Consider the following 72,089-nt stretch of genomic DNA (forward strand, 5'->3'; position numbering starts at 1 on the left):
GTCTTATAGAGCTGATCTGAGTCTCTCATCACTGATCTACACCTGTGCTGTGTGTCTTATAGAGCTGATCTGAGTCTCTCATCACTGATCTACACCTGTGCTGTGTGTCTTATAGAGCTGATCTGAGTCTCTCATCACTGATCTACACCTGTGCTGTGTGTCTTATAGAGCTGATCTGAGTCTCTCATCACTGATCTACACCTGTGCTGTGTGTCTTATAGAGCTGATCTGAGTCTCTCATCACTGATCTACACCTGTGCTGTGTGTCTTATAGAGCTGATCTGAGTCTCTCATCACTGATCTACACCTGTGCTGTGTGTCTTATAGAGCTGATCTGAGTCTCTCATCACTGATCTACACCTGTGCTGTGTGTCTTATAGAGCTGATCTGAGTCTCTCATCACTGATCTACACCTGTGCTGTGTGTCTTATAGAGCTGATCTGAGTCTCTCATCACTGATCTACACCTGTGCTGTGTGTCTTATAGAGCTGATCTGAGTCTCTCATCACTGATCTACACCTGTGCTGTGTGTCTTATAGAGCTGATCTGAGTCTCTCATCACTGATCTACACCTGTGCTGTGTGTCTTATAGAGCTGATCTGAGTCTCTCATCACTGATCTACACCTGTGCTGTGTGTCTTATAGAGCTGATCTGAGTCTCTCATCACTGATCTACACCTGTGCTGTGTGTCTTATAGAGCTGATCTGAGTCTCTCATCACTGATCTACACCTGTGCTGTGTGTCTTATAGAGCTGATCTGAGTCTCTCATCACTGATCTACACCTGTGCTGTGTGTCTTATAGAGCTGATCTGAGTCTCTCATCACTGATCTACACCTGTGCTGTGTGTCTTATAGAGCTGATCTGAGTCTCTCATCACTGATCTACACCTGTGCTGTGTGTCTTATAGAGCTGATCTGAGTCTCTCATCACTGATCTACACCTGTGCTGTGTGTCTTATAGAGCTGATCTGAGTCTCTCATCACTGATCTACACCTGTGCTGTGTGTCTTATAGAGCTGATCTGAGTCTCTCATCACTGATCTACACCTGTGCTGTGTGTCTTATAGAGCTGATCTGAGTCTCATCACTGATCTACACCTGTGCTGTGTGTCTTATAGAGCTGATCTGAGTCTCTCATCACTGATCTACACCTGTGCTGTGTGTCTTATAGAGCTGATCTGAGTCTCTCATCACTGATCTACACCTGTGCTGTGTGTCTTATAGAGCTGATCTGAGTCTCTCATCACTGATCTACACCTGTGCTGTGTGTCTTATAGAGCTGATGAGCTGATCTGAGTCTCTCATCACTGATCTACACCTGTGCTGTGTGTCTTATAGAGCTGATCTGAGTCTCTCATCACTGATCTACACCTGTGCTGTGTGTCTTATAGAGCTGATCTGAGTCTCTCATCACTGATCTACACCTGTGCTGTGTGTCTTATAGAGCTGATCTGAGTCTCTCATCACTGATCTACACCTGTGCTGTGTGTCTTATAGAGCTGATCTGAGTCTCTCATCACTGATCTACACCTGTGCTGTGTGTCTTATAGAGCTGATCTGAGTCTCTCATCACTGATCTACACCTGTGCTGTGTGTCTTATAGAGCTGATCTGAGTCTCTCATCACTGATCTACACCTGTGCTGTGTGTCTTATAGAGCTGATCTGAGTCTCTCATCACTGATCTACACCTGTGCTGTGTGTCTTATAGAGCTGATCTGAGTCTCTCATCACTGATCTACACCTGTGCTGTGTGTCTTATAGAGCTGATCTGAGTCTCTCATCACTGATCTACACCTGTGCTGTGTGTCTTATAGAGCTGATCTGAGTCTCTCATCACTGATCTACACCTGTGCTGTGTGTCTTATAGAGCTGATCTGAGTCTCTCATCACTGATCTACACCTGTGCTGTGTGTCTTATAGAGCTGATCTGAGTCTCTCATCACTGATCTACACCTGTGCTGTGTGTCTTATAGAGCTGATCTGAGTCTCTCATCACTGATCTACACCTGTGCTGTGTGTCTTATAGAGCTGATCTGAGTCTCTCATCACTGATCTACACCTGTGCTGTGTGTCTTATAGAGCTGATCTGAGTCTCTCATCACTGATCTACACCTGTGCTGTGTGTCTTATAGAGCTGATCTGAGTCTCTCATCACTGATCTACACCTGTGCTGTGTGTCTTATAGAGCTGATCTGAGTCTCTCATCACTGATCTACACCTGTGCTGTGTGTCTTATAGAGCTGATCTGAGTCTCTCATCACTGATCTACACCTGTGCTGTGTGTCTTATAGAGCTGATCTGAGTCTCTCATCACTGATCTACACCTGTGCTGTGTGTCTTATAGGCTGATCTGAGTCTCTCATCACTGATCTACACCTGTGCTGTGTGTCTTATAGAGCTGATCTGAGTCTCTCATCACTGATCTACACCTGTGCTGTGTGTCTTATAGAGCTGATCTGAGTCTCTCATCACTGATCTACACCTGTGCTGTGTGTCTTATAGAGCTGATCTGAGTCTCTCATCACTGATCTACACCTGTGCTGTGTGTCTTATAGAGCTGATCTGAGTCTCTCATCACTGATCTACACCTGTGCTGTGTGTCTTATAGAGCTGATCTGAGTCTCTCATCACTGATCTACACCTGTGCTGTGTGTCTTATAGAGCTGATCTGAGTCTCTCATCACTGATCTACACCTGTGCTGTGTGTCTTATAGAGCTGATCTGAGTCTCTCATCACTGATCTACACCTGTGCTGTGTGTCTTATAGAGCTGATCTGAGTCTCTCATCACTGATCTACACCTGTGCTGTGTGTCTTATAGAGCTGATCTGAGTCTCTCATCACTGATCTACACCTGTGCTGTGTGTCTTATAGAGCTGATCTGAGTCTCTCATCACTGATCTACACCTGTGCTGTGTGTCTTATAGAGCTGATCTGAGTCTCTCATCACTGATCTACACCTGTGCTGTGTGTCTTATAGAGCTGATCTGAGTCTCTCATCACTGATCTACACCTGTGCTGTGTGTCTTATAGAGCTGATCTGAGTCTCTCATCACTGATCTACACCTGTGCTGTGTGTCTTATAGAGCTGATCTGAGTCTCTCATCACTGATCTACACCTGTGCTGTGTGTCTTATAGAGCTGATCTGAGTCTCTCATCACTGATCTACACCTGTGCTGTGTGTCTTATAGAGCTGATCTGAGTCTCTCATCACTGATCTACACCTGTGCTGTGTGTCTTATAGAGCTGATCTGAGTCTCTCATCACTGATCTACACCTGTGCTGTGTGTCTTATAGAGCTGATCTGAGTCTCTCATCACTGATCTACACCTGTGCTGTGTGTCTTATAGAGCTGATCTGAGTCTCTCATCACTGATCTACACCTGTGCTGTGTGTCTTATAGAGCTGATCTGAGTCTCTCATCACTGATCTACACCTGTGCTGTGTGTCTTATAGAGCTGATCTGAGTCTCTCATCACTGATCTACACCTGTGCTGTGTGTCTTATAGAGCTGATCTGAGTCTCTCATCACTGATCTACACCTGTGCTGTGTGTCTTATAGAGCTGATCTGAGTCTCTCATCACTGATCTACACCTGTGCTGTGTGTCTTATAGAGCTGATCTGAGTCTCTCATCACTGATCTACACCTGTGCTGTGTGTCTTATAGAGCTGATCTGAGTCTCTCATCACTGATCTACACCTGTGCTGTGTGTCTTATAGAGCTGATCTGAGTCTCTCATCACTGATCTACACCTGTGCTGTGTGTCTTATAGAGCTGATCTGAGTCTCTCATCACTGATCTACACCTGTGCTGTGTGTCTTATAGAGCTGATCTGAGTCTCTCATCACTGATCTACACCTGTGCTGTGTGTCTTATAGAGCTGATCTGAGTCTCTCATCACTGATCTACACCTGTGCTGTGTGTCTTATAGAGCTGATCTGAGTCTCTCATCACTGATCTACACCTGTGCTGTGTGTCTTATAGAGCTGATCTGAGTCTCTCATCACTGATCTACACCTGTGCTGTGTGTCTTATAGAGCTGATCTGAGTCTCTCATCACTGATCTACACCTGTGCTGTGTGTCTTATAGAGCTGATCTGAGTCTCTCATCACTGATCTACACCTGTGCTGTGTGTCTTATAGAGCTGATCTGAGTCTCTCATCACTGATCTACACCTGTGCTGTGTGTCTTATAGAGCTGATCTGAGTCTCTCATCACTGATCTACACCTGTGCTGTGTGTCTTATAGAGCTGATCTGAGTCTCTCATCACTGATCTACACCTGTGCTGTGTGTCTTATAGAGCTGATCTGAGTCTCTCATCACTGATCTACACCTGTGCTGTGTGTCTTATAGAGCTGATCTGAGTCTCTCATCACTGATCTACACCTGTGCTGTGTGTCTTATAGAGCTGATCTGAGTCTCTCATCACTGATCTACACCTGTGCTGTGTGTCTTATAGAGCTGATCTGAGTCTCTCATCACTGATCTACACCTGTGCTGTGTGTCTTATAGAGCTGATCTGAGTCTCTCATCACTGATCTACACCTGTGCTGTGTGTCTTATAGAGCTGATCTGAGTCTCTCATCACTGATCTACACCTGTGCTGTGTGTCTTATAGAGCTGATCTGAGTCTCTCATCACTGATCTACACCTGTGCTGTGTGTCTTATAGAGCTGATCTGAGTCTCTCATCACTGATCTACACCTGTGCTGTGTGTCTTATAGAGCTGATCTGAGTCTCTCATCACTGATCTACACCTGTGCTGTGTGTCTTATAGAGCTGATCTGAGTCTCTCATCACTGATCTACACCTGTGCTGTGTGTCTTATAGAGCTGATCTGAGTCTCTCATCACTGATCTACACCTGTGCTGTGTGTCTTATAGAGCTGATCTGAGTCTCTCATCACTGATCTACACCTGTGCTGTGTGTCTTATAGAGCTGATCTGAGTCTCTCATCACTGATCTACACCTGTGCTGTGTGTCTTATAGAGCTGATCTGAGTCTCTCATCACTGATCTACACCTGTGCTGTGTGTCTTATAGAGCTGATCTGAGTCTCTCATCACTGATCTACACCTGTGCTGTGTGTCTTATAGAGCTGATCTGAGTCTCTCATCACTGATCTACACCTGTGCTGTGTGTCTTATAGAGCTGATCTGAGTCTCTCATCACTGATCTACACCTGTGCTGTGTGTCTTATAGAGCTGATCTGAGTCTCTCATCACTGATCTACACCTGTGCTGTGTGTCTTATAGAGCTGATCTGAGTCTCTCATCACTGATCTACACCTGTGCTGTGTGTCTTATAGAGCTGATCTGAGTCTCTCATCACTGATCTACACCTGTGCTGTGTGTCTTATAGAGCTGATCTGAGTCTCTCATCACTGATCTACACCTGTGCTGTGTGTCTTATAGAGCTGATCTGAGTCTCTCATCACTGATCTACACCTGTGCTGTGTGTCTTATAGAGCTGATCTGAGTCTCTCATCACTGATCTACACCTGTGCTGTGTGTCTTATAGAGCTGATCTGAGTCTCTCATCACTGATCTACACCTGTGCTGTGTGTCTTATAGAGCTGATCTGAGTCTCTCATCACTGATCTACACCTGTGCTGTGTGTCTTATAGAGCTGATCTGAGTCTCTCATCACTGATCTACACCTGTGCTGTGTGTCTTATAGAGCTGATCTGAGTCTCTCATCACTGATCTACACCTGTGCTGTGTGTCTTATAGAGCTGATCTGAGTCTCTCATCACTGATCTACACCTGTGCTGTGTGTCTTATAGAGCTGATCTGAGTCTCTCATCACTGATCTACACCTGTGCTGTGTGTCTTATAGAGCTGATCTGAGTCTCTCATCACTGATCTACACCTGTGCTGTGTGTCTTATAGAGCTGATCTGAGTCTCTCATCACTGATCTACACCTGTGCTGTGTGTCTTATAGAGCTGATCTGAGTCTCTCATCACTGATCTACACCTGTGCTGTGTGTCTTATAGAGCTGATCTGAGTCTCTCATCACTGATCTACACCTGTGCTGTGTGTCTTATAGAGCTGATCTGAGTCTCTCATCACTGATCTACACCTGTGCTGTGTGTCTTATAGAGCTGATCTGAGTCTCTCATCACTGATCTACACCTGTGCTGTGTGTCTTATAGAGCTGATCTGAGTCTCTCATCACTGATCTACACCTGTGCTGTGTGTCTTATAGAGCTGATCTGAGTCTCTCATCACTGATCTACACCTGTGCTGTGTGTCTTATAGAGCTGATCTGAGTCTCTCATCACTGATCTACACCTGTGCTGTGTGTCTTATAGAGCTGATCTGAGTCTCTCATCACTGATCTACACCTGTGCTGTGTGTCTTATAGAGCTGATCTGAGTCTCTCATCACTGATCTACACCTGTGCTGTGTGTCTTATAGAGCTGATCTGAGTCTCTCATCACTGATCTACACCTGTGCTGTGTGTCTTATAGAGCTGATCTGAGTCTCTCATCACTGATCTACACCTGTGCTGTGTGTCTTATAGAGCTGATCTGAGTCTCTCATCACTGATCTACACCTGTGCTGTGTGTCTTATAGAGCTGATCTGAGTCTCTCATCACTGATCTACACCTGTGCTGTGTGTCTTATAGAGCTGATCTGAGTCTCTCATCACTGATCTACACCTGTGCTGTGTGTCTTATAGAGCTGATCTGAGTCTCTCATCACTGATCTACACCTGTGCTGTGTGTCTTATAGAGCTGATCTGAGTCTCTCATCACTGATCTACACCTGTGCTGTGTGTCTTATAGAGCTGATCTGAGTCTCTCATCACTGATCTACACCTGTGCTGTGTGTCTTATAGAGCTGATCTGAGTCTCTCATCACTGATCTACACCTGTGCTGTGTGTCTTATAGAGCTGATCTGAGTCTCTCATCACTGATCTACACCTGTGCTGTGTGTCTTATAGAGCTGATCTGAGTCTCTCATCACTGATCTACACCTGTGCTGTGTGTCTTATAGAGCTGATCTGAGTCTCTCATCACTGATCTACACCTGTGCTGTGTGTCTTATAGAGCTGATCTGAGTCTCTCATCACTGATCTACACCTGTGCTGTGTGTCTTATAGAGCTGATCTGAGTCTCTCATCACTGATCTACACCTGTGCTGTGTGTCTTATAGAGCTGATCTGAGTCTCTCATCACTGATCTACACCTGTGCTGTGTGTCTTATAGAGCTGATCTGAGTCTCTCATCACTGATCTACACCTGTGCTGTGTGTCTTATAGAGCTGATCTGAGTCTCTCATCACTGATCTACACCTGTGCTGTGTGTCTTATAGAGCTGATCTGAGTCTCTCATCACTGATCTACACCTGTGCTGTGTGTCTTATAGAGCTGATCTGAGTCTCTCATCACTGATCTACACCTGTGCTGTGTGTCTTATAGAGCTGATCTGAGTCTCTCATCACTGATCTACACCTGTGCTGTGTGTCTTATAGAGCTGATCTGAGTCTCTCATCACTGATCTACACCTGTGCTGTGTGTCTTATAGAGCTGATCTGAGTCTCTCATCACTGATCTACACCTGTGCTGTGTGTCTTATAGAGCTGATCTGAGTCTCTCATCACTGATCTACACCTGTGCTGTGTGTCTTATAGAGCTGATCTGAGTCTCTCATCACTGATCTACACCTGTGCTGTGTGTCTTATAGAGCTGATCTGAGTCTCTCATCACTGATCTACACCTGTGCTGTGTGTCTTATAGAGCTGATCTGAGTCTCTCATCACTGATCTACACCTGTGCTGTGTGTCTTATAGAGCTGATCTGAGTCTCTCATCACTGATCTACACCTGTGCTGTGTGTCTTATAGAGCTGATCTGAGTCTCTCATCACTGATCTACACCTGTGCTGTGTGTCTTATAGAGCTGATCTGAGTCTCTCATCACTGATCTACACCTGTGCTGTGTGTCTTATAGAGCTGATCTGAGTCTCTCATCACTGATCTACACCTGTGCTGTGTGTCTTATAGAGCTGATCTGAGTCTCTCATCACTGATCTACACCTGTGCTGTGTGTCTTATAGAGCTGATCTGAGTCTCTCATCACTGATCTACACCTGTGCTGTGTGTCTTATAGAGCTGATCTGAGTCTCTCATCACTGATCTACACCTGTGCTGTGTGTCTTATAGAGCTGATCTGAGTCTCTCATCACTGATCTACACCTGTGCTGTGTGTCTTATAGAGCTGATCTGAGTCTCTCATCACTGATCTACACCTGTGCTGTGTGTCTTATAGAGCTGATCTGAGTCTCTCATCACTGATCTACACCTGTGCTGTGTGTCTTATAGAGCTGATCTGAGTCTCTCATCACTGATCTACACCTGTGCTGTGTGTCTTATAGAGCTGATCTGAGTCTCTCATCACTGATCTACACCTGTGCTGTGTGTCTTATAGAGCTGATCTGAGTCTCTCATCACTGATCTACACCTGTGCTGTGTGTCTTATAGAGCTGATCTGAGCTCTCATCACTGATCTACACCTGTGCTGTGTGTCTTATAGAGCTGATCTGAGTCTCTCATCACTGATCTACACCTGTGCTGTGTGTCTTATAGAGCTGATCTGAGTCTCTCATCACTGATCTACACCTGTGCTGTGTGTCTTATAGAGCTGATCTGAGTCTCTCATCACTGATCTACACCTGTGCTGTGTGTCTTATAGAGCTGATCTGAGTCTCTCATCACTGATCTACACCTGTGCTGTGTGTCTTATAGAGCTGATCTGAGTCTCTCATCACTGATCTACACCTGTGCTGTGTGTCTTATAGAGCTGATCTGAGTCTCTCATCACTGATCTACACCTGTGCTGTGTGTCTTATAGAGCTGATCTGAGTCTCTCATCACTGATCTACACCTGTGCTGTGTGTCTTATAGAGCTGATCTGAGTCTCTCATCACTGATCTACACCTGTGCTGTGTGTCTTATAGAGCTGATCTGAGTCTCTCATCACTGATCTACACCTGTGCTGTGTGTCTTATAGAGCTGATCTGAGTCTCTCATCACTGATCTACACCTGTGCTGTGTGTCTTATAGAGCTGATCTGAGTCTCTCATCACTGATCTACACCTGTGCTGTGTGTCTTATAGAGCTGATCTGAGTCTCTCATCACTGATCTACACCTGTGCTGTGTGTCTTATAGAGCTGATCTGAGTCTCTCATCACTGATCTACACCTGTGCTGTGTGTCTTATAGAGCTGATCTGAGTCTCTCATCACTGATCTACACCTGTGCTGTGTGTCTTATAGAGCTGATCTGAGTCTCTCATCACTGATCTACACCTGTGCTGTGTGTCTTATAGAGCTGATCTGAGTCTCTCATCACTGATCTACACCTGTGCTGTGTGTCTTATAGAGCTGATCTGAGTCTCTCATCACTGATCTACACCTGTGCTGTGTGTCTTATAGAGCTGATCTGAGTCTCTCATCACTGATCTACACCTGTGCTGTGTGTCTTATAGAGCTGATCTGAGTCTCTCATCACTGATCTACACCTGTGCTGTGTGTCTTATAGAGCTGATCTGAGTCTCTCATCACTGATCTACACCTGTGCTGTGTGTCTTATAGAGCTGATCTGAGTCTCTCATCACTGATCTACACCTGTGCTGTGTGTCTTATAGAGCTGATCTGAGTCTCTCATCACTGATCTACACCTGTGCTGTGTGTCTTATAGAGCTGATCTGAGTCTCTCATCACTGATCTACACCTGTGCTGTGTGTCTTATAGAGCTGATCTGAGTCTCTCATCACTGATCTACACCTGTGCTGTGTGTCTTATAGAGCTGATCTGAGTCTCTCATCACTGATCTACACCTGTGCTGTGTGTCTTATAGAGCTGATCTGAGTCTCTCATCACTGATCTACACCTGTGCTGTGTGTCTTATAGAGCTGATCTGAGTCTCTCATCACTGATCTACACCTGTGCTGTGTGTCTTATAGAGCTGATCTGAGTCTCTCATCACTGATCTACACCTGTGCTGTGTGTCTTATAGAGCTGATCTGAGTCTCTCATCACTGATCTACACCTGTGCTGTGTGTCTTATAGAGCTGATCTGAGTCTCTCATCACTGATCTACACCTGTGCTGTGTGTCTTATAGAGCTGATCTGAGTCTCTCATCACTGATCTACACCTGTGCTGTGTGTCTTATAGAGCTGATCTGAGTCTCTCATCACTGATCTACACCTGTGCTGTGTGTCTTATAGAGCTGATCTGAGTCTCTCATCACTGATCTACACCTGTGCTGTGTGTCTTATAGAGCTGATCTGAGTCTCTCATCACTGATCTACACCTGTGCTGTGTGTCTTATAGAGCTGATCTGAGTCTCTCATCACTGATCTACACCTGTGCTGTGTGTCTTATAGAGCTGATCTGAGTCTCTCATCACTGATCTACACCTGTGCTGTGTGTCTTATAGAGCTGATCTGAGTCTCTCATCACTGATCTACACCTGTGCTGTGTGTCTTATAGAGCTGATCTGAGTCTCTCATCACTGATCTACACCTGTGCTGTGTGTCTTATAGAGCTGATCTGAGTCTCTCATCACTGATCTACACCTGTGCTGTGTGTCTTATAGAGCTGATCTGAGTCTCTCATCACTGATCTACACCTGTGCTGTGTGTCTTATAGAGCTGATCTGAGTCTCTCATCACTGATCTACACCTGTGCTGTGTGTCTTATAGAGCTGATCTGAGTCTCTCATCACTGATCTACACCTGTGCTGTGTGTCTTATAGAGCTGATCTGAGTCTCTCATCACTGATCTACACCTGTGCTGTGTGTCTTATAGAGCTGATCTGAGTCTCTCATCACTGATCTACACCTGTGCTGTGTGTCTTATAGAGCTGATCTGAGTCTCTCATCACTGATCTACACCTGTGCTGTGTGTCTTATAGAGCTGATCTGAGTCTCTATCACTGATCTACACCTGTGCTGTGTGTCTTATAGAGCTGATCTGAGTCTCTCATCACTGATCTACACCTGTGCTGTGTGTCTTATAGAGCTGATCTGAGTCTCTCATCACTGATCTACACCTGTGCTGTGTGTCTTATAGAGCTGATCTGAGTCTCTCATCACTGATCTACACCTGTGCTGTGTGTCTTATAGAGCTGATCTGAGTCTCTCATCACTGATCTACACCTGTGCTGTGTGTCTTATAGAGCTGATCTGAGTCTCTCATCACTGATCTACACCTGTGCTGTGTGTCTTATAGAGCTGATCTGAGTCTCTCATCACTGATCTACACCTGTGCTGTGTGTCTTATAGAGCTGATCTGAGTCTCTCATCACTGATCTACACCTGTGCTGTGTGTCTTATAGAGCTGATCTGAGTCTCTCATCACTGATCTACACCTGTGCTGTGTGTCTTATAGAGCTGATCTGAGTCTCTCATCACTGATCTACACCTGTGCTGTGTGTCTTATAGAGCTGATCTGAGTCTCTCATCACTGATCTACACCTGTGCTGTGTGTCTTATAGAGCTGATCTGAGTCTCTCATCACTGATCTACACCTGTGCTGTGTGTCTTATAGAGCTGATCTGAGTCTCTCATCACTGATCTACACCTGTGCTGTGTGTCTTATAGAGCTGATCTGAGTCTCTCATCACTGATCTACACCTGTGCTGTGTGTCTTATAGAGCTGATCTGAGTCTCTCATCACTGATCTACACCTGTGCTGTGTGTCTTATAGAGCTGATCTGAGTCTCTCATCACTGATCTACACCTGTGCTGTGTGTCTTATAGAGCTGATCTGAGTCTCTCATCACTGATCTACACCTGTGCTGTGTGTCTTATAGAGCTGATCTGAGTCTCTCATCACTGATCTACACCTGTGCTGTGTGTCTTATAGAGCTGATCTGAGTCTCTCATCACTGATCTACACCTGTGCTGTGTGTCTTATAGAGCTGATCTGAGTCTCTCATCACTGATCTACACCTGTGCTGTGTGTCTTATAGAGCTGATCTGAGTCTCTCATCACTGATCTACACCTGTGCTGTGTGTCTTATAGAGCTGATCTGAGTCTCTCATCACTGATCTACACCTGTGCTGTGTGTCTTATAGAGCTGATCTGAGTCTCTCATCACTGATCTACACCTGTGCTGTGTGTCTTATAGAGCTGATCTGAGTCTCTCATCACTGATCTACACCTGTGCTGTGTGTCTTATAGAGCTGATCTGAGTCTCTCATCACTGATCTACACCTGTGCTGTGTGTCTTATAGAGCTGATCTGAGTCTCTCATCACTGATCTACACCTGTGCTGTGTGTCTTATAGAGCTGATCTGAGTCTCTCATCACTGATCTACACCTGTGCTGTGTGTCTTATAGAGCTGATCTGAGTCTCTCATCACTGATCTACACCTGTGCTGTGTGTCTTATAGAGCTGATCTGAGTCTCTCATCACTGATCTACACCTGTGCTGTGTGTCTTATAGAGCTGATCTGAGTCTCTCATCACTGATCTACACCTGTGCTGTGTGTCTTATAGAGCTGATCTGAGTCTCTCATCACTGATCTACACCTGTGCTGTGTGTCTTATAGAGCTGATCTGAGTCTCTCATCACTGATCTACACCTGTGCTGTGTGTCTTATAGAGCTGATCTGAGTCTCTCATCACTGATCTACACCTGTGCTGTGTGTCTTATAGAGCTGATCTGAGTCTCTCATCACTGATCTACACCTGTGCTGTGTGTCTTATAGAGCTGATCTGAGTCTCTCATCACTGATCTACACCTGTGCTGTGTGTCTTATAGAGCTGATCTGAGTCTCTCATCACTGATCTACACCTGTGCTGTGTGTCTTATAGAGCTGATCTGAGTCTCTCATCACTGATCTACACCTGTGCTGTGTGTCTTTAGAGCTGATCTGAGTCTCTCATCACTGATCTACACCTGTGCTGTGTGTCTTATAGAGCTGATCTGAGTCTCTCATCACTGATCTACACCTGTGCTGTGTGTCTTATAGAGCTGATCTGAGTCTCTCATCACTGATCTACACCTGTGCTGTGTGTCTTATAGAGCTGATCTGAGTCTCTCATCACTGATCTACACCTGTGCTGTGTGTCTTATAGAGCTGATCTGAGTCTCTCATCACTGATCTACACCTGTGCTGTGTGTCTTATAGAGCTGATCTGAGTCTCTCATCACTGATCTACACCTGTGCTGTGTGTCTTATAGAGCTGATCTGAGTCTCTCATCACTGATCTACACCTGTGCTGTGTGTCTTATAGAGCTGATCTGAGTCTCTCATCACTGATCTACACCTGTGCTGTGTGTCTTATAGAGCTGATCTGAGTCTCTCATCACTGATCTACACCTGTGCTGTGTGTCTTATAGAGCTGATCTGAGTCTCTCATCACTGATCTACACCTGTGCTGTGTGTCTTATAGAGCTGATCTGAGTCTCTCATCACTGATCTACACCTGTGCTGTGTGTCTTATAGAGCTGATCTGAGTCTCTCATCACTGATCTACACCTGTGCTGTGTGTCTTATAGAGCTGATCTGAGTCTCTCATCACTGATCTACACCTGTGCTGTGTGTCTTATAGAGCTGATCTGAGTCTCTCATCACTGATCTACACCTGTGCTGTGTGTCTTATAGAGCTGATCTGAGTCTCTCATCACTGATCTACACCTGTGCTGTGTGTCTTATAGAGCTGATCTGAGTCTCTCATCACTGATCTACACCTGTGCTGTGTGTCTTATAGAGCTGATCTGAGTCTCTCATCACTGATCTACACCTGTGCTGTGTGTCTTATAGAGCTGATCTGAGTCTCTCATCACTGATCTACACCTGTGCTGTGTGTCTTATAGAGCTGATCTGAGTCTCTCATCACTGATCTACACCTGTGCTGTGTGTCTTATAGAGCTGATCTGAGTCTCTCATCACTGATCTACACCTGTGCTGTGTGTCTTATAGAGCTGATCTGAGTCTCTCATCACTGATCTACACCTGTGCTGTGTGTCTTATAGAGCTGATCTGAGTCTCTCATCACTGATCTACACCTGTGCTGTGTGTCTTATAGAGCTGATCTGAGTCTCTCATCACTGATCTACACCTGTGCTGTGTGTCTTATAGAGCTGATCTGAGTCTCTCATCACTGATCTACACCTGTGCTGTGTGTCTTATAGAGCTGATCTGAGTCTCTCATCACTGATCTACACCTGTGCTGTGTGTCTTATAGAGCTGATCTGAGTCTCTCATCACTGATCTACACCTGTGCTGTGTGTCTTATAGAGCTGATCTGAGTCTCTCATCACTGATCTACACCTGTGCTGTGTGTCTTATAGAGCTGATCTGAGTCTCTCATCACTGATCTACACCTGTGCTGTGTGTCTTATAGAGCTGATCTGAGTCTCTCATCACTGATCTACACCTGTGCTGTGTGTCTTATAGAGCTGATCTGAGTCTCTCATCACTGATCTACACCTGTGCTGTGTGTCTTATAGAGCTGATCTGAGTCTCTCATCACTGATCTACACCTGTGCTGTGTGTCTTATAGAGCTGATCTGAGTCTCTCATCACTGATCTACACCTGTGCTGTGTGTCTTATAGAGCTGATCTGAGTCTCTCATCACTGATCTACACCTGTGCTGTGTGTCTTATAGAGCTGATCTGAGTCTCTCATCACTGATCTACACCTGTGCTGTGTGTCTTATAGAGCTGATCTGAGTCTCTCATCACTGATCTACACCTGTGCTGTGTGTCTTATAGAGCTGATCTGAGTCTCTCATCACTGATCTACACCTGTGCTGTGTGTCTTATAGAGCTGATCTGAGTCTCTCATCACTGATCTACACCTGTGCTGTGTGTCTTATAGAGCTGATCTGAGTCTCTCATCACTGATCTACACCTGTGCTGTGTGTCTTATAGAGCTGATCTGAGTCTCTCATCACTGATCTACACCTGTGCTGTGTGTCTTATAGAGCTGATCTGAGTCTCTCATCACTGATCTACACCTGTGCTGCTTATAGAGCTGATCTGAGTCTCATCATCACTGATCTACACCTGTGCTGTGTGTCTTATAGAGCTGATCTGAGTCTCTCATCACTGATCTACACCTGTGCTGTGTGTCTTATAGAGCTGATCTGAGTCTCATCACTGATCTACACCTGTGCTGTGTGTCTTATAGAGCTGATCTGAGTCTCATCACTGATCTACACCTGTGCTGTGTGTCTTATAGAGCTGATCTGAGTCTCATCATCACTGATCTACACCTGTGCTGTGTGTCTTATAGAGCTGATCTGAGTCTCTCATCACTGATCTACACCTGTGCTGTGTGTCTTATAGAGCTGATCTGAGTCTCATCACTGATCTACACCTGTGCTGTGTGTCTTATAGAGCTGATCTGAGTCTCATAACTGATCTACACCTGTGCTGTGTGTCTTATAGAGCTGATCTGAGTCTCATAACTGATCTACACCTGTGCTGTGTGTCTTATAGAGCTGATCTGAGTCTCTCATCACTGATCTACACCTGTGCTGTGTGTCTTATAGAGCTGATCTGAGTCTCTCATCACTGATCTACACCTGTGCTGTGTGTCTTATAGAGCTGATCTGAGTCTCATCACTGATCTACACCTGTGCTGTGTGTCTTATAGAGCTGATCTGAGTCTCATAACTGATCTACACCTGTGCTGTGTGTCTTATAGAGCTGATCTGAGTCTCTCATCACTGATCTACACCTGTGCTGTGTGTCTTATAGAGCTGATCTGAGTCTCTCATCACTGATCTACACCTGTGCTGTGTGTCTTATAGAGCTGATCTGAGTCTCATCACTGATCTACACCTGTGCTGTGTGTCTTATAGAGCTGATCTGAGTCTCATAACTGATCTACACCTGTGCTGTGTGTCTTATAGAGCTGATCTGAGTCTCATAACTGATCTACACCTGTGCTGTGTGTCTTATAGAGCTGATCTGAGTCTCTCATCACTGATCTACACCTGTGCTGTGTGTCTTATAGAGCTGATCTGAGTCTCTCATCACTGATCTACACCTGTGCTGTGTGTCTTATAGAGCTGATCTGAGTCTCATCACTGATCTACACCTGTGCTGTGTGTCTTATAGAGCTGATCTGAGTCTCATCACTGATCTACACCTGTGCTGTGTGTCTTATAGAGCTGATCTGAGTCTCTCATCACTGATCTACACCTGTGCTGTGTGTCTTATAGAGCTGATCTGAGTCTCATCATCACTGATCTACACCTGTGCTGTGTGTCTTATAGAGCTGATCTGAGTCTCATCACTGATCTACACCTGTGCTGTGTGTCTTATAGAGCTGATCTGAGTCTCTCATCACTGATCTACACCTGTGCTGTGTGTCTTATAGAGCTGATCTGAGTCTCACACTGATCTACACCTGTGCTGTGTGTCTTATAGAGCTGATCTGAGTCTCACACTGATCTACACCTGTGCTGTGTGTCTTATAGAGCTGATCTGAGTCTCTCATCACTGATCTACACCTGTGCTGTGTGTCTTATAGAGCTGATCTGAGTCTCATCACTGATCTACACCTGTGCTGTGTGTCTTATAGAGCTGATCTGAGTCTCTCACTGATCTACACCTGTGCTGTGTGTCTTATAGAGCTGATCTGAGTCTCATCATCACTGATCTACACCTGTGCTGTGTGTCTTATAGAGCTGATCTGAGTCTCTCATCACTGATCTACACCTGTGCTGTGTGTCTTATAGAGCTGATCTGAGTCTCTCATCACTGATCTACACCTGTGCTGTGTGTCTTATAGAGCTGATCTGAGTCTCACATCACTGATCTACACCTGTGCTGTGTGTCTTATAGAGCTGATCTGAGTCTCTCATCACTGATCTACACCTGTGCTGTGTCTTATAGAGCTGATCTGAGTCTCATCACTGATCTACACCTGTGCTGTGTCTTATAGAGCTGATCTGAGTCTCTCATCACTGATCTACACCTGTGCTGTGTGTCTTATAGAGCTGATCTGAGTCTCTCATCACTGATCTACACCTGTGCTGTGTGTCTTATAGAGCTGATCTGAGTCTCACATCACTGATCTACACCTGTGCTGTGTGTCTTATAGAGCTGATCTGAGTCTCATCACTGATCTACACCTGTGCTGTGTCTTATAGAGCTGATCTGAGTCTCTCATCACTGATCTACACCTGTGCTGTGTGTCTTATAGAGCTGATCTGAGTCTCATCACTGATCTACACCTGTGCTGTGTCTTATAGAGCTGATCTGAGTCTCATCACTGATCTACACCTGTGCTGTGTCTTATAGAGCTGATCTGAGTCTCATCACTGATCTACACCTGTGCTGTGTCTTATAGAGCTGATCTGAGTCTCATCACTGATCTACACCTGTGCTGTGTCTTATAGAGCTGATCTGAGTCTCATCACTGATCTACACCTGTGCTGTGTGTCTTATAGAGCTGATCTGAGTCTCTCATCACTGATCTACACCTGTGCTGTGTGTCTTATAGAGCTGATCTGAGTCTCATCATCACTGATCTACACCTGTGCTGTGTGTCTTATAGAGCTGATCTGAGTCTCATCACTGATCTACACCTGTGCTGTGTGTCTTATAGAGCTGATCTGAGTCTCATCACTGATCTACACCTGTGCTGTGTGTCTTATAGAGCTGATCTGAGTCTCATCACTGATCTACACCTGTGCTGTGTGTCTTATAGAGCTGATCTGAGTCTCTCATCACTGATCTACACCTGTGCTGTGTGTCTTATAGAGCTGATCTGAGTCTCATCACTGATCTACACCTGTGCTGTGTGTCTTATAGAGCTGATCTGAGTCTCATCACTGATCTACACCTGTGCTGTGTGTCTTATAGAGCTGATCTGAGTCTCATCACTGATCTACACCTGTGCTGTGTGTCTTATAGAGCTGATCTGAGTCTCATCACTGATCTACACCTGTGCTGTGTGTCTTATAGAGCTGATCTGAGTCTCATCACTGATCTACACCTGTGCTGTGTCTTATAGAGCTGATCTGAGTCTCTCATCACTGATCTACACCTGTGCTGTGTCTTATAGAGCTGATCTGAGTCTCATCACTGATCTACACCTGTGCTGTGTGTCTTATAGAGCTGATCTGAGTCTCTCATCACTGATCTACACCTGTGCTGTGTGTCTTATAGAGCTGATCTGAGTCTCTCATCACTGATCTACACCTGTGCTGTGTGTCTTATAGAGCTGATCTGAGTCTCTCATCACTGATCTACACCTGTGCTGTGTGTCTTATAGAGCTGATCTGAGTCTCTCATCACTGATCTACACCTGTGCTGTGTGTCTTATAGAGCTGATCTGAGTCTCTCATCACTGATCTACACCTGTGCTGTGTGTCTTATAGAGCTGATCTGAGTCTCTCATCACTGATCTACACCTGTGCTGTGTGTCTTATAGAGCTGATCTGAGTCTCTCATCACTGATCTACACCTGTGCTGTGTGTCTTATAGAGCTGATCTGAGTCTCTCATCACTGATCTACACCTGTGCTGTGTGTCTTATAGAGCTGATCTGAGTCTCATCATCACTGATCTACACCTGTGCTGTGTGTCTTATAGAGCTGATCTGAGTCTCTCATCACTGATCTACACCTGTGCTGTGTGTCTTATAGAGCTGATCTGAGTCTCATCATCACTGATCTACACCTGTGCTGTGTGTCTTATAGAGCTGATCTGATGGGGTTTAGCACACTCTTCTCCTCAGGGTTTTCAGACGGCTTTACAGTTTCACATGGAGTTGGTGACTGTTTAGTGATGGAAGGGACTTTGTGACTTATTTTAATTGTTTTGTTTTCTACTGTAACAATGGATTCTGGGTGTCACCTGGTGGCTATTTTGGTATTACACCTAAACAAAATCTGTAACACTTTACAATAAGTTTTCTTTAGTTAACATGAACTAATAATCAACTGCACTTCAACAGCATGTATTAATCTTTGTTAATGTAAACATTTACTAATACATTATTAAGATGAGATGTATTTGTTAACAATATTAAACCGAACTAACAATGAACAACTTTTTTTCAGTTTTTACCTATTTTTATTAACTAATATTAACAAATAAAGTTGTGTAAACAAATGTATTGTTTATTGTTAATAGATTAATGTAGGAGCCATACGAACTACCTTATTTAATTTTTATAAAGTTGTTAATTTAAAATATCTGAATGTTGTTGTATTGTTAATTGTGTTTATAATAATAAATTGTATTTATGATACACTTTACATTTCAATGAAATCTCAAAGTGCTAAATCTGAGTTTATCTGACTTTATTTCTCTGAGTGTGTGCCCTCTATAGGTGAGAGGTGAAAAGTTGTATAAAGAATAGGCCACCCCTGACAGGAAGGGGGCGCTGTTGCAAGAGCACACAGTCTTTTGACCGTGCACATGGAGCTAGGGTGGCATGGTGCAACCAGGCGGTCAGGGTTTCATATTATTTTGAAGTTTCCCCGGGCGCCGCCATTGGCTAGCGGACCCCCACCTGCTGTTAGCATCCCATTGACTCCCATTCATTTTGGCGTCACTTTGACAGCGAATAACTTCACATCTGAGGCGCTTAAAGACTCCATTTGTCCATTATTTATTTCTAAAGAAACACAAAAATGTACAAAAGGCTTCATTACCTTGTATCTTACGTTATGGCCCCATAGAAGCAATTTTTGTAAAAATAAGCTAACGATTGCGTCATAGCCACGCAACTCTCTGTCGCACAGTAGAGAATTACCGTATAGACGGGAGGAGAAGCTCACGGGCAATCGGGGGGACGTGGAGGCAAAGAGAGAAAATAATTAATCATAATACATAGCAAACGTTTCTCCTGCTCCTAGCTCATGGACTATTCACACTCTCCGTCTCTGGGAGATTCGGAAGGGAATGATTTAGATTTCTCATGCCACAGCTACTAGAAGACAGACGGGTTGCTCACGTCACATCTACGTCGTCAAGCTCAGTTTGAGTCTGCGCAGTCGCTCGACCATCAGGAAGTAAGAGTTTCTAATTGGCTTCACCTTGTCTCCGTTGAATCCAATGGGGTCGCTGTGTCCATTTCTTTTACTGTCTATGGGTGCAACACACCTGCAAGTTTGTTTTGATTTATGTTACAATGCATCTTTATTTTTGGCTTAATAAACTTCAGTTTTTGTTTGGAACATCAACACGCCTCTCTGGATCTATTTATGGTACTTTGCACGCATCAGAATCATAGCATCAGCATCTCCCACAGTGGGCAAGAAACAAGGATTAAAAATAGGAAACTTGTTTTTACCACTACATTAACAAATGAAACCTTATAAAGTGTTACCACAACGTTTCATAGGAACTACAATTATTCAAATTTGTGAGACAGCTTGTTTAGACATGGCTTTGATTTCTTAATTTTAATTACAAATTTCTTTAAATATTTTAAACTAAATATATTTTTTCATTCCAGTACATTTGTTTTACAGTCAACTTAAACTTCTATAAGTGCTTTCACTTCAGCGATAATCTGCTAAGTGTCTTTCTAATGCAGCAGACCTACGGTTGATCACTTTTTAAGCATTCATGAAGGATCGAAATATGGTAAGTAATTTTCTACTTTTTTGTAAGTTATATAAGATTCAACAAGTCAGTTTAATTTAACTTAAGTTTAAATAATTTAACTTAAGTTTAAATAACTTAAACATCCAAGTTGATTGTACTTAAATATTTAAGTCAGCAACTGTTTTACAGTGAAGCCTGTTGAATCAGGAGTGTTGAAGACAGTGTCATCGTCAGATGTCTATAAACCTGATCGCACACCTGCAGCTTAAAGCATGAAACAGCGGAAGAACATAAGCGGACAGGCAGGAACAACATCATATCGAGAGCGGTTCACTTTAACGGGATAACAAGTTTAGCCGGGGACAGCTTTTCTCCAGTCACTGTTTCTTCTTAATCCACAATATCAGACTGTGGCTGTTGAGTTCATGTGGGCTTGAATAAAGGTTTTAGACACATTAAGACATATTTGCACACCGTCTATATTAAATGTAACTGATTATACATTCAGCATTAATTAAACATACATGTTAATCCAGAAACAGTGAAGTGGTCAAAGATGGCTGAAGATTCAAATAACAGAAAGACATGATCTAGAGCAGGGGTTCCCAACCTTTTTTGTGCCAGGGACCAGCATATTCATAAAAAAAAATCCAGGGACCAGTTGTCAATTTTAAGATGCATCGTTTGGAACATATCACTGTGTAAAACAGTAACAGCCTATCATTTATTTGCATAATGAACTAGATGGCAACAAAGGCTACTTGTATGAATATACCAATCTTTTTAAACTTTCAGACCAGTTCACAAAATATTTCCCTTTACTGCCATACAATTAGGTCTACTTCAAAAGCAACTCACACAGCACTCACTCACTAGCAGGTGGCAGTAATGGCAAATTGTATGAAAATACCAGTCCATTTCACCTGTCAAATCTCTCCAGAACCACTAAAGACAATCACTTCAACAGCAACTTAGTGTTTTCACACACCAACAGGTGACAACAAAGGCTAATTGTATGAAAATAAGTGCCAGTTTCAACAATCAGACAGTTTCAGAATACAATAGCAAACACATAACTTAGTGATTTCAGCCAATCATTTTTAAAAGTATAAAATTAGAGATTAAACTTTAACCTTTAACAAAAAATACCAAATCAGACCTATGAGAACAAAACTATTTTAATGTGAGCATGAACTGCTTATTGATATTACTATATTTGTAGCTGTGCACAAGACAAGCTGTTCTTCCTGAGCATCCATAAAAAACATATGCATCCAAAACAATGCACACAAATTCCAGGATACAATAAAACGAAATTTAAAAAGGTCTGCTTTACAAATATGAACGAAAACCAGCTTAACGTTACAGTTTTTCACCACAAATAATACACAACGGATTTGGCGCCACGGAATCGCCTGTTGTCATAAATCCATACCTAATGTATGCCTATCGTATTTATGAAGCGTGACTTTTTCTCTCTCGCTATTTTCGAGTTGGTCATCGCCTTTCCTTTTACCAGAACTGTCCGCAATGAAATTTGCCATTGAAAAAAAATATCGCGGCCCGCTACGGTGACCGGGAGGGGACATGTTCGGTTCACTTATTTTTGTCGTGGCCACAACATATAAACTCGTGGGAACGTGATATTAGGCTTGTTTGAGATGAGCAAAATCTGCGCAGAATCGATCACCGGTGATCAGCGCGAGATGTATGCCGGTTAGAAATGTGTCCGAGTGCGGTCCGCCTTGCTCTGATGTCATGCTGACGTATGTCAAAAATCTCTCGCGAGCGCAAGGCACACCTGTCGGATTCTGTAGTCGAGCGCAGTTGCTCTCCACCGACTGCGCTGATCAAAAGCATGATGGGAAACGACTTGCTGACGACACAGCTTAATGTTCATTGGTTTAAACAACCGTGATGTATTGTTCTCTTTTAAAATGTTTGATTTTAAAACTCTGATATGTTTTATGTGTATATGTTATGTGTGAATATTCCCAAACTATCTAACAGTGCGATCTCTTTGGGTTATGCAATGTAATTTAAAAAATAAATAAATAAATAAACACATATGTCTGAAAGAATGAATAGGCTATATTTGGGTCTTTTTCGAAACGTTCCCCTAATGGGATTCTTCGGGACTTGTTTTTCCTTACTTAGGACATATTGAGGATACAAAATCAGTTGAGTTTGCTTCTGTTGCAATTTGTTCAAGGTTGACCCCCATTTTGGCTTAAAATGACTGGACTAACAGGCAGATCAGACCCCAGCCCTTGCATCACCACTGGCTAGTCAGAGTCAGTGTGGTCAGACTTCAGGACCAGGAACAGGTCAGAGCATCTACCAGACACAGGCAGTCAATCACATACCCAAATCAGGAATTTAAGTTGAGAAGATTTTGCCAGATTAAAAGGATAGTTCACCAAAAAATGAACACACACAAAAAAATATAAATTAAATAATTATAATTAGAAAGAATAATTATAAATTATTATAATGAAAGAATTATGTTGTATTAAATCTTCCTAGGATAAGATTTTATATTGATGGGCAATAAAATTGTTTAAATTTTTCAAGTAAATGTCTGCTTGATGTCTGCTATATCTAATTAAAAAATAATAATTTTTTTAAATGTGATTTTTTTTGTAAATAAATGCAGCAGTTCATAACAGACACATGCTATGGTATCTTATCTGCTTGGTGCTTCAGCTTTGTTTTCTGCAAATATTTTGGATGGTCAACACTTATAGACACAAACAGAGTGACCCAATTCCTTCCATAAGCTTTTCCACTGTGTGTGTGTGTGTGTGTGTGTGTGTGTGTGTGTGTGTGTGTGTGTGTGTGTGTACTAACATTTACGTCGGTGTGGGTTCCCATCGGTGGGAGCACATCCACCTAAGGAGGTCCAAAATCGGAGTGGGGCCCAAAATGGTGGACCCCACTCCGATTTCAATTAAAATAAGCTCAGCAGCTTCCCCTGATGCTACCATTGCTTTTTTTTTCATCTCTAAAAAGTGGCCCGTAAGGTAGCAAAAAGTGGGTAAGTGTGTGAAGGTGTGTGTCTTCGAGCCTTTTTTTTAACCGGAAGTCAGGATACACTTCCCGCGAAATCGAATACACACCGCGGGAATCTGAAACCTTTAGCCAATGAAATTACTGCACTGTACAATCTGCCGCGAAAGTAAGGAAAACTGCGGAAATTGCACAAGAAGAAGACGTAGAAGAAGAAGAAGACTTAAGATTGAAGACAGAAGAAGACGGATGCAACAGGTAAGCTAGGCATGGTTTTCATGGTGAGTTTATTTTGGCGTTACAGTATAGCGTGATTTTTGCTACCTCTTTTGGCTGCAATGTAGCTAACGTTAGCGACATAATATTACTATTAGCAGTTGGCTTAACCTAATAACATGTCACCACGGACATGGCAGCGGGGCGGAAAGACGGGGTGCAGTGAAGTCGTGTCGTTAAAAATGGAGTTGGTTGTGAATTGTGAGGTTTTTATGGTAAGTTCATATTTTGGCGTTATATCGTGATGTTTGCTACCTCGTTTAGCTGCCATGTAGCTAACGTTAGGGACATAATAGGGTCGTTAAAGGTGGAATCGGTTGTGAATTGTGAGCAAGACAGGGCAGGACTCGCTGATGGAGGTTAGCCAGAAGTTAACGCAGGCCTGAAGCTACGGTGCCGTTTTGGAGTCACTCATCCTACCCGCAGCTGGTTTGTTAGAGCAGGACAGGTGAGAGAAAATAATAGAAAAGACCACCTTCAAGTTTTTCCAAATTTACTTTGCAATTACAGCAATATAGCTGTAGCAATTCAGTTGTGGATGTTTTGGTCACATATTTTTTTCAATAAAATTCGCAAAATGCAAAGTATTTATTAAAAAATCGTTCCTGCTCTCAGTTGTCCATGTCCGTGACAATGTGAAGTGATGCTTGCCATTTTAGCATCTTATCTCAACTTCATTTTATATATACAGTACCAGTCAAAAGTTTGGAAACATTAGCCTACTAATTTTAATGTTTTGAAAGAAGTCTCTTATGCCATCAAGCCTGCAGTAAAAAAAGAAGTAATATTATGAAATATTACTAATTAATATTAAAAGTAATATTATGAATTATTATTATTACAATTTAAAATAATGGTTCTCTTTTTTAATATATTTTAAAATGTAATTTATTTTTGTGATGCAAAGCTGAATTTTCATCAGCAAGTACTCCAGTCTTTGGTGTCTTATGATCCTTCAGAAATCATTCTAATATGATGATTTGATGCTCAGTTATTATCAATGATGGAAACAGTTGTGCTGTTTAATATATTTTTTGGAATACTTTTTTCAGGATTCATTGAGGAGTAAAACGTTAACAGCATTTATTCATAAAAACAGCATTTATTCAAAATAAAAACATTTCTAACAATATAAATCGTTACCGTCACCTTTTATGAATTTAACGCATCCTTGTTGAATTAAAGTACTAATTTATTTTTAAAAAATAGTTATTGTTCCCAAACTTTTGAGCAGTAGTGTATATTGTTACAAAAGATTTATATTCTAAATAAATACAGTTCTTTTTAACTTTTTATTCATCAAATAATCCTGAAAAAAGTATCTCAGGTTATAAAAAAAATATTAAGCAGCACAATCATTGATCATAAATCATCATATTAGAATGATTTCTGAAGGATCATAAGACACCAAAGACTGGAGTACTTGCTGATGAAAATTCAGCTTTGCATCACAAAAATAAATTACATTTTAAAGTATATTAAAAAAGAGAACCATTATTTTAAATTGTAATAATATTTCAGAATATTACTGTTTTTTTTTTTTAAAAACTGCAGGCTTGATGAGCATAAGAGACTTCTTTCAAAAACATTAAAAATAGTAACGTTTCCAAACTTTTGACTGGTACTATATATATATATATATATATAATATATATATATATATATATATATATATATATATATATATATATATATATATATATATATATATATATATATATAATATATTAAAAACAAACACATTTTTAACAAATAAAAACACATTCTTAAATTTCAGAGCATCACTGTGACTGATCAACAAATGTAGCAAGATTTGAAACCTTTGCTTGTTTAGACTCAATACTTCTAAGGGAAGTTTTCACCAAGCTTTTTGTCTGGGTGGTACCGGCCTACCCTGGACCCCCCCATAACCATCCATGAGCGTATGTATGAGGAAGGATGTGATGCTGCATATATCAGTCAATGGTCATGTGGCAACGCCGCCATGCTGCTGTACCAGAAGTTAAGTTTGACAGCCCTAGTTTAAATTGATTACTGAGTGTCTGTGCAGCACAACATGGTTATCATCTAACAAGTTAACTTCTCGGCTTCAACAGGCTCGGTCAGCTTTCAGTGTGCACATTCAGAATTTGCATATTTCATTAGCCCGTGTTTGATGTTAAACAATGTGCATCCTGCAATAGCAAAGCTCAGTACACAGCTGTTGCAGCATCTATGTGTTTGTATGAATGTCTGTTTATGTATTTATTTTACTTTTCATAATAGATTTTTTTTGTGACTTGCTATTTTTCAAAAAGCTTTTTGTGAGATTTGCCTTGACTAAGTATGAATTACAATTATTTTCACAGAGCCATTATGTCCATAAGGAGGAGGAGAAAAAAGCCTATAGACGATGCAAAGACATACATTCTGTCTTGCACTGACAAGGATGGGTTTATGCCGAGATTCATTGACCGTTACAAAGGTAAGTTGCAGAAGATTCCTTGACACAACTTTTGCATTTCAAAATCAAAAAAGTATTATTGTTGATGTAATGGCAGGGTACAGTTTTTGTGTGTTTTCAGGTTATATATTCCTATTTTTTTTTTTTTTTTTTTTGCCTCTGTCAAAGACAGACAGTGATCGAAGTGAGTGTGATACTTTACGCCCAGGCAAGATTGTCAGAGAGCTTTGTCAGAATATTCTACTGAAGTGTCCAGAGAAGTAGAGCCTATTGCTGTGGTAGACTAGCTGCAGTTTAGAGTTTAAGGCAAATTTTCATCTTGATTGATCCCAAATAAGTGACATGGAAAGGAAAGGGAGAAGTTAATAGGGATAAAACATCTGCATTATAAAACATTAAAAGTAGATGTCATCATTCACATGTATGAATTTCAGTTATTTTCTTGTTGTTTCCCTTGGCCTGTTGGGTCTTATTTTTCATTTACTGAGCTCATAAGGTTTTTAAAAAGCATTTGGTTTGATTTTTAAAATGATGCAGGAACCATGAAGTAGCACTTTCTTCTTCTCTGTTTCTGCTTCAGCATACAGTTTTTTCCTCACAGTCTCTGGGTGTCAAACCCCAATTATTACAAATTTGTAATTAATAAAGTTATTGCACTTGAGAATCCGAATTTCAATGCACCTTTCATTCACTGCAACTTAAAGTCCCACTCCGATCATCTTTTGAGCTATTTTAAAGCGTTCTCAGTGGTCTTTAAATTATGATTATGCAGTTTTTAGCCCAAATCAAAAAACATGTGCTCTTTTCCAGGACTTTGCTTCTGCAGAGCGGCAGTAGCTCATTAGCAATTCGCCTCTGCGTTGTGGGCGGAGCTGCGGCTACAATGTAATGTTTGTTTAATTATTATATATTATTGTAGGAAGAGGAGTGTTTGCCACACACCCCATTGAACCCGGGGACTTCGTGTTGGAGTACAGGGGTAAACTCCTCACACAGGAGGAATGCAAGTCAAGAAAATACTCAGAGATTGAAAGCACATTTCTCTTTGACTTTCAGTGGCAGAATCATCACTTATGGTAAACATTGAAATATGTATGTTTTGTATTGATTTAGAGAAATTACGAGTTAACCCTGAATCAAGGGTTTAATACTTGATGAATGAATTAAGCACAAATACTCTTAAATTCTTTTGAAAATAACTCTTTCAATAAAACTTTTTAAAAGATGTAAAACTATTACCATTTTTCTGATACTTTTCAGCCTGGATGCATCTGAAGAAGACTCATCTCTGGGGCGATTGGCCAATGACAACCACAAAAATCCAAATTGCGTTATGAAAAAAATCATAGTTGACAACAAACCACATTTGTGCCTTTTTTCTCTGAAGAAAATAGAAATAGGAGATGAAATTGATTACAACTATGGTGATTCAAAATGGCCTTGGCACAGTAAGGTGAGTTGGTTAGATTAAGTATAGAGATTTCTTTTTTTAAATTTTTTGTTGCAAAAGCAAATTTTGTATTTCTCCAATATTAACCATGTTTCCAATATTACTCTTGACTGTCTATGGAAATGCATTTAATCTTTGATCTGTGATGTGTGTTAAAATGAGTTCTTCTTTATCTGCAATCCAGTTGAAAAAAACCCAAGCTCCTGCTGCAGCAGTAGAGAATGAGACCAGCCCTGTTCCTCAGACGCTTAATGATGGACCAAACCCAGATCAGACCTGCTCACAGGTAAAAGTACATTCAAAAACATTCATCTATGCTGACATGTATGTGGTGGTGTTCTTTTACTAAAGTGGACCAATGCTTATGTGGCTTTATATTGGGTGTTAAAGGCCAGATAATGTCACACACACCGGCATGTTTCCAGTCATGTTCTTATGGGGTCCTTCCATCTTCCAAATACATTTAGTTTCTCTAGTCTCTCCTTAACACACTCATATGTCTCTAGTCTGACCCATGTGGGGCCCTTCCGTCCAGTTCTCACTGTAATTGTTTTTAATGCACTATGGCAACACCTGACATGACCTCAACTGTGATTTTAACATTCGTAATTGTATACTGTATCTGAGCTGTTAGATGTTTTAAAGCAATATTTTGCTTATGTGGCTTTATATTGGGTGTTAAAGGCCAGATAATGTCACACACACCGGCATGTTTCCAGTCATGTTCTTATGGGGTCCTTCCATCTTCCCAATACATTTAGTTTCTCTAGTCTCTCCTTTACACACTCATATGTCTCTAGTCTGACCCATGTGGGGCCCTTCCGTCCAGTTTTCACTGTAATTGTTTTTAATGCACTATGGCAACACCTGACATGACCTCAACTGTGATTTTAACATTCGGAATTGTATACTGTATCTGAGCTGTTAGATGTTTTAAAGCAATATTTTGATTTGATCCACTGCAAACTCCTGAAATAGACGTGAGCTGCTTTTTAGTCCATGCTCTCAGTTGAAGTTCAGTGCTGTGTCACCATTAGATGACCTTATTAGCCTGTGAATGTCTCTTCATACAGTTCTGAGTCTCTTCTTGTCTGTCTATTTCAGGTGAAAGGCCTTCAGACTCCAGCCGCAGCAGTAGAGAATGAGACCAGCCCTGTTCCTCAGACGCTTAATGATGGACCAAACCCAGATCAGACCTGCTCACAGGTAAAAGTACATTCAAACACATTCATCTATGCTGACATGTATGTGGTGGTGTTCTTTTACTAAAGTGGACCAATGCTTATGTGGCTTTATATTGGGTGTTAAAGGCCAGATAATGTCACACACACCGGCATGTTTCCAGTCATGTTCTTATGGGGTCCTTCCATCTTCCCAATACATTTAGTTTCTCTAGTCTCTCCTTAACACACTCATATGTCTCTAGTGGGGCCCTTCCGTCCAGTTCTCACTGTAATTGTTTTTAATGCACTATGGCAACACCTGACATGACCTCAACTATGATTTTAACATTCGTAATTGTATACTGTATCTGAGCTGTTAGATGTTTTAAAGCAATATTTTGCTTATGTGGCTTTATATTGGGTGTTAAAGGCCAGATAATGTCACACACACCGGCATGTTTCCAGTCATGTTCTTATGGGGTCCTTCCATCTTCCCAATACATTTAGTTTCTCTAGTCTCTCCTTAACACACTTATATGTCTCTAGTCTGACCCATGTGGGGCCCTTCCGTCCAGTTCTCACTGTAATTGTTTTTAATGCACTATGGCAACACCTGACATGACCTCAACTGTGATTTTAACATTCGTAATTGTATACTGTATCTGAGCTGTTAGATGTTTTAAAGCAATATTTTGATTTGATCCACTGCAAACTCCTGAAATAGACGTGAGCTGCTTTTTAGTCCATGCTCTCAGTTGAAGTTCAGTGCTGTGTCACCATTAGATGACCTTATTAGCCTGTGAATGTCTCTTCATACAGTTCTGAGTCTCTTCTTGTCTGTCTATTTCAGGTGAAAGGCCTTCAGACTCCAGCTGCAGCAGTAGAGAATGAGACCAGCCCTGTTCCTCAGACGCTTAATGATGGACCAAACCCAGATCAGACCTGCTCACAGGTAAAAGTACATTCAAACACATTCATCTATGCTGACATGTATGTGGTGGTGTTCTATTACTAAAGTGGACCAATGCTTATGTGGCTTTATATTGGGTGTTAAAGGCCAGATAATGTCACACACACCGGCATGTTTCCAGTCATGTTCTTATGGGGTCCTTCCATCTTCCCAATACATTTAGTTTCTCTAGTCTCTCCTTAACACACTCATATGTCTCTAGTCTGACCCATGTGGGGCCCTTCCGTCCAGTTCTCACTGTAATTGTTTTTAATGCACTATGGCAACACCTGACATGACCTCAACTGTGATTTTAACATTCGTAATTGTATACTGTATCTGAGCTGTTAGAGGTTTTAAAGCAATATTTTGCTTATGTGGCTTTATATTGGGTGTTAAAGGCCAGATAATGTCACACACACCGGCATGTTTCCAGTCATGTTCTTATGGGGTCCTTCCATCTTCCCAATACATTTAGTTTCTCTAGTCTCTCCTTAACACACTCATATGTCTCTAGTCTGACCCATGTGGGGCCCTTCCGTCCAGTTCTCACTTTAATTGTTTTTAATGCACTATGGCAACACCTGACATGACCTCAACTGTGATTTTAACATTCGTAATTGTATACTGTATCTGAGCTGTTAGTTGTTTTAAAGCAATATTTTGATTTGATCCACTGCAAACTCCTGAAATAGACGTGAGCTGCTTTTTAGTCCATGCTCTCAGTTGAAGTTCAGTGCTGTGTCACCATTAGATGACCTTATTAGCCTGTGAATGTCTCTTCATACAGTTCTGAGTCTCTTCTTGTCTGTCTATTTCAGGTGAAAGGCCTTCAGACTCCAGCCGCAGCAGTAGAGAATGAGACCAGCCCTGTTCCTCAGACGCTTAATGATGGACCAAACCCAGATCAGACCTGCTCACAGGTAAAAGTACATTCAAACACATTCATCTATGCTGACATGTATGTGGTGGTGTTCTATTACTAAAGTGGACCAATGCTTATGTGGCTTTATATTGGGTGTTAAAGGCCAGATAATGTCACACACACCGGCATGTTTCCAGTCATGTTCTTATGGGGTCCTTCCATCTTCCAAATACATTTAGTTTCTCTAGTCTCTCCTTAACACACTCATATGTCTCTAGTCTGACCCATGTGGGGCCCTTCCGTCCAGTTCTTACTGTAATTGTTTTTAATGCACTATGGCAACACCTGACATGACCTCAACTGTGATTTTAACATTCGTAATTGTATACTGTATCTGAGCTGTTAGATGTTTTAAAGCAATATTTTGCTTATGTGGCTTTATATTGGGTGTTAAAGGCCAGATAATGTCACACACAACGGCATGTTTCCAGTCATGTTCTTATGGGGTCCTTCCATCTTCCCAATACATTTAGTTTCTCTAGTCTCTCCTTAACACACTCAGGTCCGAAGAGGTGCCCATCAAGGTGCATAATTAAGGATTAATTTGCAGTGTTTTTGTTTTTACCAAACCAGTGTATAAAATCAATAATATTCTCAGTCATGTTATTATGAAGAGTTGTTTATTCCAACAAATAAGAACTTTATTTATTTACATTGTTAACAGTGCAATGTCTGCAGTGTTCTCTCGCTCTCCACTGAAATCTTTGTGCTCAGTGTGAAGTCCACCTTCACTTATAGTGGTAATTCCAGAAACGGTTCCTGTCCTCTGAAAAACAGAGGCGGACATCACACTTGCTGCATTGGGTATTGGTGTACCCTTTACTGCAATGTCTGCAGTGCCCTCTCTTTGTCTTCAGGGGGAAATGTCCAGTTTTTTTTTAGAAGAGGTAGCCTTTGGACTTCCATCATCCATGTGTGGTCTCTTTCCACTATTCAGAGGGCTCCTGTCTCTGGGCTCTTGTTGATTGAAGATGGCCGTCCTCTCTTTGGTGTTTTCAGTGTTGTGTCCACCAGATTAGAATATAAAGAACAAATGTATCAATTTATGTACATCTCAAATACCAGTCTGATTTATCACAAACAAGGTAAATAGCACAAATAGATCATTACTGTAATGAGAGAGGAAGCCAGCTATGCTTGGAACTTTCTCATGTTCAGTATCTCCTCCTTTGGCATCCTGAGAGCATAGGCTGTGCTGCTTGTAGAGGAGCCAGGCGTTGACCACAGCAAGGGTGATTGTGTGCCAGAAGATGTACATGTACCACCGCCAGGATTTCAGTGCATACTTGTGTTTTGCTGTAAATGAGTCCAACAAATCCACACCTCCCATGTATTTATTGTAGATGCCCACAATGGAAGCCTTTCTAACATCAATGTAGGTTTTGGCGGCTTTGTCCCAGTGTTGAATCTCCTGAACAGGTTCTGGTCCAGCGAAGGATGACACAAGTGTCACCGCCCTGTTGTCGTACCATTTGACAGCACAGATGTTGTTTCTCCTCCACTCTGTGGTCAAAGCTTCCTCTGCCCTTCTTCTTCAAGCTCTTCACATGTAAAGATTACAGTTGGGTAGATGCACTTGCCTGGCTGTTCCCACATAATGGATTCCTTGCTCAAGGAGCTTCATGGAACGGTGGTGAAGTAGTTGTCTGCCTAGATCTTGTTGTGTTGACCCTTTGGAAATGTGGAGTCAAGCTTCATTACAACATCACCTGACAATCCAAGTTCAGATTTGACTCGTACTTTATTGTTGCTTCCTTGGTAAACATCAAAGTCAAGCATCATGCTAGAGATTTCAGCTTTCACCCATACTTTAAAGCCCCATGAGCGTAGATTACCTTGCATATACTTCTTGATGCTGCTGAACTTCCCGTTGAAGGGTATCATCATCTTGTCCATGGAATGTGCGCTTCTGGTACCACCTGCTGCAGGCAGTTTTCTCTGAGTGAATCAAGCTGTGGTCTGAGTTTCCAGAGTTTGTCCCTCTTTTCAGTCTCTGGCACGGTTAAATTGTTTACAAAATGTAATGTTCCATCCTCAGGTACATGCCCAATGCTGCCTGTATTTCTTTTGTATTAGTGTTGACTGATCTTTCGTCATTTTGAATGCTGTACTCATTCGTATTTGTTGCCAGAGCTTGAACCAAAGCAAAACGTATTTTGTTTTGCCAGAGCTTGGTGTGTGGAGGGAGGTGACATCATCTGTGAGAGCTTGACCAGAAAAATCAGTGACGTCTGTCATGTGGCATGATGTATTTCTTTGATTGCCCGGGCTCAATATTCACATTAGCTGGACATTCGGTAGGTTCTTGGTTTTCTTTGTCCACAGAGACATCAATATCTGATTCTTCATCACTTGCATCAGTGTTGTCAAAATCTATGTCCACATCACTTTCTCCTTTTTGGATGATGGCAATTACATTGTGCACATTGTACCGAGGATTTCTCCTTGCTGGTGGCATTCTGAAATGAAAAAGATAAAATTGAAACAAATGTACATTGTATACAAATAGCACACATGCCTCATTATGACGTGTTCACACTTTGGACTGAAGCAGCCTATTCACACATCTCACCGGTCACACTATACCTAATGGCTCACCTATAGTAGACTGTGATTGTAATCATTACAGGAATGCATTCAGCGTCCAGTTTACAACAAAATCTAACAGTGATGAACATTTACACCTGTGCCAGAACAAAGCACCAGGAGCATCCCGCACAACTTGGAGGATTGGCCAGGTGTGGCCAGGTGTCTCTTGTAAAAGAGATATTGGATCTCAATGGGACAGACCTGGTTAAATAAAGGTTATAGGCCTAATGATAATAAGCACTTTGACTATAAATTGATAAGAACATTTTGTTTACCAGTAGACTAAGAAAGGGCAGATTTGCACAAACAGAATTTCTTTGTTAGAAAGTCCTGAATGTGATAGCAAATTATAATGTTTAGATATGGCAATATATCTTTCAACTTTAGTGTCTAATACAGTATAGAATATGTATTCCGATAGAAAGCTAAAGGGTATAATGTTTAAATCATGTATAATTTGTTGTGAACATTTTCATTTAAGTTCCCTTTAAGATGTTCCTCTTAAATACAGGGCAATTATGACCGCCACTCTCATCCAACATTGTAATATTGCAACATTTATAAAACAAGCTCTAAACAAAATGTAGGGCATATTTTCAACATTTACTGTATATGTCCTTGTTCTAGACACTGTAATCAACACAGAAAAACATATTCCAAGCATTTTACTTACTTGAAGATGAATCCAGTCCAGTAAATCAACGGGATGTTGCTTGATCAGAAAGTTGTAGGGTGTGTCACTTCTTGACTTAAGGGTGGGCTTTGTATACAAATCCTGGATCCAATTACATGGTGGGATTAAAATGTAGGACCCACAGATCATATTGATGTGGTTGTATAAACAAACAAACAATAAAAAAAAGACAAAAGGGGTTTTGGGGAATAACCACAATTGTTGTAATTCTGAAACAGTGGGTCTTACAGGGTTAAGTAAGATTAAAATTTCTTTATAAAAGAAAACCTACAATGTTTTGTGTTTTTGCCTACATAGGAAAACAAACAGCTGTCAAAAGAAGCTGGACCCCAGACGAGTGTGCTGCAGTGGACACATCTGAGGAGATTTATTGTAATGAATCAAGTTCCTGGTAAAGAAGAGTGTCAGCGCTGTATTACTGCAGAACCTCAAGCTCTCAGAAACAGAGACTGGAAAGCAGTTAAATTTTATGTTAAAAATCGCATTACAGCCCTGAGAAGAAAAGTCTAGTGTGTAAGCACCTAATGGAACTGAGGTAAAACCAAAACATTAGAGGTAGGATCTTAAAGTGTTTTGTCTTTGGTTGTGTTCTGTTGTAACCTTTTTGTTGTTGTTGTAGGGGTTTGCTCAGGTTTTATGGCTGTCCAGTGGCCTACAAATATACACATTTCACAGTTCTTATTTCATTTTATTGTTAATTTGATGGATGTAGGATGGATGTTGGTTGTGTGGATGTTGGATGGATATTGAATAGATGTTTGATAGATGGATGGATGTAGGATAGATAATGGATGTTAGATGGATGTAGGGTAGATGATGGCTGGATGGATGTTGGATGGACAGATGTTTGATGGATGAATGTTGGATGGATGTAGGGTAGATGATGGATGGATGGATGGATGGATGGATGGATGGATGGATGGATGTAGGGTAGATGTTGGATGGATGGATGTTGGATGGATGTAGGGTAGATGATGGCTGGATGAATGTAGGGTAGATGATGGCTGCATGGATGTAGGGTAGATGATGGCTGGATGGATGTAGGGTAGATGATGGCTGGATGGATGTTGGATGGATGGATGTTGGATGGATGTAGGGTAGATGATGGCTGGATGGATGTTGGATGGATGGATGTTGGATGGATGTAGGGTAGATGATGGCTGGATGGATGGATGTAGGGTAGATGATGGCTGGATGGATGTAGGGTAGATGATGGCTGGATGGATGTTGGATGGATGTAGGGTAGATGATGGCTGGATGTTGGATGGATGTAGGGTAGATGATGGCTGGATGGATGTAGGGTAGATGATGGCTGGATGGATGTAGGGTAGATGATGGCTGGATGGATGTTGGATGGATGTAGGGTGGATGGATGTTGGATGGATGGATGTTGGCTGGATGTAGGGTAGATGTTGGCTGGATGGATGTTGGATGGATGGATGTTGGATGGATGTAGGGTAGATGATGGATGGATGGATGTTGGATGGATGTAGGGTAGATGATGGATGGATGGATGTTGGATGGATGTAGGGTAGATGTTGGATGGATGGATGGATGGATGTTTGATGGATGTAGGGTAGATGATGGCTGGATGGATGTAGGGTAGATGTTGGATGGATGGATGTTGGATGGATGTAGGGTAGATGATGACTGGATGGATGGATGTTGACCAGATGTTGGATATATGGATGGATGGATGTTGAACAGATGTTGGATATATGGATGGATGTTGAACAGATGTTGGCTATATGGATGGATGGATGTTGAACAGATGTTGGCTATATGGATGGATGGATGGATGGATGGATGTTGAACAGATGTTGGATATATGGATGGATGGATGTTGACCAGATGTTGGATATATGGATGGATGGATGTTGAACAGATGTTGGATATATGGATGGATGTTGAACAGATGTTGGATATATGGATGGGTGGATGTTGAACAGATGTTGGATATATGGATGGATGGATGGATGGATGGATGGATGGATGTTGAACAGATGTTGGATATATGGATGGATGGATGTTGACCAGATGTTGGATATATGGATGGATGGATGTTGAACAGATGTTGGATATATGGATGGATGTTGAACAGATGTTGGATATATGGATGGGTGGATGTTGAACAGATGTTGGATATATGGATGGATGGATGGATGTTGACCAGATGTTGGATATATGGATGGATGGATGTTGAACAGATGTTGGATATATATATATGGGTGGATGGATGTTGAACAGATGTTGGATATATGGATGGATGGATGTTGAACAGATGTTGGATATATGGATGGATGGATGTTGAACAGAGGATTAAGGAAAGGATTTTTCATTTCTTTAAATATCTCTGTATCATGATTTCAAAATTTGAGGCTTCACTGGAAAGAACAACTTGTTAACATGACATTATGGATGCAGTCCAATGAAACATATAATTTCAATGCCTATATAAGAGAAACTGTTGGGTTTACATAAAAGTTCAGGCTGATGTTGTTCAAACATTGAGTGCAGATTGTACAGACCTCTAGACATTAAATTAATAATTTGTTTTAATCATTTCATAGAAAGTTTATTGACTGACAACTGTGTGGCATAAACTGTGTCATTACAATAAAATTGGTCATTTCAGTTTTGTCATAAAACTGTCTTTGAAGCCGTATGTCTTGTAATCTGTAAAGGCAGATGGAAAGTTTCACATATATACATAATTAATTACTCATTACAAAAATAACTATTTTAGTCCACAATAAGGAAACTGGGAGTAATAATAAAGGCTGGTGTCAGCAGCTGCAGATAGTGACCTTGGGCCCCATTAACATATAAAAACTTGGTATGTATGTGTGTATGTGGGCGGACCCCACAAGTTGGCAATCCTAGAAACGGTTCCCACAAGGGGCCAAATACCTTTTTCGACAAAACTTTAGAAATTTGTCAAATTGAAGTGATATTAATGATTGAGATTTTTTTTTGGATCTAAGGTTGTTTTTTACAGCAGTGTAGGACCACTGGAAAGGGTGGATCCCACAACGCATAAAAAAACTGGTGGTCCCCATGAGGGGGCCTGCGCAAGAATGTGTGTGTGTGTGTGTGTGTGTGTACTGTGTGTACTGTGTACCCCCGCAAGTAGCAGTGGCCACCCCATGTATAAAACTCTAGTTCCGCCACTGCACGAGATATTATGACGTTCCCACGAGTTTATATGTTGTGGCCACAACAAAAATAAGTGAACCGAACATGTCCCCTCCCGGTCACCGTACTCTCCACTTCCCTGTCACTTCGTAGGTCACTTCAGGTGCAGCGCGCTTTTTTGCAGTCCGTTCAGATATGACGCGTTGCTAAGCAGTCGCAAGGCGCTCAAAGAAACACATTTTAATCTATTTATTGTTTAGGTTTTGGATTAAATAACATGACGTCACTTAAAAAAGCATATAAAAAAGAAAATTATTATTATTATAAAAAAAAAGAAAAAAAGAAACATTATTCTGGGAATATTTCAAGGCCCGGTACTAACGGGTCCACGGACCGGCACCGGTCCGGGGACCGGGGGTTGGGAATCACTGATCTAGAGTATGAAGATCTGATTCCAGATATTACCAACCCCAGTCAAAGATGTATATAAATGTCAAATTATCCATTTTTAGCTAATAGGCTAAAGGCTAAACTAGTTACAACCAGTCCCCCTGTTTGGGAAAATTATAATATCATATATTACGGTACTCTTTGGCCAGCCCTCTCTGTAGGTCTGCAATTGTTAATTCCTGCACTTTTTTATTGTTATCAGGTCCAATGTAACCCTTCCCTGTGTACACACCGTTCATCTGTAGACAACAGTAGGCACTCCAGTAATACTTTGAGACAGTAACTCTAACATTCAGTTTTGGTATGTTGGTATCAGCTGGAACTACACCAGTCACCACATAAGCCTTATTACATGTTATCAGAACTTTAGCAACAGCCGTCTCATGATTCTTCCATGCACGCTCATTGAAACGTGTGTCCTGTGGAGCGGCGTTGGTCAGGGTGGAGGTGGCCAGGCCTTCATGGATTCTTCACTGTATGTGTGCTGAACTGGGTAGAGGTGACCTTTGTCCTTGCAAGACTCCACCTTGTCATTGTCATAGTCACTTTTCACAGCCTGATTATTAATGATTCTGCCATTTTGAGCTTCCATACATTCCCCAATATGTCCATCCAGCTAAAGGACATGAGAGAAACAAAGAAGAAACTGTTTCAGTCAAAACTCAAAAGAATGATTATAATTTTAAATAAATATATTGGTCCACTTTAATTTAGCTGTCTTTATTTACTAACATTGGAATTAATAATTTGATACAGTGCGCTAATTTTGTTCATGTAAGTTTATCAGTATTTTAGTATACCTGCATGTAATTACAGCTGTAATGACACTGTTAACCTCTCAAACCAACAAAACCTGTGCTAATATTACCCTTATCCTCCTCTATAACAGCACACGTGTTTACAGGACTACATCAACACAAATAAGTACATTGTACAAGTAAATATTATGTTAGTATATAGTATTTAAAGACACCTAAGATAAAGTGTGACCAATGTTGTAAAGTTTTTCTTTCTTCAAAGCAGAGACCAGGAGACAGTTGGGATCACGTTCAACAGAAGTTATTCTTTATTGAGAACTCCTCTGTACGCGGCTGTAGAAACTTCCAACATGATCTGATCTAATACAGTATGCATTGTAGTTATATACATTCCAAGGGGGAGGGATTACATAGAGGTGGAGACTCTGAGCAAAGCATGCAAATGAAGTAGGAACTAGTGATGGGGACGAGACCGCCTATGCCGAGTCCGAGTCAAGACCGAGTCTTTGAAGGGCCGAGTCCGAGTCGAGACCAAGTCCGTTGGTTTTCAAATTCAGTCGAGTCCGAGTCAAGACTGAGTCTTTAGAAGTCAAGACCAAGACCATAAAAACATGTCAGTTTTCATATTCATGATCAGGGACGGACTGGGACTAAAAAACGGCCCTGGACTTTTGACTAGGCCCGGCCCAAAGCAATCGGCATGCGGAAACTCAACAACAACAACAATAATGCCTGGCATGAGTGTCACAAGACTTAAATTGTGGCTCATGATACTATACCATCCAAATTATAGCAATATCACTGATGTTGACTAGATGTTGTGTTAAAAGCATATTATTCTAGATTAACTTGAATACTCACATATAAATGGACTTGGTCTAAGCTCAACCTGAATAAACAAATGATGGAATGGATAAAAAAAAAAAAAAAAAAAAACAGGTTTTATTCCAATAGAGCATGGAATAGATTATATAATATGCTGTGACAATCTATTCCATTCTGTCTTAAAATGAATTTATTACTTAATAATCTTAATTAATTTATGCAGTAATTAATATTACTGCACAAGTAATAATAACACATCTAAATGAAAATACACCATTACAAATGTAACTTCTGTATTCAAAATCTTCAAAGTTTGTAAGCATTAACTGTAACGTTACCAACATTTTTACCAACATTTTTAAAAGTAAAAGCACAACATATTTCTTAATATTAGCTACTGCATGTGGAATTTTACAGCTAAAATGTTTAAGTTTAGCTGTTTTAACTACTGTAATCATTAAAAATGTAGCAACCTGAATATCACTTCCTAACATCATCCCTAACAAGTAACTCTCTTTCTCCTCTCATGTTCCATACTTACTTGCCCTGGATCTGCCTGTGGAACCAGCTCATCTTTCTGTCCCTCATCACTGGTGGCATGTTGCTGCATAGATGTCTGGCTCACTTCTTCACTGCTGCTAATATTTAACTGCGAGGTGCTGCTGCTGGCTGTGCTGCTAAATATTCCAGTTAGTTTGCGACATTTAGCGGCTTCAGTATCTAAATTCCACTTTTTTTTTTTCTCTCGCCTTCCAGGCCCCACCCTTTTTTTTCCGTTATGCATAGTGTTTGTTTGTTTCTATGCTTTTATCTAACGTCTTTGCTTCTTACTTGGCGGCCACGGCCAGTGCAGCTGGCATCCAACTTAAAGGTGCATTGCTGCCGCCTACAGTACTGGAGTGTGAAACAGATTAGTGGAAAAAAAAAAACAGGTGATAACTGCGTGTGTGGCGGGTGGTGGGCCGGCCCACCGGCCGTCCTGGAGTACCGGCCGTTCTGTGATTCTCCAGATCACACAGATGGCCAGTCCGCCCCTGTTCATGATTTAATATCACCCCAGTTAACAATCAACAGTTAGGCCTACAGACTAAGCTAGATTGGGAATTGTTTAGAGGAGCAGTCTTAACGTCTTAATATGGACTATGCTTTTACTATCATTAAAAAAATCCCTACCACATGCATCATCTTCTGCCTATTTTTCTAAACTGCTTCAACAGTGCTGCTCTGTCATCAACATGTTAAGCCCACCCTGACATTTTTAATCATAGTTAGGACATGCAGAGCAAATTAAAATTTTCTAGTGGTATGTATTCTAGTGGACTAGTGATGGGGACGAGACCGCCTATGCCGAGTCCGAGTCAAGACCGAATCTTTGAAGGAACAAGTCCGAGTCGAGTCCGAGAAAGCAGAAATGGGCCTCGAGACCGGACTCGAGTCCGAGACCGGACTCAAGTACTACATCACTAGTAGGAACACACCCTACTCTGAGTCCAATTGAATCAGCATAACTATTCACATGCTGATACTGGCCAGGAACTCCAATTCAAAGAGCCATCCCAGAGCCATTACAATAGAGAAACAGGTCTGGCAGGAAAGGAGACTCTTTGCTGGAGACTCAATAATCATCTGAAATCAGTCTACTAAACTTTATCAGTTTATATACTATTGCAATGGAAAAACTAAATTAACATTTAATAAAAATGTAATCCAACACCAATATACTGTAATAATATACAGTTGAACAATTACCTGAGGTTCGATGTACCAATAATCACGCCTCACAACACTTGTCGTGCTCTTCTTAATCTCATACGCAGAGTAGATGGGGATCTTCCAGTCTGTGTTGTACAAAGTTGCATAAAAATACTTTAGCCTATTTTTGCTGTCCTTAAGACACTGACAGATCTCCTGAACTGTGGTGCCCAGTGGTGGTGGGATCACTTTATAGCCCGGTGGTGCTGGTGTGAATTGAGGAGGATCATTATTCAAAAAGAACTAATTGCATTTACCAAAACCCGGCACAAGCTCACTCAGAGAGAGGCAAGGCAACAGAAGAAAAACAAGCAGTTTCATGATGAACTCAAACTGTGAGAGCAGAAACTGAATCTCTGGATTTCTCTGTCAGGAGAGAGTAGAGAATATAGATGTACTGTCTTTTATAGAGTTTAACACACAAGGGGAGGAGAAAGAAACACATTTGTAGACGTGAACAGAATACACAACTCCATCATGTGTGTCTTTTTACATGTTTAACCATATGATTATCAGCTAGGGTAAGGATAGTCAAATCTGGCCTAAACCGTGAGCTACTCCCCCGCCCGCAGGCTAGAGTCCTTCAGGAGTGATGGAGAAGACTCCCTTGTGCTTTTTTGAGGCTCAGTTTGTAGTCATAAGAAAAGTATCATAGGAGGCAATCGTAATAATGAAAACACTTATTTTATTGGTTACAATACTAAGCACTTGAAAAACTTAAAATCAGGCAAGCTAAGGGCTCTATAGTCAAGCTCTAAACAGCAATACTGGAGATGCATCAAGCGTGCCTCGATAGGGTTCAGCTTTCCTATTCACTAAATGCAGGCAGCTTCATTATACAGGACATACTCCCTGTCCTTCTATTCACTATTCTTTACAGTTTTCTTACACTTTTCTCCTTCTTTACTGTAGTCTTCATCATTCTTATCTCCGCTTGTGGGTTTAACACCATCTCTTCACCCCTGTGCACCCTCTCGCTAACCTTTGTGTTTGGATACAAACAAATCGCAGGTACTTTCAGATACTTTCCGATCACATAGCAATCAAGCATCTTTATATTCAAGCATTGCATTATATTGCAAGCAACTTTAAAGCAAGCAAAATATATATTTGAAACAGGTAAAAGGAACATCAATATCAAAAACAATTACTTGAGTGAAACTTTTTTATAAACTCACACCGTAGAACTGAAATGACATTCATTAGAAGAGTAGTAGTTAAAACATTGTCATTGAGGATTTCTATAAAATATTGTGCAAATATCTCGTCTAGTTCTCCTGAAACTATAAGACGAGATAAGAGCCTCGTCACACCCCCAGTTATTAAATACCAAAACACATTAAGAATACTTTAACATTTTCAAATTACAAGGACCGATAGGCTCTGTTATAAAAGTAAACTTGTAGTGGTTGGTCATACACTCAAAACTTCTGAACTGCCTAGTTGAGATAAAGGTATTATCACAGGTGGCGCATGTCAATGCCAATAACACTCCTGCCTTTCCTTATCACTTGCTGCTCATAAAACAGTTAAACTCAGTCGTCCTCTACTCCATCAACTGCCTTGTCATAAATGTACATAGATTACAGCCTTGGAGCACTTTTCCTAAAGTCAATTCAATTTGTTTTAGAGATATTTAGTTGTAACTCCATTGCACAACGTAATAAATTCATAAAGTGCAAAACTATCATCATACTCCGAACTTGATAGCAGGGATAGAAGGACTGTGTCATTTGCATATTTAACAACATGAGAATTACCCTGAGAACTAATCCTGAAGATATAGAAATTATCCTGAGTGCATTTACATTTTGCAGTGCATTTACTGAGTGCTCTACCATTCTCTAGAACTTCAGGTCATAAAACTGACCTCAGCTTTAGGGGTCCTCAACTATGGAGTGAATTAAGTTTGTCCCTAAGATCCATGTCTTCTCTGCTTGTTTTAAAAAAACAGTTGAAAGACCTTTTGATTTTACAATGACAGCTTTTTGTTATAGTTCCCTGCGGTATACTATAGTCTTACTGACCCTCATATGCTGCTCTTTACTTTTGTTCCTCCTTTACCTTTACCCTTCAACATCTGTAACTTTAAGTTACTTCTATAAGGATAATCATGCTTTTGAAAATATGTTTTTCCCCTCTTTTTATTATTCAACTTATTTGTCTGCGTGCCTTTTTTGTTTATTCATGCAAGTGGAGTGGAACTCTATAAACCCAACTGGGTTTCATTCCCCTCCTTGTACTATATCCATGTGATATCCATGCAAAAAAAACACAAAAAAAAAACAATAATTTGCCAGACGCTTTTATCCAAAGTGTTACAGGTACCGGCTGGCACCACGTAATCAGTTTATATGCTCTGAAACAGGAGAAATAAGTGAGACAGGACAAACTCTGCGTCCGTTTTTCATCTCGCTCAGCAGAAAGAGGAGAGAGGATTTATTAGACATTCACAATTGAAATCCTCCTCTGTTACAAACACTCAATGTTCTCTATAAAAAAACACGACTTCAAAATAAAATACAATTTGTCTTTTTTTCCATCTTTCAGCAAATACTGAGTTAGGCTAAAAGTTTTATGTGATTTACAGTAATAAATCAAAATGACAATAACCACTGTTACCCTGTAAGTTGTCTCTTTTCAACCTAAAATAAAACATAGCTTATGTTTCCACTTTCATATGGTTCCTAAATGCATTTTCCATTTCCAGCTAAAGTCCAGCTTTACTCTTCCCAAAATGCATGAGCTGACAGATTTTTAACTTGTTTTTAAAGCTACAATATGTAAGAATTTTGCATTAAAATATCCCCAAATCACTTGAACAGTGTTATATATGTCCTGCAGTTGTGTACTTACAATATCCCAAAAGTCCCCAAAGATTTTTGATTTCAGAGAAATTCCCATTTTAATTAATTATCCATCCCGGAAAAAAACGTCACTTGTCGCCTGTCACTGACGTAATATCCGTGTTCTTCCTGGTTTCCGCTCGTACTGCCATAGTAACCAAGGCGGCAGAGGTGGACAACTGTGTAGTTCGTAATGTCTATCTGCACGCTGTTGTTGTTTCGTTCAAACTTTATGGACCATGGCAAGCAGACTTTGGATAAAAAAGGATTAAAACGAGGATCAATATCAGCGTTTTCGAGATAAAAATAGCAACTCGTTTCACTGGATTAATCAAGCCTGCTTGCATGGAGACTGAGAATTTTCAATTTAACATCATCAGCCATAAAATAAAAAAAAGTATGGTATAGGTAAAGCATGTTGGAACATTTTACAGAGGGAGGGCCATTTTTTTAACTCCAGTAAACTAATTTTGAGTTATATAAATACTGTAGCAACTCATAATGTAATAACTGCAATAAGTATTATTGTCATGGGCGTCGGAACCTGTATATGGGTGGGACAAGACCCACCCACTTTTTAAGACCAATGATATTGGACCCACTCACTTTTACATTCAGCGCATATGTCTGTTCGCTTTTCAGAGCGTCGTCAGTCATATCCATTCCACTTGAGGAACGCCCTAATGAATTAAACTCCATTTCCACTGAATCGCTACATTATATTTCTCAACGAGCCGCAACTGACGAAAAAAACGCCCGTTGTACCCTTCCAGTCAAATATTGTGTCGCAAACATCAATAACAGCTTTAAGTTGTCAATGCTGGCAAATGACCATGGTATCAGCAGGTTAATCCACGGATAGCTGTGCATTTAACGTGGAGGCAAGTTTAGTTTACTTGTTTAATTAAAATGAAATGGCATTAGTGCAGACCTAAAGCTGAGATAAACAAACTGATCAAACCATCCACAGCTACAGTGCTATGCATAAGTTTAGACACCCATGCTAAAGGTGACTAAAAAGAGGAATAAAAAATCATCTTTTAGAAATTGAACTTAATGCCTTAATTAAATTTTTTTGGAAAAATCCAACCTTTAAGGACACCAATTTTCTTTGTAAATGAATAATGTATCGTAAATAAATAAATGTTCTTCCTTAAAATACAGGGTGCATAAGTCTGGACACCCCTATGTTAAAGGTCCCATGACATGAAATTTTCACTTTCTGTTTTTTTTTAACATTAATATGAGTTCCCCTAGCCTGTATATGGTCCCCAAGTTTCTAGAAATTTCAATCGGTGTAAATCGAGCTTTTGCTATCTTTCTCTGCCTTTGAGAAAATGGAGGCTCATACACGCTGATCTTGAATCTCCTCCTTGTGACGTCATAAGGAGGAATGTTACCTCCCCTGTCTCTGCTTTGCCCGCCCAGAGAATATTTTACGCCCATGAGAAAATGAGCTAGGAAGAAGGAACGCGCGCGCGATTTTAGTTTGTCCACGAGAGATATCATGGCTTTTGAGTGAGCGAAGCATAACACTTGCTCAATAATTGGATGTACAAATGAACACCGAAGGGTTAATACAGAGCTGGGCTTGCTGAACGTCTGAAACTAAAGTCTGGATCACTCTCTTTGGCTCAGCTACACACCTCGGACAAGTGAGTCAACTAATGATATATAAGTGTGTTGCTTTACTGTTTATGTTTGCCTAGACTGTTACACGTAGAATGTGGCTGTAACATTTAGCTATGGAGCTATGCAGTTTATGTGTGTGAATACACACATTGTAACGCGAGTGTTGTACACTTCTTTGTTATTTGGTAACCGTTTTCCTCAGAAGAAGAAGAACGTTGTTGGTTATGTGGCGCGCGCGATATCCGCATTTCAAGATCGCAGAGCTTGATGTAATTGTAATAAGATAAATACAGACGTTACAGATCTCTCATGAAAAGGCAACAGTAGGTTAGTGTTAGCTACATGATAATAACTGTAAACCATCCGAATAAAGTACCGTATCCAGACATAATATTTTAAACTAACCATTCGGAAACGTCCTGCTGGAGCCACTGAGTTGCAACTTCTTCATCCGTTGCTTCTCCATCAGGATCAGATTCTGGGTCAAACTGAAATGCTTGAATCTCTAGGTATGGTGAAGGCTATGTGATGATGTGGGGCTATTTTAATTCCAAAGGCCAAGGGAACTTTATCAGGATGCATAGTATCCTGGATCCATGAAGTAACTGGCCTTTAAAAATAAAAATCTGCCTGCCTCTATGGGAATTTAACATAGGGGTGTCCAGACTTATGCACCCTGTATTTTAAGGAAGAACATTTATTTATTTACGATACATTATTCATTCACAAAGAAAATTGGTGTCCTTAAAGGTTGGATTTTTCCTAATTTTTTTAATTAAGGCATTAAGTTCAATTTCCAAAAGATGATTTTTTATTCCTCTTTTTAGTCAACTTTAGCATGGATGTCTAAACTTATGCATAGCACTGTATAGCTAACTAGATGTACCGCATGACGGTACAAAATATGACCGCCACTCAGGCCTGCACTGGCTTTCCACAAAAATAAATGACGTGGAGTAATTTGGCTGTATTGCGTGTTTATGTATATACCTAAAAAAAGTAGTAGTATGTGCATGTCTGTCTGTGTGTGTGTTTATGTGTGTGTTTGTGTATGTGTGTGTGTGTGTATGTATGCGTGCGTACATGTGTGTGCGCGTGTGTGTTTGTGTGTGTGTGTCTGTGCATGTGGATTTGTATGTGTGTGTATGGGTGTGTGTCTGTGCGTGTGGATGTCAGTGTGTGTGCATGCTTGCGTTTGTTTGTATTCTATGAGGGCAAATCAATGCCAATAATAAACGAGCGCACAACTGATGCGGGCGCGCGCGGTAAATGACTTCCGCGAGAGGATAACAGATCTACACGCGAAGAAACGGGAACTCGCGAGCTCATTCAAACCCTGCGCGCGCGCATAACATCATCTCTGCACGCAATACAAGCCCTCGCGCGCGCGCATGATCATTCCCCACGCGCTCGCGCTTGATCTGCTCTCGCCTGCTGCTTTTGCTCGCTCGAACAATTTTATTTTTGGCAGTCGAGGGGCGGGACTTACTGTTTTAATAACCTCAAATGTCATTGGTTACTTTTCCCCTTTTCCAGAAGTCAGTTGCGATTGGACGCCTGTCCAATGACTCGTAATTCACTTGACTTGAGACATGAGACATCACTTCATTTGTTTTATTCATTGTGGTTTATTGATGTGTAATGTGATTTAATGCATTGTTAATACAGAATAGATTCTTACCAGATACTTTATTAACAGAAAGTCTTATTGCATTGTGTCGTTAAGAGATATTAAGGCTAGACTAATGACATACATTTTTAGGTAATATAAGTGGTTAATTATGTTTTCTATTGAATGCAAAAGGGGTTCTGGCTTCTCAAGTTAAGATACAGTAGCCTACACAGCATGAATTAGCTTACATATGCCTTTTCAGAATTTGCTACAAAATATAGAGGAACAAAATTAAACCCAGCAAATTAGATATTAAAATATTATATAGTGATCTTAACCATCTAACTAATAACCTAATAAGAGAAAGTATGAGGCAAGTACAGTACACCATATAAATGATTACACCCCATCTGACCATAACATATCTTTAAAAAAAAATGTCCTAGATAAAGAAAAAAATTCTGAATTTGATGGGTTTCAGAGGGGTGTAATTATTTATGCCTTGTACTGTATCTTGAGAAGCCAGAATCCCTTTTACATTTAATAGAAAATATAATAAACCACTCAAAATTGACATAATAGTAATACACAGGATGATAACAAAAAGCTTACACAACAACTCTTGAATATTGATATAAACAAGTAATGTATCTTTCATCCAAAGCCCTTGTTATATTAGCAACTATTTAATGGTCACGTTTTACATTTCTGAGGTTCACAGAACTAATATAATTTTGGTTGGGTAAACGTAAATAGTGATGAATGGGAGTATAGTGGTAATGTAGTGGTGATATACAGCAAATACAGGTGAAACTCGAAAAGTTAGAACATCATGCAAAAGTTAAAAATTAGAAACAAATTCAAAATTAGAATATCGTGAAAAGGTTTTCATAAACTGTAAGCCATAATCATCAAAATTATAACAAATAAAGGCTTGAAATATCTCACTTTGCATGTAATGAGTCTATATAAATTATTAGTTTCACCTTGTAGGTTGAATTAGTTTCACCTAAGCTGAAATAAATAAACTTTTGCACATTAACTTATTCTAATTTTTCGAGTTTCACTTGTATGACTTTACATTCCCGTTTTGCTCCAATTTCTTTAAGATATTTTAATGCCAATATCACAAATCACAGTGTTATAAATATAAAATGTAAAAATGTATACAAATTTGGGTCAATTTGCAATGCTAATAACCATGGAAATGCGTCATAGTCTGTAGCCTAAATATCTCTTAACGACACAATGCAATAAGACTTTCTGTTAATAAAGTATCTGGTAAGAATCTATTCTGTATTAACAATGCATTAAATCACATTACACATCAATAAACCACAATGAATAAAACAAATGAAGTGATGTCTCATGTCTCAAGTCAAGTGAATTACGAGTCATTGGACAGGCGTCCAATCGCAACTGACTTCTGGAAAAGGGGAAAAGTAACCAATGACATTTGAGGTTATTAAAACAGTAAGTCCCGCCCCTCGACTGCCAAAAATAAAATTGTTCGAGCGAGCAAAAGCAGCAGGCGAGAGCAGATCAAGCGCGAGCGCGTGGGGAATGATCATGCGCGCGCGCGAGGGCTTGTATTGCGTGCAGAGATGATGTTATGCGCGCGCGCAGGGTTTGAATGAGCTCGCGAGTTCCCGTTTCTTCGCGTGTAGATCTGTTATCCTCTCGCAGAAGTCATTTACCGCGCGCGCCCGCATCAGTTGTGCGCTCGTTTATTATTGGCATTGATTTGCCGTCATAGTATTCCTGCGTGTGTGTGACAGTTAGGGTTGCCAACTTCAGAAAAGGAAAATGCGGGACAATCGTGGTTATTTAGAGGAAAATGAGGGACACTCAAAATATTTGTACTGTATCACACAGTGTACGTCATTTCAGTGTCTGCAGTTAAGTTTGTGTTTAAAAGGTTATCAGACATAAACACATTTGTATTGCTTAACCTATTTATGTATTTAATTCTAAAAATAATTTTAATGTCATACATGAAAAAAGTCACATTACAAACAAACCATAGTTCAAAATAACAGCATTTATCTAAAATAGAAAGCTTTTTAACATTATACACTAGGCTTACAGTTCAAAAGTTTGGGGTTAGTAAGATTATTTTTTGAAAAAAAAAAAAAAAAGAAAGTAGGGCTGGGCGATAAGGCCAAAAAAATATCACGATAATTTTTTTTATATCAGTCGATATAGATAATTATCACGATAAAAGTAAAATCTTTATTTCTTTCAAGTTTAAAGGCAGATTTTTGCTCCTAAGTATAAGTTGTAGAAACCAGAGCGTTAATTGTGGTTTTAAACTACTCTTTATTGTCAGAGCATATCAGGACAAACACTTGCCAAACAGGAGAACATTTCACAAATCTGAGGTAGAACATTCAATTTGTCATTTTTCCTTAACAAAATAAATATCTTTATTGGACAATTAATTTCTTAGTTTCTGCATGTGCTATTTTTTTTTTTTTTTTTTTGGTAAAATGTAACATTCTGACTGTTTGAGTTTTATTAAACTTAACCATTGGTCATCCAGTATCATGCATTTAGATCATGACAACCACAGATGAAACCAGGCATAGCCTGTAGCACCTCACCTCACTATCATAGCAAAATTTAACTTTATGGTTTCTATGGTATTTGTATGAAAAACAGTAGCCTAAATACATTATTAAATACTGTAATTATATTCCATTAGTACTTTAATACATTGTCTACATTAATAATATAATACAATTCAATATGTATAGTATATCCCACATTTCATGGTGCAGTTAATATTACTAGGCTAACCAACTTTACAGTAAATCCATGGGAATTTGTAGATGGAAAAGCCTTCTGACTGTATCGCTGCGCACAGTGTTTCTCCTGTTTGCCAGGGCTATTTCATCTGCCTTTAAACTGGTTTAAATCACTGAGCCATTTGTGTTCTTCGCTGAATTCAAGCGCTTCTCACTGGATTCGTGACCGAGACCGATCAGAGTAAACGCATCTCCTCCAGTGAGCTCGCGCTGCCGTTTGGACTTTGAGCCGAGCGGATAAATGGTCCGAGTGGCGCGCGGTTCAAATGAGTTTCGTTCCGCTTTTGGCGCATAAACATTATTGAACATTTATCGACCTCTTGATATCGTTTTATCGAGAAAAATTATATTGCGATAATTATCGTTATCGTTTTATCTCCCAGCCCTAAAAGAAAGTAATTGCCTACTTTTATTCAGCAAGGATGCATTACATTAATCAAAAGTGACAGTTAAGGTAATGCTACAAAAGCTTTCTATGTACTTTCTAAAAGCTTTAAAACATTTATAATAATCAGAAATGTTTTTTGAGCATATTATTCCCTCAGGTAGATTGCATGTTTTCTTGCGTGGCTGGATGTTAGACTCATGAACAATAATCACGTTGTTTGCATTCGCCAAAATTGATTAGCCGAAATCAAAACGTGGACAGTGAAAGGAAACTACCGTTAGCGCGAGACGAGGCCGGCTTGAAGCGGAAGCGACCAGACGGCAGAGGATGTTTGCAAATCAAACAATGATTTGTCTCAAAACAGTGATTAAAAAAAGCTGTGATTGGATGATGACAGGTGTCGGTGATCATTCTCAAGTGTCGTGGTCAGCACTGCTGCTGTTGCTGTTGTATCAGTCAGTGGTTTATCAGCTTGTCAAAAAACGGGACACGGGAGGTCACGCACGGGACAAATAAATTAGGCCAAAAATACGGGACGTCTAATTCGGGACAGTTGGCAACCTTAGTGACAGTATCATCCTAAACCAGCAACCCTTCGCTCAACACCACCATCTACAGGCCGATGAGTGTACAGTCACTAAATGTGCACATAAATTAATTTATTTTATACCCCCCCATGGATGAAATTCTACGAAACTTAGCATACCCCCAGAGTAGGGATGTCCCGATCCGATCCACGGCATCGGTATCGTGCCGATACTGGCCCAAAACGCTAGATCGGATATCGGAGGGGAGAAAAAAAAAATCCGATACCTATGATCCGATACCCATTAGGGGTGGAACGGTACGTATTCGTACTGAACGTACGTTCGGTGCATAGATTTACACAGAGAATACACGGTATAAAAATAAATAAATCTCGCGTGCACATTAATTAATGTAATACGGAACTAACGTTACTGTTAGATACGCGCATATGCGGGTTCTTTAGGGACACCTAATCTGTAGCCCGCCCTAGCTCTGAACGCGCATCTATATCGCTTCAAACGCTCACTTTATCATTAGACGCGCGCGGCGCGTCCTACTCGCTTTGGACGCGCGAATGGATTCAAACTGTTCAAGCATCGAACTAGACGCGATAGACGCAAATTTGACGCTCTATTCACGTTTGGTGTGAACGCAGCAAAATGAACAGGCTGCGATGTCAAGATTGCAATGCTGAAATGTGTGTGTGTGTGTCAGAGAGAGAGAGAGAGAGGCACGGGCGCGATCGAACAGTGGAAACATAAAAACATACTCCGTCATTTTCATACAGGACATCATTAAAACTGCAAAAAGTGTTAAGCCTACTTATATTTGTGTAAAACACAACATTGTGCTTTTGTCAAACTGTAAACTCTTGTCAAACTGTAACTGTCACCCAACCAAAATCACACACACACACACACACACACACACACACACACACACACACACACACACACACACACACACACACACACACACACACACACACACACACACACACACACGCTGTTTAAAAGCAAAAATGATCTCATCTTTTGGACATTCATCATTGCATTGGTTTTCATTTCTTGTCCTAAAACAGAGCACTAATCTGTTTATTTTTAAGTTACACATTCTACATTGAATAAAAAAGAAAATCAAATGTGTTTTTAAATGTAGTATTATTTTATACTGAAATAAATTATTTATAATTCAGATGAGAATAAAGTTAAAGTTAATTCAAATTTTAAGGAAACAAATATATTGATCTGAAATATAGCAAATTAATTTTAAATTCATTCAGGTTACCAAACATATCTCAAGGTCTTTTGAATAAAGGCTGGCAGTCTTTCATTATCAACTGTTGTTGTGGACTATATACTGGAGAAGTATTTGTTCTCCATTTGAGTGAGATGTTTTTATGTGGCTAATTGAGCAAAGTGCTTCCATTATATTTTATTATTATTAGTATTAGTTCAAGAATAAAATAAAAATATCGGATTGATATCGGTATCGGCAAATAGCCAAAGCTGCGGCATCGGTATCGGTATCGGAAGTGAAAAAGTGGTATCGGGACATCCCTACCCCAGAGGATGTCAAGTTAATCATACACATGAAATATGGTGCAGTTCTGAACATCTCAACTGAAGATAGGGGCGATTAAAGCAGAATAATATTGCATTTTCATTTTTTATGGGAGGGGCGCAAATCACAAATGAGTGATTATGGGCTAGGTTGATGTGGGCCCTTAAGAGCAACATACCATAAAAATGTCTTCATCCTCGGTGCCACGGTTCAGGTAGTTATTTAGGAAAAACTGCATTTTTTGGGTTTGGGGGGGCCCAGTGCGGGGGGGGGAGTGGCCCCCGGGGACCAAACGCAATTTTTCCGTAAAAGTCTAGTGGGGCTACATGCCCACCAAATTTCATGTTCCCCCGTGTTTCGGTGTCCCTGGTATCGTTGACGAAAAATTCACGGGGGCCCCAGCGTGGGGGGGGAAGTGGCCCCTGGGGACCAAACGAAATTTTTCCATAAAAGTCTAGTAGACCAACATACCATAAAAAATTCTTCATCCTCGGTGCCACGTTTCAGGTAGTTATTTAGGAAAAACTGAATTTTTTTGGGTTTGGGGGGGGCCAGCGCGGGGGGGGAGTGGCCCCCGGGGACCAAACGAAATTTTTCCGTAGAAGTCTAGTGGGGCTACATGCCCACCAAATTTCATGTTCCCCGGTGTTTCGGTGTCCCTGGTATCGTTGACGAAAAAATCAGTTAGATGACGAAAAAAAAAAAAAAACTTTGACAATCCCTATATGACCGCTTTCGCTAGCTACGCTAGCGGCGGTCATAAAAAAAAAACTTTGACAATCCCTATATGACCGCTTTCGCTAGCTACGCTAGCGGCGGTCATAATAATACTGGCTCTGCTGATCTCTGAAAAAATGTATAACATTTATCAATTGTTTTCTTCTACTACTTCCCCTTCAACTCCATATTTGATAGGTTTTCCGCTAGACACTTTTTTACTCACAAATACATCTGTGGTTGAAAAACCTTGATAGATAGATAGATAGATGAAGTGCAGAGTTGTTTAATCAGCATTGTGTCAGAGAGTTGTCCCTACATGGCAAACCTGTGCATCTGCAGCTTCACCTGTCAGAAGGTGTGGCCAATCAGCTTCCTTTAAAAAGGACTGCTTCTGTCCTGTCGGGCTCAGAGATCAGGGACTTCCTCCGAGACTCAACAACCTGCAGACTGTCGTCAGAGACCGCCATCACATCCAGCAACCATCCAGCCAGTCTCCAGTGTCCAGATCACCGAGCCTCTCGCCAGGTCTGCACTCTCTGCTTTCTGTAAAAATAAATTTTACATTGTGTAAAATGTCATTTATAATGTTACAGATTTTTCCTGTAGTTTTAAAAACGCAAAAAAATATATATTTCTTTTGCAAAAATAGACTTTTCTGTAAAAGAACGAGAAACATCTGACATTATTATCTGTAAAACCACATTTAAAAAAAAGTATTGTTTTCACATTTTGTTAATTTTAAGTTTGATTCTGTAAATACATTTTATAAATTAAATATCTTCATTTAAACATTTAAAAGACAGTTGTTTTTAGACCTGCAAAGTTAAAACGATTAGTTATTAGTTAAATTAATCTCCAACTATTCTGATAATCAGTTTGAGTCATTTTTTATTATAAAACAGGTAAACTTCTCTGATGTCAGCTTGTTAAATGACAAAACAAGACATTTGAGGAGGCCATCTTTGTCTTTTTTATCTTTGTAGAGGACATGTGTACACAGAGGAAAGCCTTAAAGGGGTGGTTCAGGATTTTCGACATCGGACCTCATTTTCAAGTGAGCCTGGTTGTTATTCATCAGTGGAGACAGTTTTCAAAAAAATTCATCCAGTCCTTACTTTTAGATAGTTCGCCTATGCTAGGCTAGCGCGAGTCAACGGCGCACGTTAGCCTGCCATTAAAAACTGTTTTACCCACTCCACAGTACACCAAAAGCAAATAAATTATAACGCCAGACTATCGATGTAAATGTCTGTTGAGAGAATAATGTTAGAAATCAAACTACCCTTTCATCACATTGCATTAGTTATAATTTGTTCCCTGTATTTATAAGCAGCCTACAGCAGCGGCGGAGTTACTTACTTAGTTACCTAGGAAACCGAGAGAGCCGGTCCACATAACAATCACGCAAGTGTATTTACCTGCCGCTGACAATGTGATGAAAGGGTAGTTTGATTTGTAACATTATTCTCTCAACAGACATTTACATTGATAGTCTGGCGTTATAATTAATTTGCTTTTGATTGATTGATTGATTGATTGATGCCTTTATTCATCCCCACTGGGGAAATTCGGATGTCCAGCAGCATATAGTGTGTTATCTATTCACAGTATAGCAATAATCCCTAAAAAACACAGATGGTGATATTATATCAAAGTTAAAATAACGGTCACTGAACAAGCTACTAACAATAGTATTAATGTCCACATTCAAACATGTCCATTATACAGTCTTATGGCAGCTGATGTACTGGTGTACTGTGGAGTGGGTAAAACTGTTTTTAATGGCAGGCTAACGTGCGCCGTTGACTCGCGCTAGCCTAGCACCAGCAAACTATCCAAAAGTAAGGACTGGATGATTTTTTTTTGAAAACTGTCTCCAGTGATGAATAACAACCAGGCTCACTTGAAAATGAGGTCCGATGTCGAAAATCCTGAACCACCCCTTTAATACTATCATTAGTGTAGCATGGAGACCATTATCCTTCTTTTCAGTGTTTCTCTTGATTCAATGAAAAAGCTGACTAAATTGACCAAAATATTCTTCTTTAAAACCATTTATTTATTTTTAAGTTGTTTACAGTAAAGCCACAAAAATACCTTAAAACATAATGACTTATTTTGAAAAAAAAAAAAAATGGTCCCCATATAAAAGAAATACAATGCTTTTGTACACTTGTTAAATTAGCTGATCATAATGTAAATTAGTGAGCCACTGGTAAAGCTCCTCTGCTAACCTTGACAGCCACACACCTCCAAAAATATGAACTGAGCTCAACACCCTTACCTGAGACTCTACACCTGACTGTCCCTGGTCTCCCTGTGAGACTCTCCACCTGACTGTCCCTGGTCTCCCTGAGACTCTCCACCTGACTGTCCCTGGTCTCCCTGAGACTCTCCACCTGACTGTCCCTGGTCTCCCTGAGACTCTCCACCTGACTGTCCCTGGTCTCCCTGAGACTCTTCACCTGACTGTCCCTGGTCTCCCTGAGACTCTCCACCTGACTGTCCCTGGTCTCCCTGAGACTCTCCACCTGACTGTCCCTGGTCTCCCTGAGACTCTTCACCTGACTGTCCCTGGTCTCCCTGAGACTCTCCACCTGACTGTCCCTGGTCTCCCTGAGACTCTCCACCTGACTGTCCCTGGTCTCCCTGTGAGACTCTCCACCTGACTGTCCCTGGTCTCCCTGAGACTCTCCACCTGACTGTCCCTGGTCTCCCTGTTCCTTACCTGAGCGCTGAGACTCTCCACCTGACTGTCCCTGGTCTCCCTGAGACTCTCCACCTGACTGTCCCTGGTCTCCCTGAGACTCACCACCTGACTGTCCCTGGTCTCCCTGAGACTCTCCACCTGACTGTCCCTGGTCTCCCTTAGACTCTCCACCTGACTGTCCCTCCACCTGACTGTCCCTGGTCTCCCTGTGAGACTCTCCACCTGACTGTCCCTGGTCTCCCTGAGACTCTCCACCTGACTGTCCCTGGTCTCCCTGAGACTCTCCACCTGACTGTCCCTGGTCTCCCTGAGACTCTCCACCTGACTGTCCCTGGTCTCCCTGAGACTCTCCACCTGACTGTCCCTGGTCTCCCTGACACTCTCCACCTGACTGTCCCTGGTCTCCCTGTTCCTTACCTGAGCGCTGAGACTCTCCACCTGACTGTCCCTGGTCTCCCTGTGACTCTCCACCTGACTGTCCCTGGTCTCCCTGAGACTCACCACCTGACTGTCCCTGGTCTCCCTGAGACTCTCCACCTGACTGTCCCTGGTCTCCCTTAGACTCTCCACCTGACTGTCCCTCCACCTGACTGTCCCTGGTCTCCCTGAGACTCTCCACCTGACTGTCCCTGGTCTCCCTGTGAGACTCTCCACCTGACTGTCCCTGGTCTCCCTGAGACTCCCCACCTGACTGTCCCTGGTCTCCCTGAGACTCTCCACCTGACTGTCCCTGGTCTCCCTGTGAGACTCTCCACCTGACTGTCCCTGGTCTCCCTGAGACTCCCCACCTGACTGTCCCTGGTCTCCCTGAGACTCACCACCTGACTGTCCCTGGTCTCCCTGTGAGACTTCACCTGACTGTCCATGGTCTCCCTGAGACTCTCCACCTGACTGTCCCTGGTCTCCCTGAGACTCTCCACCTGACTGTCCCTGGTCTCCCTGAGACTCTCCACCTGACTGTCCCTGGTCTCCCTGAGACTCTTCACCTGACTGTCCCTGGTCTCCCTGAGACTCTCCACCTGACTGTCCCTGGTCTCCCTGAGACTCTCCACCTGACTGTCCCTGGTCTCCCTGAGACTCTTCACCTGACTGTCCCTGGTCTCCCTGAGACTCTCCACCTGACTGTCCCTGGTCTCCCTGAGACTCTCCACCTGACTGTCCCTGGTCTCCCTGTTCCTTACCTGAGCGCTGAGACTCTCCACCTGACTGTCCCTGGTCTCCCTGAGACTCTCCACCTGACTGTCCCTGGTCTCCCTGAGACGCACCACCTGACTGTCCCTGGTCTCCCTGAGACTCTCCACCTGACTGTCCCTGGTCTCCCTTAGACTCTCCACCTGACTGTCCCTCCACCTGACTGTCCCTGGTCTCCCTGAGACTCTCCACCTGACTGTCCCTGGTCTCCCTGAGACTCTCCACCTGACTGTCCCTGGTCTCCCTGAGACTCACCAACTGACTGTCCCTGGTCTCCCTGTGAGACTCCACCTGACTGTCCATGGTCTCCCTGAGACTCTCCCCCTGACTGTCCCTGGTCTCCCTGAGACTCTCCACCTGACTGTCCCTGGTCTCCCTGTGAGACTCTCCACCTGACTGTCCCTGGTCTCCCTGAGACTCTCCACCTGACTGTCCCTGGTCTCCCTGAGACTCTCCACCTGACTGTCCCTGGTCTCCCTGAGACTCTCCACCTGACTGTCCCTGGTCTCCCTGAGACTCTCCACCTGACTGTCCCTGGTCTCCCTGTGAGACTCCACCTGACTGTCCCTGGTCTCCCTGAGACTCTACACCTGACTGTCCCTGGTCTCCCTGAGACTCTCCACCTGACTGTCCCTGGTCTCCCTGAGACTCTCCACCTGACTGTCCCTGGTCTCCCTGTGAGACTCCACCTGACTGTCCCTGGTCTCCCTGAGACTCTCCAACTGACTGTCCCTGGTCTCCCTGAGACTCTCCACCTGACTGTCCCTGGTCTCCCTGAGACTCTCCACCTGACTGTCCCTGGTCTCCCTGAGACTCACCACCTGACTGTCCCTGGTCTCCCTGAGACTCTCCACCTGACTGTCCCTGGTCTCCCTGAGACTCTCCACCTGACTGTCCCTGGTCTCCCTGTTCCTTACCTGAGCGCTGAGACTCTCCACCTGACTGTCCCTGGTCTCCCTGAGACTCTCCACCTGACTGTCCCTGGTCTCCCTGAGACTCTCCACCTGACTATCCCTGGTCTCCCTGAGACTCACCACCTGACTGTCCCTGGTCTCCCTGAGACTCTCCACCTGACTGTCCCTGGTCTCCCTGTGAGACTCTCCACCTGACTGTCCCTGGTCTCCCTGAGACTCTCCACCTGACTGTCCCTGGTCTCCCTGAGACTCACCACCTGACTGTCCCTGGTCTCCCTGAGACTCTCCACCTGACTGTCCCTGGTCTCCCTGAGACTCTCCACCTGACTGTCCCTGGTCTCCCTGAGACTCTCCACCTGACTGTCCCTGAGACTCTCCACCTGACTGTCCCTGGTCTCCCTGTGAGACTCCACCTGACTGTCCCTGGTCTCCCTGAGACTCTACACCTGACTGTCCCTGGTCTCCCTGAGACTCTCCACCTGACTGTCCCTGGTCTCCCTGAGACTCTCCACCTGACTGTCCCTGGTCTCCCTGTGAGACTCCACCTGACTGTCCCTGGTCTCCCTAAGACTCTACACCTGACTGTCCCTGGTCTCCCTGTGAGACTCCACTTGACTGTCCCTGGTCTCCCTGAGACTCTCCACCTGACTGTCCCTGGTCTCCCTGTGAGACTCCACCTGACTGTCCCTGGTCTCCCTAAGACTCTACACCTGACTGTCCCTGGTCTCCCTGTGAGACTCCACCTGACTGTCCCTGGTCTCCCTGAGACTCTCCACCTGACTGTCCCTGGTCTCCCTGAGACTCTCCACCTGACTGTCCCTGGTCTCCCTGAGACTCTCCACCTGACTGTCCCTGGTCTCCCTAAGACTCTCCACCTGACTGTCCCTGGTCTCCCTGAGACTCTCCACCTGACTGTCCCTGGTCTCCCTGTGAGACTCCACCTGACTGTCCCTGGTCTCCCTGAGACTCTCCACCTGACTGTCCCTGGTCTCCCTCTTCCTTAGTTCTTTCTGTCTCCTTTGCCTGTGACATAGTGACGTTAGTATGGCGTTTGGTGTACTGAAAATGGATCTTATGTCTGTTTTTCTTTTCTCTGTCATTTTATCTGGGCAACAACACCATAAATCTTTAACGTCACATGTCTGAGGTCACCCAGGCATGTACTGGCCATCGGGACTACCGGGAGATTCCCGGTGGGCCTACGTGTTTTTTGGGCCGATGCATCTCACATATATATATATATATATAATATATTATTATTATTATTATTATTTATATATATATATATATTTTTTACTTAATGGCCCAGAAAACTCGTACATCGGCGTCCCATTCGTTTTGTTTTGTTTTGCTTAATTGGCGGTGCTGGGTTAGTGCCGGTGTAATGCATTGGTCAAAAAAAGGCAGCGTTAGGTTTTTTTTCGGACACACCGGCCCATGGAACACGTAGGCCCATTGAAAGGGTAGTTTGATTTGTAACATTATTCTCTCAACAGACATTTACATTGATAGTCTGGCGTTATAATTAATTTGCTATTGATTGATTGATTGATGCCTTTATTCATCCCCACTGGGGAAATTCGGATGTCCAGCAGCATATAGTGTGTGTTATCTATTCACAGTATAGCAATAATCCCTAAAAAACACAGATGGTGATATTATATAAAAGTTAAAATAACGGTCACTGAACAAGCTACTAACAATAGTATTAATGTCCACATTCAAACATGTCCATTATACAGTCTTATGGCAGCTGATGTACTGGTGTACTGTGGAGTGGGTAAAACTGTTTTTAATGGCAGGCTAACGTGACCCGAGTACAGCGACGATGTCCCGTACGCAACTGTTTCTGCTCTCCAGAGCATATACGAGCGGTGACTCTCTCGAATAATGCTAATGCTAATGCTCGATAAACATCTAAAAAAGATGGCCGCCAACGGGTTTCGAAACTTTCGCCTCCGGATTTCGCCTCTGACGCGCGTAAATTTCGCTTCAAACTTTTGAATTAACACAAAGTGGTCAAGTGTATAACTAGTCGCGGCAGGCGCGAATTTGACGCGCGAAAGCACAGTTTAAATCTGGCAGTTATGCAACGTCACTGAACATTCTAAATGTGGCGCCGTAATGTTACTCTCAGGGGCACAGAAATAAAAATCCCATATGAGACCGTACCACTCAAAAGGTTAATCATGCGCCCAAGTGCAATTGACCGGCTGAAAATCACGTGAAAATCGGCCCATTCCGGTCACCAGCCGATCAATCGGTGCATCTCTAATCAAAATGACTGATTTTGTGGTGGTAATTTCCAGAAATTTGTGATTTTTATATTTAGTACATCACATTTACCATAATAGTATTATGTCAGATGCACAATAGTCATACATGACACGAATCACAAACAAAATGCATAAAGCTTGTTTATTTTGGTCTAATCAAATTCTCATCAAATTAACTTTTAAAACAACCTATGGGCAATTTTTCTACCTGACCTATGTTAATATTAACAGCAGTTGTAGTAATTTATACTGTAGAACTGTGTGTAAATCCTGAGTTGAGGGGTCCTGAGCTGCAGAAGGCAACCAGTTCACTTATAGTGTGGCGTTTTGCATGGCGTCTCCACTGCGTATAGCAACGTAATACGAAGTGACATTTCGAAAGGGAACTACTCGGTTTCTATCGTAACCTCAGTTCCCTGAGAGTAATTTTTTTTTTTCCTGAGAGGAGTAGCCTATTGCGTAGCCGGTCGCACTATAGTAACCTGGCAAGTTGTCGCTTCAGTGGTTGCAGTTCTCCTCTGGTGTGTGTTAGGATTCAGGTCGCTTCACAAGTCAGATTGTGGATTGATATCATTCAGAGTATTTTATTCAGCTCCTTTTGCTTGAAGATTGGAAAAGATTACATCAAGGTAAAAGAGTAGCAAAACTCGAGAGCATGTAGATGTGAATTTGAGAAATTGTACAATAGATATTTGTACTTAAATAAAATTTACACTCAAAGCTCCAATGTGAAAACCTCAATTAGGCATTTGTAACTTCTCAAATCTGCCATTGCAATTTTTTTAATTGCCCTGCCTTTCTCTCTCACCGCCACTAAGTTTGCAAGTGCACAAGTTATAGTTAGGCCTCTAATATATTGCGAAAATAGTTGCAAAGTCAATGTGTGAAGATTTGAAATAGCAATGGCAGATTTGAGCAAATGCCTAATTGAGGTTGTACTGTGAATGTGAATGAAAGAATACAGGTTTGTGACTATTGTCTTTGAGTGAAAATCTCAACATTCAACAGGTTTTCAAGTACAAATATTTATTGTACAATTCACAAACTCACATTTACATGCTCTGGAGTGCTGCTACTCTTTTACCTTCATAAGCTCACGCTGGCATTTGGTGGGAGGGGAGTTGAAGCTGGCCGTTGGGTCTGTGCGGAGGACTGGTCTGGTTCTCGTGGATCTGATCCGATGACTGTGCCGAGGACTGTTGTGTCAAAGACGTCTTCACGGTGTTTGTGTCTAGGTCTCGTCTAGTTGTGATGTTCTCGTCTGGCATTCAGGGCTGTTGTGGTCATCTGAGGGTCCAGGTCCACCATCTGGTCTGGATACGGACTAGATCTGGCTGAATACAGTAACCTTGGGATAAGACTGAGACAGAGAGACTAACATTAGCGTAGATGCCATTCTTCTTACGATGCAACAAGTACATTCAGTGTTATGGGAAGTGTTTCCGGTTCTGGTTGACCGAATTTATGCAGCCTAACAATCCTTTAACAGATGTGAATTTTAGAAATGTGAGAGTGTGTTATGTTTATGCTAGGTTAAAGAGGTGTGTGTTTTTAAATAGATTTAAACTTATCTTGTGTCTGCCCCTCGATCTGCTGCCAGTCCATGATCCCTCGATCTCCATCTCAGCAGCATTAGCTGTGAGGGTTTCTTCTGAACTGCATCTTTTAAATAAAGGAATAGATATTGTGAGGTCAATATCACATCTTAAGCATTAGTTTAAGCACATAGGTTTAACAAATGTTGTTGCCAGAGTTCACACAGCAGTTTAAAATATAGGTAACACTTTACAATAAGGTCTCAATTGTTAAAATTAGGCTAGTTAATGTGATAACTAACATTACCAATGAACAATACATTTGTTACAGTCTTTGTTAACATTATTAATAAAAATACAATAAAAACACAGTGCAGTTCACAGTGCATTAACTAATGTTAACAAATACAACTTTTGATTTTAATAATGCAAGTAGAGAACTATGGCGCCGAAAGCATAACGTTAGTCCGACTCCTATGATTCGACTACTATGAACTAATCACTCGTTGAAAAAGACGAATTGGCTGACTAAATTTGAGCACAGGAATACCGGTAAATCAATATCATTTCATTAGCCAAAATCACAGTGCACTGGATACAGCACAGCAGTCTTTCTAATAAAAAAAACCTCACATTTATTCTAAAAAGAGACCGTAACGTTAGGCCTTCTCATCAACACTCTCTCCGGGACCGAATGGATATTCTGAAGTAACGTAAGTAACGTTAACGTATTATCATAGTAAACATCTGATCTAACGTTAGATATAAAACAAAACTATATTTATCTTGACTATTAATACATCAAACAGCACTAGAACAATAAATGAATTAAATTACTTACTCGTTTTTTCAGATGAATGATTCCTCTCGAAAACGTTGGTCTGCGTCTGCAGGATCTTCCTCAGGATTTAAATTAACCGCCAAAACCTTTTTTTTCAAGCGGCTGAGTTCCTTAAGTGTAGTAGTGGCCCGCTTGTGACAAAACGAACTCGGGCCAATTGTAAATACACATACCATGCCAGTCAGCCAGCACGAGTACAACTGCTTTCAGCCGAGGCTGGCCCATACAGAAAAAGCCGTCAGTCAGCCAGCACGAGTATAACTGCTTTGTACTGGCCCATACAGAAAAAGCCGCCAGTCATGCACAGTCGGCACGGATCTGGCCCATTATCTGTTCACCGGTGAGCCAACAGTGACGCGTTTCAGCCGGAATCAGTTTATCCAAGAGTTGAGGATAAGAGTTTATCCAAGTCTCAAAAGAGTTTATTCACCAAAGGCAACTTACAGAAATTGACATTCAGAAATCACACTATTATCTAATCACAATATGTAGGCTACACTCATCAACACCACTGATATTGTTATACACTGGACAATAATCTCTCTCTCTCTCTCTCTCTCTCTCTCTCTCTCTCTCTCTCTCTCTCTCTCTCTCTCTCTCTCTCTCTCTCTCTCTCTCTCTCTCTCTCTCTCTCTGTGACTTCACACACACACGACGTTGATTTTTCTTGCCTACCGAAAAATTTGACTCGGTAATCCTATGCTTCACGAACTCGCTCAACCAGCTTAGAGCTGTCAATATTTTGGGGTAGCCGAAACTGACCTACATGAAACACCACTTCTGCATGCCACCTTCCACTTCTTGTGCGCCCGTGTGAATTTGTCACGGGCACTTTTCTAGTCCGCTTTCACTTTATCTACACTTTTTCCCATTGCGGTTGCAATATCCCTCCAGGCATTTTCCAACACTATTTTATTTGCGTGTAACTCAGACGAACTATCATACAAATGCGGACGTATTCGCACAAGCTCGCATAGTTTTTCCTCTTCGCCCGCCATTGTATTCAAACCTTCTTCTAATGTAAATATGAAATAATGTAAAATATTTGCAGTATCGCCCCCACCAACAACGCATAGTATTGCATGCAACGGTGCGTCGCGTATCAAAAACTGGAACGACACATTTTGCTAAGCATAGACGCATAATGGCGGCCGAAGCGTAGCGATGCGTAGCCTTGCAGACGCGTATGCGTATCTATGCGTTGACTCTGTAAGAGCCCTAAGCCTCTCTCCACAACGCGTAGCTCCTATGGCGCCATTTTGATGCTAACAAGCACTCACCTCCCGTTAGCATTCCATTGACTCCCATTTGTTGACATCACTTTGACAGCAAATAACTTTACATCTGAAGCGTTCAAAGACTTTATTTGTCCAATGTTTATTTCTAAAGAAACAGGACAATGTATAAAAGGCTCCACTACCTTGTATCTCACATTATGGCTCCAAAGCAGATGTTTTTATAAAACGATTGTGTTATAAGTAACCACACGACTTACTGTCGCATAGTAGAGGAATTACCGTATAGTACAGGAGAAGCTCGCAGGCAGTTTGGACTTACATTAGCTGTTTAAGTTTAATTACTAATGTTAACTAGCATGTTAGTGATCAATAATAGTGTGCCTATGACTGTCTATCTGTCCATATCTCAGTCCGTCTCTCTGTCTCTCTCTCTCTCTCTCTCTCTCTCTCTCTCTCTCTCTCTCTCTCTCTCTCTCTCTCTCTCCATCTGTCTCTGTCTGTCTCTGTCTGTCTGTTTGTCCTTGTCCTGTCCTCCAGGCTTACTCAGTCTCTGTGGATGGCAGAGATCTGTGGTTAAAAAGTGTCCCTGATGTCCTGGTAGAGTTGGAGAGAGGTTAGAAAGTGCCCCTTGGTCTCCACCTCCTGCAGGTTGTCTCTCCTCTCTGGGGAGCCAGGTTAGTCTGTGGTGGCCTCTCTCCACAGCCAGGTCTTGCTCACTACAGTACATTTAAATGCACAGCATGCACCGCTTTTTCTACCGGTTAACCTATGTCAACATTACACAGACCGATCACAAAATTAGTACATGTTAACAACTTAATGTTTCATTAACACTCTCTTGTCAGAGCGTAGGACAGCACCGTGTTCCCGCCAGATGACGCTTGTTCATGCTTGTAGCGGTGCGTGTCGGCGTATCTGACCAGAGTCGGATGGGATTAGCAAGCTAACTAACATTAACGGTAGCCATCAGCCGCAGTGGGGGCTGCTCGCTCCCTCCACTTTTTTGCGGTTGACAGCCCCGGAAATGGAAATTAGGTTTAGCCAGCTCCCGACTTCCTCACTATGACATTGGAAGGTTTTTTTCTAGAGAATTGTATATGTCCAAACCAGGGATGGAAATTAGCACCCGCCACCAGCCAAATGCGGGTGATTTTGTGTTGTGGCGGGTAAACTCGCTTCACCTACCGGCCACCGTGGCGGGTAAATAAAAATAGCATACTGTTTCACACAGACGGCGGACACTTTTAGAGGAGGCACACTTTCAAAAAAAAAATGTGGCGTTACATCGCAGGCGTTAAGAGCTGGATAAGAGGTCTGCAGAGAAAACATCTTTGCATTAACTTTGAAATCACTCGCGCCTGACGCGCTATTCACGAACGCTATTCGGGAACGCGACGGTGGAGCGTTTTTAAGATTTCCACTCTGAAGGGTGGTTTCACTTTTTTGCATTTTTAAGCCCCAAAAACGCCGTCGCCGTCTAAACAAAAGGCACATCTGATAAAATATTTTTACGTTTTCACCCGCGAGCGTTCTCGTGTAAACAGGGCCTAATAGTTTCATTGTTGGGGCTAAAAACGTAAAACTGGAAGCCATAAAATACCACGAATCATCCAAATGCCACATCCAGGTAAAAAAGAGAAATATACATATAAGAGAGAAAGAGTGTATAAGAGAGAAATAGAAAATGTCAGTATTTCATTGAGACTTGAGATTAAATAAACTGCCTAAAGGGATACTCCACTTTAAAATGAAAATTCTGTCATCATATATTCACCCTCATGTTGTTTTAAACCTGTATGAATTTCTTTCTTCTGCTGAACAGAAAGGAAGATATTTAGAAGAATGTCAGTAACCAGACAGTTTCTGGTCTCATTGACTTCCATGGTATATTTTTTTCCTACTATTGAAGTCAATGAGACCAGAAACTGTCTGGTTACTGACATTCTTCTAAATATCTTCCTTTCTGTTCAGCAGAAGAAAGAAATTCATACAGGTTTGAAACAACATGAGGGTGAATATATGATGACAGAATTTTCATTTTTAAGTGGTATTAATTTTCACATGCAGTTACACATTGTCGGTTAAAAATAAGAAAGTGGCTGGTAAAAACATTGAGTGGCTGGTAGAATTTGAAATCCACCAGCCACAGTGGCCGGTGGACAAAAAAGTTAATTTCCATCTCTGGTCCAAACTATCTTCCTTCCATTTATATCTTGTATTAATATTATATAATTTGATTGGTGTTTGTTGATATGAGCTGATTCTGTGTGGATGTGTTTAGGTAGACTTTGGTCAGATAGGGGGGTTAGTGGGCTGACAGTAAAAGTTCTGAGAGACTCTAGGCTTAGGTCAGTGAGGAAATAATCTACTGTGCTGTTACCCAGTGTTCAAATTATACCGTGAGCTTCGGGGGGTACAGCTATTTCTATTTTTATAGATGACGTCATACGCTCATTTGCATATTTATGACGTCATTACGTAATAATTTGCATAAAGCTTAGTGGTAGCAAAGCCCGTCTCCGGAAAGCCTGTTCACTCCAACGCCCTATTAAAGGGACACTTCACCCATTTGCATTAAGCTTTGCATTGTTAGAAACCCAGTCATACTATTGAATGGTCGTGCAACACTCTCTCATTTTCCCCTGAGATGGGAGAAATCTGTTATTTACCTCTTACACTTCCTCCTACAATGACGCAAAAATCGTCATTTTGCGTCATTGTAGGAGGAAGTGTAAGAGGGGGGGATTTCTGTTGAGACTACAAGCACTAGTTCCTCATCTCTCCCAGGGGGCGGGACCCGCTCACGCTACAGACCTATTACAGATCAGTGGGTGGGACTTTATGCTCTGAAACTGAAAGCAATATCCTCCATCTTGTTTGAAGCTAAGCTAACAGGCGCTGTGGAGACAGATGTAAAGTTATGACAATAGCGGAGGAGAGTGCTCAATATGATATAGACTAGAGGAAGAGGATTTCGGAAGTCTGATGCTTGAATCAGGTGTTTGTGGCTACCTTTACAAGCCGCATTATAGCGAAGAGCAGCCGAGGCTGAAGACCTGCCTGCCGCGGACGAGGAGCCCGGACTGGCTCGGGTTAGGGCGGACCGGTGGCGCCGGTGATCTCACTATGCAACTACGAACCGCTACGAACACAGAGATAGAGTCCGTCTGCGGCAAAGAATTTCAACGATGACAATTTCTCCTGGACGAAATCTCTGAATCAGACGAGGACACGGACGTTTGTGTTGTGAACAAGTTTCCTAGTTTCGCACCGCATATGTTCTGACTGAACATCCAGGTACCATGCAATAATTCACCTTTTCGAAAGAAATACAAACGAGGAGTAATACACTAATGAGTTCGCCAACTAACTAGACATTTTGTGTGAATGTGAAATTAATTTCAAGCTCTGGTGGTAGCTAGACTTGTAGACGGAAGAGTGATTTCTCTTATAGGCAGATATGCGCTTTCTGGATTAGTGGGAGTGGCTTGCGGAGCTGTGCAATGTGGTGCATTGTGGGAGTTGTTGTCTTTCATACAAATGCGTCCTGAAGTTATTTTTTGTCTTTTCTCGGTCACAAAGGCACCAAATTCAAAATTTCTTTTACATTTCGACTACATATATGACCCACTTTAAATAAAAAGCAATGTTCAAATGGGTGAAATGCCCCTTTAAGTCCTATTGGTTGTAGTTCCAATCAGAGTTCCACTGGGGGCGCTCGCCATGAGTGCAAAATGAATGGGAGTCAATGGGGCTAGACGGCTAAATTTGACTCCCTCACCCGATTGCCGTTGAGAAATCTCAGATTTGATTGTAGGTTTTGCAAGTTCAACATGGGTTATAGATCGAAAGTTGAATGAACGAGAACGAGTACAATTTCTTACAGGTTGAGTTGTTGTTGCCCATAACACGCTAGCATTCTGCTAATGACGTCAGCATTCTGATGTCATTGACATTTTGAAAGACTTTTTAAAGCAAATAAGTGACTCTAAAAAATCTAACACCAAGATTTCTTTGCATTCCCTTTCGAAAACAACATTCAAATTACTAGACAAAAAATTATATCCTAAGAAAAGTGGATTTTTATTGGTATAGCTCCATAGACTCATTCTGCACTCGTCATGTGAGCGCCCTCATATGGAACAAGAGTGGAACTGCAACCAGAAGTTTATTGAGTGGCACTTCTCCCCTCATTACTTTGTGTTCACACCGGACGCGAATAGCACGTCAAATTCGCGCCTGCCGCGTCTAGTTATACGCTTGACCACTTTGTGTTCATTCGCCCGTCAAGAGCGAAACTTTCACCTCTGATGCGCGTAAATTTTGCTTCAAACTTTTGTTTTTACGCGCGTCAGAGGCGAAAGTTTCGAAACCCGTTGGCGGCCATCTTTTTTAGATGTTTATCGAGCATTAGCATTAGCATTAATCGAGAGAGTCACCGCTCGTATATGCTCTGGAGAGCAGAAACAGCTGCGTACGGGACATCGTTGCTGTACTCGGGTCCACCAAACCCTCCGGAGGGTTTCAGGAGTTTCACAATTTGCTCCAGGAGGTAGGTTTGGAGGACCTAACGGTGAGAACGCTGACAAGGACAGCGTAGGCCGTATAAAGCCTCGGCCTCGAGTGGTCGCTGCCTGACGAGCCCGCGCTGTACAGCCCGGCGCGAGGTTCACCCTCGCCCGCACCCACCTAATCTGTCATTTATTTTTGTTTTGATAATAAATGGAGCCAGCCTCCAAAAGTGAAACCTGTCCTGTGATTTTGTTTTTGTTTTTATACACTAAATTGTGTTTGTTGTCTTTACATTAGATTAATAATGTTTCATATAATCTAGAATAGATATGGAATAAATAGCATTCAATACAAAATGAGTATCTCTCATATATTGAAATCGAGTTTTTATGTGAAAGATTTGTTTTGTGCATTTTAGTCATATTACAAAATAATGTATTGAGGTGAAACATAAAATAACATTATAAACTGTCACTTCACCACGTGACAGCAGCAAGCAGGCTCCTGATTGGTTAACGCGGCGCGAATTGAAGCAGAAGTTCAGATTTGACGCGCGAATGAGGCGTATTCGTGTCTACCGCGCCGCGCTCTACGCCTAAAAGCCGCTTGTCCACCAGCGTCCGATCAATTTTTGTTTACGACGCGACGCATGTGACGTTTTCGCTGCTTGGGGGAATATGAAACCATAGCAACGCTCATACACAAATTCTCGCCGCCGAGTTTCCATTGGCTGCTGCCCCGCGTTTTGACGCTCTCATTTGCATAAAGTATCCACCGAGATACTTTTTTGCAGCGCCGCTGTTGACCAAATTGACGCGAAGCGACCCATCATGCTTTGCGGGGGCGTTTTTGCTGCCTGACGTAGTTCCATAGGAAATGAATGGGCTTTGGCGTCACGTCAGAAATCGAGACGCTGGTGGACAAGCGGCTTCATTCGCGCCGCAGGAATTTTTTACGCGCGAAACACGTTTTTGCATTGACTTAACATTGAAATCACTCGCGCCTGACGCGCTATTCGTGTCCGGTGTGAACGCACCAGACTTTCTCTGGTGGTAGATAGAAAGAAATAGATATCTTGAGCCAAATAATCATAAATTCAATACAGGAATTATTACTTAGGTAGCCTATCTTTGAAGTAAAAAAAAGAAAATCTACAAAGGGAGGGAAAAAGATCTATAAAGAATTCTCAAAGAAGGCTTGGCTTGCCCATGGCCAGGCCAGCTCAGCGGCGTCTTTCTCCCGTCGCGTCCCACTGTCTCTCCTACCTACACTGGCCCCCGCACCCTGTCCCTTCTCCCCTTTCTACCTGCCTGCGCACTGTGTGCTGCTGCCAATGCCATAGACTGTAAAAAAAGATGGACGACGCCCCTTCGCTCTCTTCCATTGATGAGAACTGAAGCCGCCAGTATCCCGATATGGCATTGACATATTAGAACTTGAGTCGCGAATGACGCGAATTGAAGGCTGATTTATACTTCTGCGTCGGACCTACGCCGGAGCCTAGGCAACGCGTTGGTTTTTATTTAAATACTTCTGCGTCTTTTTCCGCGTTGACGCGCAATTACACATGCAGAGGGAGTATGTGAAACCCGAGGGAGCGGTCCTAGCAGACCAATCACAGCGCTTGCGTCCGCGTAGAGTTGACGCGCTGTTACATTTTTGAAGAGGTGCACGTCAGGGTATGATGTGTTAACCAATCAGGAGCCTGCTTGCATGCTGCTGTCACGTGGTGAAGTGATAGTTTATAATGTTATTTTATGTTTGGCCACTTGGGGTGTCCATGGTTAACCGATTAACCGTTAAAAATTGCTTAACCGAGTGAAACATTTTGCTCGGTTAAGTGGCGTCAATGGCGTGCATTTAATTTAGTTGTAATACATTTTTGCACCACCAGAGACCGCTAGACCAGTTTTCTAATATGAAGCAGGCAAAGAAAGAGCGGGTCCGAGAGTGAAGGCTGTGCGCGAGCCAGAAACAAACATAGTATCCGCGCCACTGATCGCAGCACAATAATATCTGTCTGCAGAGCCGCAGAGCCACAGCTTTACACCAGCAGTTTTACCCCGCGCATGCGCAGTTTCATCACAACAGTTTTACCCGCAGAGTCCGTTTACCGTTACATTAACCAATACAATTTGTATTATGCATTTCCTAAACATGTACTTGCTAATCAAACACTTTATATGAACAAACTATTAATCTATAAAACACAATCGGTCTTCCGACCTTTTACTATTGTGTTGATATGCGCGAGGGAGAGAGAGCAATACAGCGCTTGTGTTGTTTGAAGGCGGTGAGAGTGCGCGCACGCGCGGCCGGGGCTCTCTCACTGTTTGTTCTTATGCGCCCTGTCCACTGATCTAAATAATTAGTTGTTACGACGAATTATTTGTTCCCTCGTTTTAATAAATCGTGGACACGTTGAACTAATTCCCTCCCTCATTTTGATTTAACGAATTACAACGTGGCCAAAAACAGTTTGATACTATTAATAATAGTGCTAAAGACCTATTTTTTGTGAATTGGTGAATATTCAGGTGAATTGTTTCGTGGCCACGAATTAATAATTATTAAACTGTTTTTCTTACCTGTGCCGACTATTCTCCTACAGCTTTTTATTCCTTTTTTTTTGTGTGAATTGGTGAATATTCAGGTGAATTGTTTCGTGGCCACGAATTAATAATACCTCAGCACGTTTTACAAGACCCTTCTCGATCACAGCGGTAACGAGCAATTTGATCACTTGATTTAAAAAACAAAACATTTCAGCGCTAGATCGCCTAAAAAAAAAAAAAACGAACGAAATGAATGCTCTGCTAGTTAACTGGAGATGTTTTGTTTATTTGTATTGGTATTCGTGCCGCGAGATGTTTCAAAAGTGGTGGGGACAATATCGACCTTAGAAAATAGTGGTGGGGACATGTCCAACCCGCAAATTACGCCTATCTCGGGGTTGCGGCGCGCACACTATGGTTAACCGAGTATTAACCGCTAAGGGCCTCGGTTAACGGTTAATGAAAAACTTGAAAACGTGCAGCCCTATTGGCCACAATAAATTATTTTGTAATATGACTAAAATGCACAATAAAGCAAATAAAAACATAAAACTCAATTTCAATATATGAGAGATACTCATTTTGTATTGAATGCTATTTATTCCATATCTAATCTAGATTATATGAAAAATTATTAATCTAATGTAAAGACAACAAACACAATTTAGTGTATAAAAACAAAACAAAAAATCACAGGACAGGTTTCACTTTTGAAGGCTGGCTCCATTTATTATCAAAACAAAAATAAATCACAGATTAGGTGCGGGCGAGGGTGAACCTCGCGCCGGGCTGTACAGCGCGGGCTCGTCATGCAGCGACCACTCGAGGCCGAGGCTTATCCGGCCTACGCTGTCCTCGTCAGCGTCCTCACCGTTAGGTCCACCAAACCTACCTCCTGGAGCAAATTGTGAAACTCCTGAAACCCTCCGGAGGGTTTGGTGGACCCGAGTAGGGCCACGATGTCCCGTACGCAGCTGTTTCTGCTCTCCAGAGCATATACGAGCGGTGATTCTCTCGATTAATGCTAATGCTCAATAAACATCTAAAAAAAAGATGGCCGCCAACAGGTTTCGAAACCTTCGCCTCTGATGCGCGAGACGCGCGTAAATTTCGCTTCAAACTTTTGATTTTACGGGCGTCAATTTCGCTCTTGACGCGCGAATGCACACAAAGTTATTCGCGTCCGGTGTGAACGCACAGTCAGGGAGAATGCATTCTGCACACTTTTTTAAAAATGTATTGCAGTAGACAAGAGGC

General features: G+C 41.9%; 1 protein-coding gene across 1 annotated transcript; it reads left to right on the forward strand.

Annotated features, from left to right (window-relative positions):
- The first annotated feature begins 23,755 nt into the window (after positions 1 to 23,755).
- Positions 23,756 to 36,688, forward strand: LOC308684690 (uncharacterized protein). The gene is made up of 9 exons (XM_081355942.1): positions 23,756 to 23,813; positions 26,180 to 26,295; positions 27,194 to 27,350; positions 27,535 to 27,727; positions 27,909 to 28,010; positions 28,829 to 28,930; positions 29,738 to 29,839; positions 30,658 to 30,759; positions 34,342 to 36,688. Exons 2-9 carry the CDS (start codon positions 26,187 to 26,189, stop codon positions 34,552 to 34,554), a joined length of 1,080 nt encoding a protein of 359 aa, XP_081212068.1. The 5' UTR covers positions 23,756 to 23,813; positions 26,180 to 26,186; the 3' UTR covers positions 34,555 to 36,688.
- The last annotated feature ends 35,401 nt before the right edge of the window (positions 36,689 to 72,089 follow it).

Source organism: Scardinius erythrophthalmus, assembly GCF_964197995.2.
Source record: "Scardinius erythrophthalmus genome assembly, chromosome: 24".
Taxonomy (NCBI): Eukaryota; Metazoa; Chordata; class Actinopteri; order Cypriniformes; family Leuciscidae; genus Scardinius; species Scardinius erythrophthalmus.

Bases quoted from the DNA above. Each gene is read 5' to 3' on its own strand.
- LOC308684690 (XM_081355942.1), top strand. From the start codon at position 26,187: ATGTCCATAAGGAGGAGGAGAAAAAAGCCTATAGACGATGCAAAGACA. The intron at 28,931-29,737 runs GTAAAAGTACAT...TGTCTATTTCAG, and splicing joins CAGATCAGACCTGCTCACAG to GTGAAAGGCCTTCAGACTCC. The intron at 30,760-34,341 runs GTAAAAGTACAT...TTGCCTACATAG, and splicing joins CAGATCAGACCTGCTCACAG to GAAAACAAACAGCTGTCAAA.